The sequence below is a fragment of the Lichenostomus cassidix genome, chromosome 11 (assembly GCF_008360975.1).
Source record: "Lichenostomus cassidix isolate B80296 chromosome 11, HeHo_3.0, whole genome shotgun sequence".
Lineage (NCBI taxonomy): Eukaryota > Metazoa > Chordata > Aves > Passeriformes > Meliphagidae > Lichenostomus > Lichenostomus cassidix.
In genome coordinates, this window is record NC_139492.1 from 18,675,295 (window position 1) to 18,737,558 (window position 62,264).

The 62,264-nt window shown below is 42.7% G+C and overlaps 1 protein-coding gene across 2 annotated transcripts; it reads left to right on the forward strand.

The window, feature by feature from the left end:
- The first annotated feature begins 1,898 nt into the window (after window positions 1–1,898).
- On the forward strand, window positions 1,899–54,655 carry BEAN1 (brain expressed associated with NEDD4 1). 2 transcript variants are annotated; one of them, XM_085072008.1, is made up of 5 exons: window positions 1,899–2,012; window positions 3,604–3,678; window positions 41,163–41,369; window positions 42,431–42,569; window positions 53,894–54,655. In XM_085072008.1, exons 1-5 carry the CDS (start codon window positions 1,982–1,984, stop codon window positions 54,156–54,158), a joined length of 717 nt encoding a protein of 238 aa, XP_084928134.1. In that variant the 5' UTR covers window positions 1,899–1,981; the 3' UTR covers window positions 54,159–54,655. The 2 variants fall into 2 exon arrangements, with proteins under 2 accessions (XP_084928134.1, XP_084928133.1); XM_085072007.1 differs by lacking the exon at window positions 1,899–2,012 and adding an exon at window positions 2,238–2,288.
- The last annotated feature ends 7,609 nt before the right edge of the window (window positions 54,656–62,264 follow it).

Below are 62,264 nucleotides of genomic sequence, written 5' to 3' on the forward strand. Positions count from 1 at the left end.
TGCAGATTGGGAAATCTGTGGTGAGCAAAGCCTCCAACATTCCAGTCCATTCCAGCTGAGCACAGCAGCACTGGTGAATGCCCAAGGGCTCCTGTTAACTGTGGGGATGTTTCTGCAGGTTCTGATGGATCGTGTTGTGCACTGTGGTGTCTGACCCAGAAACAAATGTTCTCTGCCTCAGAAGCAGTTGCAACACCTACTGCAGCAGAAGGACAAGACTCTCCAAAGCCTCTAAAGCCAAGCTGAGAGAGAGATTTCTTCAGAACTGCCAAACACTGAGCAATTCCCCTGCTTCCAAAATCGGTTACTAAGGCCTTTTCCACGATTTGTGAGCTTATTTAATTTTCTGAGCATGGATATTTCAGTCAAACTTAAGACCCCAAGTCTGTCAGGACTAAATACTGATATTGTGAGTAAATGTAAGGTGCCACTGGGGAGAGATATTACCAAAATTTGCAGATGCACTAAACATTAGGAATTCCTGATATTTAAAGTGGTGAAAATATTTTAGTACCCATGAGTGCAGCTTTATACGCATATATGATTCTTCACATGCAGAATGAGACCAAGGGTGCACACACCCAAAACCCAACACACAGAAAATCAGATTTTCTGATGCATGTACAGATCCACACCTTCATGCCATAACCAAACAACAAAGAGCCCTAAAAGGAAGCCATGAAGTTTCCATTTTTTAAAATTATAAACCAGGAGTCTTTCAAGGAGTCAAACATTCTAAGGGGTTGAAGAAATTCATTACAAGGTAATTTCTGCAGCAGCATTCTAAGGGATTTTAGGGTACCAAGGTACTATAATTTTGGCAAAAATGTACAGGTGTCCCTGAGCCATAAGGAAACACACCTGTGATTTCCCATAAACCTTCATTTCAATTGCGTTAGACTGCCTTGATGCTAGCCTGGATTTAAAAAGAAAACAAAATGAGAAAAGGTGATCAGTGACAGCAGGAAACTTTTTACCAGGGAGTACCTGAGTTCACGTTTTACATCGACCTCAAACTTCATTACAACCATGCATCCATCACTGCTAAACCAAGGAGAAGCCAAACAGCTTAAATACTGACAGCAAAGCTGTTCTGATTGAGAGAACTTGCTCTCCAGATAACAAAACCACCCAGGGACAGAGGAAGGCTGCCCACACACTCATGGAGCCCCAGCTCCATGTCCCTCGCAAGCAGGAGCAGTGGGACCACCGCAGGGTCCTGCAGAGCTAATGAGTGCATGGCTGACACAAACTGCCAGTGGAATTTGGATCATAAAGAACTCCAAACTGCTGACAGGATATATGGGGAAAGGGCCTCATTTCATACATCCTTTACCTAAAAAGCTAATGATGCTTTTCTTAGAGGTAAACAACCAGTTATGAAAGCTCACATGCTTTAGTACCTGCTGCAGCCCTGCTCCCTCTGTATCCAGCACTAGGGCATTTATCATCCACAGCGAGAAACATCCCCAAGATCCCCGGTAACAAGTAGATCTTATTGCTGTAAAGTGGGCTTAGCTCTCACTTGGACTACACGACTGCATCCTCCCCCGAGCCCCATCCAGCCCCACGGAATTCTATCCTCCGCACTGCCAGCTAATCCCGTCCGTCCCCGTGGGTTTACTCCAGGCGGTCCCTCCTTCCAGCCGGAGTGCTGGGCTGGACGCGGCTCTCCGGAGCCGCTATCCGCCTACAGCTCCTCATGCAGGCAGCGAATCCCCGCAGCAGCCCCGCTGCCGCCGCTCGCCGCTGCCGGGGGCTGCCGCAGGAGCGATGAGCGGCGCGGGCAGCCCCGGCATGAGCGGCCCCGAGCCCCCCCGCGCTGCCCCCGGCATGAGCGGCCCTGCCCGCGGGGCGGGGGTCACCGTCCCGCCTGCCCCCAGCCCCGGGCCGCCGGCTCCGGCCCGGCCCCGCTCCGGCCCCGCGCACGGCAGGAGGCGGCGGGGCCCTGCCGGCCCCCGGGGAGCCGCGGCGGGGGCGGATGGAGACAGCGGGCACGGCGGCGGGCTGGGGTAAGGCCGGGCCGGCTGCACCGGCGTGGGGAAGGCAGCGGCTGCAACGGGGAGGGAAGGCAGCCGCTGGAATGGGATGGGGAGAGGCAGCGGCTGAGCCGGGATGGGGAAAGGCAGCGGCTGGGGGAAGGCAGGGGCTGGGGCTGAGCCTGGCTGGGGTAAGGCGGGAGCTGAACGGGGCTGAGGGCAGGCAGGGGCTCAGATGGGGAAAGGCAGAGGCTGGGGAAAGGCAGATGCTGAGCCGAGCCGGGATAAGACGGGCTGAGCCGAGCCGGGGTAAGGAAGGGGCTGAACCCAGCCGGGTAAGGCAGGAGCCAAGCTGGGGAAAGGCGTGAGCCGTGCCGGGCTAAAGCAGGAGCCGTGCCGGGTGAGGCTACCAGGAGCCGTGCCGGGTGAGGCAGGCTCTGAGGGGATGAAAGAGCCGGACGAGGCTCTGAGGGGCAGCGGGAGACGCGCGGGTTCCCGCCCTGCGGCGGGTGTGGGGCGCGGGATGCGGGGTGTGGGGTGTGGAGTGCGGGATGAGGAGTGTGGGATGCGGGGTGTGAGGTGCGGGATGAGGAGTGCGGGATGCAGAGTGCGGCGGTCCCTCAGGACCTGCCCGGGTCCCTCCCGCCGCCGCAACTTTGTGTTGGCCGGGACCCCATCCCGAAAAGCGAGCAGCCTCTTCCCGGCCGTGCCCGCCGTGGGAGCGCAGCGGGCGGGCAGGGCCGGACCGGGCAGCGCAGGGCAGGGCACGACAGGGCAGGGCAGGGCAGGAGGGCTGCGGAGGGCTGGGCAGGGCAGGGCAGGGCAGGGCAGGAGGGCAGGGCAGGGCAGGGCAGGAGGGTTGGGAAGGGCAGGGCAGGGCAGGGCAGGGCAGGGCAGGGCAGGAGGGCTGCGGAGGGCTGGAGGGCAGGGCAGGAGGGTTGGGCAGGGCAGGACAGGGCAGGGCACAGCACGGCACCGCCGAAGCCCCGAGCAAAGGCTGTGGCACAGCGAGCTACTCTCGGGGCTCAGTCTGTAAATCCGCCTGCAGGAGAAATGAGCCCATCTTTTAAGAAATATAAAGATTTGGTTATTTAGGACACGTTTTACTCGTGTGCATTTTGTTGCCTGTAAATATAAATCTTTGAAGAGCAAGTTATAAATATTAAAGCCTAAGTGCATAGGGGGAGTATGTGTATCAAATTTTAGACTCAATTTATTCCAACCCAGTTTGGCACACACACGCCTGATGCATTCAAGCTGTGCTCAAATCAGGGAAGTTATTTGGTCTTACAATGGTAGGTGCCTGTTTCAGAGATTGGTGAATGACTTTAACAATAATTAGCATATTTATATAACACGTTGTTTATACATGGGGTTTGGAATCTAAGAGGCATTAATATCGTTTTCTGAACTGGAGGGGTTCCTGGAAGTATCAAGCAATGGCTTGTTTGGCATTCCCCCCCTGATCTGAGCTACATCTGTGTGTGCACTCAGGGTCTGAGGTGTGCAATCCTGCCCAAAGAGAGCAGGTGAACGTTAACTCAATGTGTCTTCAACTCAACTCTGGTACAAAACAAAACCAAACTATTATTAAGGACCTTTCTCTTCATTTTTCCCTTCTTAGTTATTTTCTTCCATCTTCCTCTCATCTCTGGAAGCTCCATCAGTACTGCAATAGGCAGCAATTATTCCAATCTCCGTAAGTAATCTCTTTTTCTTATTTTTTTTTAACTGCATTATTGGCATGCCTTGCAGTCATGTACATCTGCAGGAATATTATATTTAAAGTTCTCAGCAGATAAACATCAATCCATTGAAAAGCAAATAGCTTTCTGACTAAGAAAACAACTGAGTTAACAGAAATGTCCTTAACCTTGTCATCTTTAGACAGACAAAACTCTCAGAAATGACAGAATTGTCTGAAATCGAGGACCACACAGGTACAAGTACTTCAATATTTTATTTAAAAGAAGAAATCCTCCTTTTCAGCATTTTCACTCACAACAGCAAACTAGCAAATTGACAAATGGAGCACACTGACATCAGTCAAAATTTATCATTTTGGCACTCACTAGTGAAACAAATGTGGCTAAAAATTACTTCCAGTCATTGAAATAAAACAATTCCTGACATTTTACTTCCTTCTGCTCTTCTTTTTATGACTGGCTTTTGTAGTCATTACGTGAAGGTTTTTTGAAAAGGAAATACAGCATTATAGGAGCCAATTATCCTCGTGTCACTGGTCCTATTTTGGCAGAAAACCACGTGCATGCAGGGAAGCAGGGCAGCATGTCCAGTGTCTTGGATGGAAGAATGCATAATGATAAAAATACAGACACAACAATTAAACCTACCCAGAGCCCTCTTGGAGCAAGGGCTGCAGCTCAAGAAAAGCTGTGTTGAAATGTTATAATTAGCCTGTGACTTTGTAGCACTGCTCATGCCCATCATGCCTGAGAAATCATATCATTAAAGGTGAAGTTTAAAGGAAGAGCAGACAAGAAGTTACCTTAATTTACATTGGAATATACATGGAAGGACACAAAGTCAGCTACAATTGTTCACAGACTAGAAATAATACCCAGTTTAATGTTTGCTGTCACTACCTATCATGACAGCAAAACTGGAGAAATTATTCATAGAGTCAAAACCAGCTATTGTCAACAGCTAGGATTTGTTGGTCTATCCCTAAGGTAACTTTGGTAACTGGGAGCAGAGTTTGGTTGGCAAAGGTGAAGACAGTGAAAAACCAAGTAAATGCCAAGTGTTATCTTTCAGATTGCCTGGTCATCCCTTAAACTCCTCAAAAAAAAACCCATTAAAACTGGGCTGAGGAGCAACTGCAAAATTAGTCGCTGCTGCCCAATAGATGGCCAGCTGGCATCACCCAAGTCACAGAAAATACTTAATAGCAGTATAAAAATGTGTACATTGGTATAGCTACCTTGGCAGTGTCCTCATTCATCAGTGAGCTGCCCATGGGCTTGGCAAGAAAACACTGGTGGTGTGCTGGTGTTGGTACAGGTCAAGACTGCAAAAAGAATGCTGAGATTATTTTCCCATAGAAATGTTGGGTTTACATAATGTACAAAGTGACATTTCCCAGCGCTTCATTGCAGGACAATTTTGTACTGCATTGGGTTTAGATCAGCAGAGTTCTGTGATAGAACAGTTGCAGCAAACAGTTCAGAGGACTCTGAGGATGGCATTCATTTCCAAGAGGGTGCCTATGACTCTTTAAAATTAAGTAGTTTAGACCATGGTTTTGTTTAACTTTGGCCTTAACTGAGTCCAGTTCAGCCAGGCCTGACATTCTGGCCTTCTCCACAAGGGCTCTCAGCTTCAATTCCTGTAAAGCCTAGACTGTGAAATGTTCCACTGACAGGAACAGATAATATTAACTACCACAGTACCAGGTGGGCATTAGCCAGAAATCAACCCTGGGATGCTTTTATAGCGAACGTGGAGAGACCAGAGTTATCCCAGGCTGCTTGTAGGTACTACAGGAAGGACACTCCACAGTGGACTCTTCAGTTCTACAGAACTCACACAGGCCAGGTACCAGACCTGTTTGCTCTCCAAACACTGGATTTCCTAAGCAAGGGCAAAGGCCCAGGAGCAGGGCTGCAGCTCTGCCCACAGAGAGTCAGCTGTGCCTGGAGAATCCTGCTCTAGTCCAGGACAAAGGGATAAAGTCACACAAGCAACCTCCAGGCAAGAGAAGATTCAGGGATGGAGCCAAGTGACTTCAACCACACAGAGCAAAGGTGGGCTGACAGGGTCAGCATTTAACAGAACTTCCTTGTCAGAAATTGAATTTATTAGTGACTTTGTTGCTTTAGATGTTTCTTTCTGAGAGAATCATTAGCTTTTCTTTGCAAAGAGTTTCTAGGTTTTGGTAAGTTCACTTGGATGGTTGGTTGGTTTTCAGAGTAAAAAGTCAGATTTATCTCTAGAAAATACTCATAATGAGCATAAATTAATAATCAGCAGTCATGAACCTCAGTCACTGTTTTAAATGCTTAAATGAAGGGGTCCAAAAACAGCCAGAGAAATAAAAAGGTGGGAAAATGGTTCCGTGCAAACTCCCTTCCCTTTTTGCATGTGCCTGCCTCCTCCATGTCCTTCCCAGCACTTCTGAGATTTATCTCTGAGGAAATTGGTTGCAGACACAAGTAAAAGCAAACAAATCAACTGATTATTTAATCAATTTTCCAGATTGCCAATACCTATCAAGTATTATAAAAATATCATTATTTCCAGCAATTTAGTGATTCTATAGTTACGTATTCAAATATTAAGTATTTATGATCGTCCCATTCAACTATGTCCCTGCTTTTATATCTAAGAGCACAAGGAATGTCCAGAGATATGTAAAATGTTCATTTGCATGCATGAATGACAAAAACCCCAAAGTTATAAAATATACAGACTGCATTTTCAAATCCAGAGCTAAGATTCTGTCTTAGACCCTTGATGGAGCCTACAAACTTACTCTAACTAAACAGAATTCTCTCACCAAATCGAGAAGGAACAGAAGCATTCCTGCTGTGGCTCTCCGTGTGTGAAAACCCACCTCAGCCAGGCACAGGGACATATCTCCCACCAGGCAAAAGTGCAGAAAATCCTCATCCTGGAATCAGCAGAGCCCCTTTGGAAGCTGTCCCTCAGCATCTGGCTCGGGGACAGCAGTAAGAGCACAGCTGGCTGCCAGCTGTGCTGTCACTGACTCCAGCACTGAGAGCTGCACCCTGATAGCCCAGGATGATGGTGGAAGATTAAGTAAATTTCTGCTCATAAACAAGGAAATCTTTTGCACACAGCAAGAATACAATACTTCCACTACTGCAGACCTGGGAGTGTGTAGACCTTGATGGCAAATCCTGTCTTATTCCCACTCCAAACTCAGCCAGTTTAGTGCAGTTGTCCAGAGACACAAACAATTCCCAATGACAGTGAGCACAACAGCAGCAGGAGCACAACTGCACATTCCTGTGCATGGGTGGAGCTCAGTGCAGAAACTGGGGTCTGTGCAAGTACCTTCAGGAGTTCTCCTGGCTGCCCCAGATTTGAGACATGCAGAAAGACAGGAGAGTGCTTCCAGCTTTGGTGGGAGCTGGTGTCCAGGAGAAGTACAGGATGCCAGGGAAGTTAAGAGACAGCCTGACAGATCTGCACCTAGCCTTGTGCACAGCACAGCAGGACATCCTCTTGCACTTGTGGGATGCCTCGAGAAGTGCCAGTGATCAAAGCACCAACATCCACTATCCATCTTTAGTCTCTTTTCTCTATCAAGAATGCCAGAAACCACACAGGTCTGTGGTGCCAGACAGTGAGGGAGACGCACTGCAGTTGCCGTCTCTTCTCTTAGGTGCACAGCAAAGTTCAATCCCCAGAATAATCTGCTCTTTTCTTCCTTCACTCTACTTTTTCTCCAAGGATGGATGCTTTCTGAAAGTGCCAAAGAGGTTCCCATCTCCTTTCCCTTAAGGAAATATCTCCCTACAGTTTTCCACACTGCATTTCGTGTTTTAATGATTCCAACTGTGCAGGAGAGAAAGATGTTCAAATGCCTCCAGTACCACACCTTGGAATCCTTTGTTCTTCTCTCTTACTAAGTAACGTTGCTGTTGAGCCGCTAGCAGAGAACTAGAAACCCAGGTTCTCAGGCAAGAAAAGAGAGACTTTATTATTTTGATTTCCATATACATAGACTTCTCACAGGTCACCCAGGTTGGTCAGTCAAAAACCTCCCCCTAGGCCTAATTGGCCAGGCCTGAACTGCCCAAGTCTTGAGACCCTGTTTGCAAAAACATCCAAACTTTATCTTTGTTTATAAAGCACAGCAAAATGTTCTCACGAGAAGGACCTGTGCTAGTCACAGTAACATCCTACTAAGTAATATCCAGCATCTTTCTGCCATCCATTTATTTTATGATGGCTTGAAATCATCTGTTACATCAAGAATAAGTTTTTCACCTTTTAATTTATTAGGCTGGAATCTGCACTGGCAAGGGATCCATTTCTCTCCAAGCCTGACAGTTTCTCATCCTCGTGTGTGAGGATGTAGGCTGACAACTCCAAGTCATTCATTTCCACTGTACCTGCTGACTTAATGCTTTAATTTCAAGCAGCTTCTCCCAGCTCACACTTCCCCACTTCAAATAATAGATTAGGAAATAATAGATACCTGGTTCCTATGCACCTGCATTGCAAATGTACAGAGTCTAGTCCAAACCTGCTCCCTAGCAAATAAATCAAATGATGCTTTCACTTTTGGAGGAGATCTCATCAAGCTGCTACAAGCAGCCCTATCAAGAAACCTCTCAGAGAGATGGGGGTGGTTTGTTTTAGATCCTGTTGGAGCTGTGTGTTAAGCACCTAAAAACCCAGCAGATGTCCAGATGCCTTATGCAGAGCATCTCTCCAGGAGAGGTGAACTCCCCTGCAAAGCTTCCTTAGAGTCTCTGTCCTCAGATGCTTTGAAAACTTGGCCTCAAAGCTGGCAGTAGCAATTCAGTTGGCTATGACAGCATTTATGCAAACAGGGATTTTAGCTGCAAGACTTAGTACATTTCTTGCTGGAACTTCCTGAAATACCTCTGACTTTTTTTTTTTTTAAATGACATTATATGACATTGGGAAGCCTACAGTTCTCAAGAACCTGTGTGAAGGTAATTCACTAAAAGGACATTCCAGCCAAAGGCCCATGATCTCTGTCTACTCTTAATGCAAATAGTGCTTTTATGACACTTTGTTTCTGTGAGCTCTTTAATTCTAAGTTTCTTACCTTTTAATTGCTGGTTTTAGTTTCAAGGATGTTAATCCCTCTGTTTCCATCTTTAAAATGAGGGCTTGTCTTTCATCAATTGTTTTGTTTTTTTTTCATTGGCAAGTAATCTTTGTTAGTTTCATGGTTTAAGAAAAGCAGCATCTGATCTTTACAGGTTTTCAGCATCATAGCTTTATTTTGAATTAGCTGCAAAATTGTTACAGGATTACTTCTACTTAAAAGCCCCAACTAAAACTGAAGCTCAATCATTCCAGGTTCTGCACAAAATAACTGGCATTGTCCTTGCAGATTACAGATGTCTAGAAAACACAAAAGGAGGGAAGAGAGAAAGAAGTCTGGCAGAAAAGTTAATTGCTTTAAATTACATGGCAATTTAAGGAGAAAGCAGGGCTCTCCTGGCTCCTGGATTGGTGTCTGTCCATTACCTGGCACTGACTCTTGCTAACAAGAGAGGAATATTCTGAATTCAGTTTCCACTTACTGGCAGTAATGTTTTTTGTGGTTAGATGACAAATACAGGTGGCTCTCCATTCCACTGGGGAAGGGATTTCTACAGCAAGGCCTCAGGATTTAAAGCAATGAGCTTTACAAGAGAGATCCCAGATCCTCTTGGGAGAGAGTAATTGTGAGCTGTTTAGTCCCAGGTGGAAGACCAGTTCTTACTAGGACACCCTTATTTTGAATTTTGCTTCTAAACCACACTTAACCATCCCTTCCTATTAGCAGAAATCAATATTTTGGGCTAAATGCTCCCAGTTTGTGACTATTTCCAAGTTAAATTACTGAGGTACAGACCAGCTGTTTTCACTCTCCAAACACACACAGCACCCAAGTCTTTGGCCCAAGCACTCGACAAGAAGTGCCAGGCTTTATCACAGAAGCTGGACACAGAAAGCCCAACCCAGAAGACCAGAGTTTCTAGAAATTTGTAAACCAGGTTTCCTTGTTGTCATCTTACTGTATTGCCCTGAAACTTGCTCCAAGGGCAGTGGTTACACAGGGAACCACACAACCCTCCTTCCCTGGTCAGCAGAGAAATAATAAAGCCCTCCTGCCTTGACCAGACAACAAAAGCTTTGAAAGGTAAACTTATTGGTTTGTTTTATTTTACTTTATTTTATTTTATCTTATTTTATTTTATTTTATTTGGAGACAAATTGCACCTTTATTGCAGCAGCCCTGTTGACAAGCAGCCCAATGATATCTAGTCACTGGATATTGTAATTCCAGCTCTGCCTCAGAGACACATCCAGAGAGGAATGTGAATCCAAAGCGATTTCTGGTTTGGCCTGGAACTTGGTGCTAAGGGAGGAACATACACTCTGCAAAGAGGAGCAAAAAGCAGTAGCTATTTGGGGTGATTTTTGTGCATCATTTGAAGAGTACATCAAACTGCACTAATAATCACTCTCCTCACAGTAAACACATTTGTGGAATCAGATGTTCCTTTAGAAAGAATGTGGGACATTCAATAACAGATTGAAAACACAGTTCAAATGCATCCTGCTGGGAGCTCTGGCTGTACACCACATCTCTGAGAAGCAATCCCAACTGGAAATGCCCAGATGTTTAGGGAGAGCACAAAATCAGAATACCACCAATAAACACTTTTTAACTATACAGACAATTTTAGAAAACACTTTCCTTTTAGAACAGCATAATCATAAATCGAAATAAAAAGCTGTACTTTTGCCACTTGATCCTATTAATCAATCTGAAAGATATCAAAAAAACCTGACAGATATCTAAAATAGAAAAAAAAAACCCCACCTTATTTCAGAGCTTTATTTCTGTGTTTACGATTTTAAAAAAAGTTTTCACTGAGTGAAGCAAGCTGTAAGCTAGTAATTTTCCCGAAGTTGGAGACATAAGATCTCCAACTCTTCAGGAGAACTGGAGCACCTGTAGAGGTAAAAATAAGAACTTTTCCCAGATGTTCAAACGATGATTCCCAGATATAGCCAAGAACATGGTGAAATGCAGGGATAAAGGTCATATCAAGGTACTGTAGTGGTATAGAAATGACATCCTGTGTCTGTCCTCTGGTTTAAGGTTATTGTGCATTTCCTTAGTTGCCATCAATGCAAAAATACTGAGAAACTGGTGGGGACAAGAAGTCACCAGACAGATAAGAATCTGTCTTCTTTATATTGTGTTTGGCACAGCCTGCTGTGTCATGTTTATCTGGATCATAGATGCAGAGCATTAAACATCAACCCACCCTGAGCCTTGAGTTGTTCAGTCATGATCACTCTGGCTGAGGTGAGAGCTGGGTACCCACTTTAACAGATACACAATTCAGTGCTCATGGGGCTAAAAATAAATTGCTATTGCCGACACAGGAAAAGTAGCTGGAAATTATCTGTTACCTTTCATTACCATATTTTAATGATGCAGATTAATTTTCAATTGTGGGTTAATTTTTAGCAACACATTTTTATAATATTGCCCCTTAACCTAAATTTGACATGGCCATTTTGATGTGCTTGAGTTCCCAGTTTCCAGTTGCTAAATTCATTCAAATGTGTGCTGATTTTGAATCCAAACCCTGACAGGCCTCAGCACCCACTGCATGGCCCTCTCTGGCTGGGAACACGTGGGCTCAGAACCAGAAAGGGCTGCTCTGAGAGAGGCTTTCTTAGCTCCCTGTCATCTGTAGAAAAAATGGGTCTCAAATCAATTTTAATTTTAAAATATACTTTGAAGACAAAATATCTTGTGGCAGCATGTACTGGGACAGAAAGATCACCTTGGGAAGTAATGCATTTATTCACAAGTGAAACGATCAGCCTCAAAAGAATTTTCATTGCAAAGAACTGAAACATCATTATTTGCTCAGTCAGTTTGTGATGCCTCTGTCCCTGCCTGCTGGCTGTGCCTCACTTTCTTCCTCAAAAGATCACTGACATATTTTTAGTCTTCATAGTTTTGGGGATTATTTTGCAGCTCCCTTTGAGAACAGATGGGAGATTTGTATCATCTGGATTCACAAAACACATAATTTGCACTTGCTACAGCTGGGAAATACAGTTTTATGCTATAGGTTTGCACACCCTTTTTTCAACCATCATTACACCCCACTGCTTCTCAGTCCAAAGAAAATTGGATCTGCCCATGTAGTGTTTTATAGCTTACAATCTAAATGGTTCTCCCTGAGGAGAACAAAACATCACTGTGGTTTTCTGGTGTTCTCATAAAGGCCAAATCCCAAAGTGACTTCCCCAGTTCCACAACAACTGGCAGAACACAAAGCACAGCATTACCTCATGTGAGATGAGGTGTTTGGATTTAAGTGACCTTCAAAGCAGAGCCACTAAAGTGGTGAAAGGTAAAACAAGAATTTTGTGTTGCAGGAAATGTAGAAAACTTGCATTTGTCCAAACAATGGTGACATCATAGCCAGTGGTAGAAGAGATTTGTGTTTAACTGGTAAAAACAGGACCAGTGAACAAAAAACATACAAAGGGGTGTAAAATGGAGCAAGTTCAGAGAGATTTAAAATAATCAGGGCCACTTTGAGCTAGATTAGGAATTAAACAGATTTATGGAAGATATGAGATATTACCAGGACCAATTACTCCAATAAATTCATTAATAAATTTTTTCCCTTTGCATCATTTTCCATTTTGACATTTGCAATGACTGTGCAACCAGCACAACATCAATAAAAGTTGTTCCCATTTACCCAAGGACTACCCTGGGCACCACAAAGTATTGTTGCTTAGCTGCTGCTTCCATCGTTTTTGTAACTCTACAAAAAAAAACCCAAACCAGCAAAACTACTGGCTTTGGTCTAAAAAACTAAAAAAAAAACCTAAAAAAATCCCTAAAAAAAACCCCAAAAGACCCCCAAAAAACCCCAAAAAACTAAAAAAAACCACCAAACAAACAAAACCACAAACAAGCAAACAAACAAAACAACCCACACCCAGACAGGAACTCCCATTACTTTAATTGCTGGGAATTCCACGCTATTTTCCCTCAGAGGGTCTGAGATGCCTGTCAGAACTGCAGTGGCCATTTGGAAGATGCACCACGATGTTCTGAAAGCACACAGTGATCTCGGTGGATTGCAGAGGTGCCAGGGACAAGTGCCTGAGCTGAGATTTGCCATGGCAGTGAGTTGTCAGTGCTGGGGATGTTCATAAAGTGGGGACACTGCATCTTCCCCCGGGGCATCTTCCCCCGGGGCAGCAGAAGGGGAAATCAGGAGTCATTACCCAAACTGCAGGGCTGTGCAGCTGTAAAGGGTGACAGAAGGGTCCAAATAAAAATGTCACAGAGCTACCAAACATCATGGAGCAGGAGTGCCTGTGCTCTGCCGGGTACCAACCTGCACCTCTGCGCCTGTATTCTCAACAGTTTGTGCTCTTCAAGCTGGGCTGAGCTTTTGTTTGCCTCTGGAATGTCTTAGATGGCTCACGTAAAGTAGCATGGATACAACCTGAATCCATAATACTCTGCTGAAAACTAAAGCTGACTTCGAAAGAATTGTTCTGCACAAAGCTCTTTCTTGCCAAACTTAAAAATATTTAATTTTGTCATTAATGAACTATTTTCTGTCTGTTTTGCTTCTTTTTCCACTTATTGGAAGGCTCTAGAGAATGTGCAGCTAAATGATGTCAGTGCACACTCAGATGCCCTTGTCAGACAATTTGCTTTTACACCATACCAACTTTCAACAGTGCTAGTGGTGAATTGAGAAAAATTATAAAATAATATATTCTTTGAATAGTGTAAGAGGTTTTTACCCCTCTTTTCCTGGAGAATTTTCTGACTTCCTGATCTCCATGATTTTGTTTGTTCTGTATAGTGTATTAGTAGATTTTTATCCTAAGAAACTGGGATATATTTACATGACAATTTCTTTTTTCTAAGATGTGCTCAGTGGTTTAGATGGTTTAGTGTGTCACTGGAATTCCATGGGATATTTTGTATTGTGAAGGTGAAGTGTAAAAAACCCATATACTTTCTTTCACAGAGATTCCCCTACTCCTTTATATATTTTGTGTCATGCAGCTGTTGTTTTGTTTTTTGTCATGAAAAAATGAAAAGCCAAATGGCTGCTGCTGCAGGCAAATCCTCAGAGCTTTTGGACTGGGGAGGGGTGGCCCTGCTCAGATGTGACAAGTGACAACAGTCCCACCCACACTCCCAGTTCTCGTGCAAATGTATTTTCTCCAGGTGAATATTAGCATGACCTGAAACTGCTTTTCTGGCTGTTACCATTTTCCTCTGAGAGGAGGAAATGTCAGTTCATGCCTGTCTGTCTGAATAAAGATAAAAGGAGCCACAGTACACTATCAAAGAACAAGATAAAATTACTTTTATTCCCCCTCTCTAGGCAGAGAGAAGTGATTCAGTTTTCTGCTCAGCCCCCCAAAATCAACAGTAGTCCTGGGACACATCTTTAATAATTTAACTGAGGGGCCAGTAAAACATTTGGCTTCTGGCAGAGCTGCAGACCCTACTGGATAGGATTTCATGTCTCTGCATACCAAACCTGAGTTTATGTCTCCATAAATTCACCCAAGGCTTATTTAAGGGTACTGAAAAAATCCTTCCCCACTCTATCAGACTCAGTTCCTATCCTTAATTGTCAGACTGGAAAGGGACCATGAGAGAGTTATATTTACAGCTTAATCCAGTCCTTCAGGTTTATGCAAGATACCAGATCTCTTTTTTTCCCCATTGAACTATTTTTTGTGTTAAACTGGGGCAAAGACAGATTGGTTTGGTTTGGATGTTGAAGATTAAGGGAGCTAGAAGGCTCAGAGACACAGAACCCTTATGATTTTTCAGGTGTGCTTCACCTACACCTCATCTGGCTCAAACCCATTTTGAATGACCAGAACAACAGGACAGGATGTATTTGTTTCAGTCTGAGACCCTTTTCAGGTCTGTCAAAGAAGAGAGAGTGCTTTCATCCACCAGGGATTTCTAAAGCAGCGAGATTGACTTTCAGGAGACTCATGGCTTTGTTGCTCAGAAAGGAATTGCTTGTTACACAACCATCTATTGTTTCTCCTCCTTTCAGATGAACTGAGCATTCTGCTGAGTAAAAAAGAACCACATTGTGGTGTCAGACTCTGCCTCTCACACTGGCTGTGCTGTCACTAGAAGGGGGACTGTGGCAGAGACCACATGTCCTTCAAACTGTGCTCAAGTGGGTTACCCTTCACTTTCCTGACTCAGGACACCACATCCTCTGAACATTAATCCATCTGCTCACCAACTCAGTGTCTGTAGCAATATGCTGTTCTGAACAATGGGTTTGATCTGCTTTTGCTGTTGCAAGGACATGGATATTTAGAGGGTTATTTATTCTTATGTCTAAATCCTTCCTACTGGATGCTGAGTTCAAGGACAATGTGTGGCTCAGGCAGCAGTGGTAATGGAAGATGTGGTCAAGCTCAGAGTGCATTAAGCTAATGTATTCTGAAAGCTACTGCTCTGAAATGCCAGTTGAGGGGAGAGAAGGAAGAAAAAAAGCCTAAGAAAGGCAATTGCCATTGCCAGAAACAATTAGGCACTGGCAGCTCTGCAGAGCAGTGGCTGCTGGCTGGGCACTCTGCATCTGGAAGTGGGAATGTGAACAGCCAAACAACCTCACAGATGATTCAAGCAATGCTTGGCCAGCAGAGAGGGAAGAATTACTGTCAGGTCAGCTCAGAGATATCACTGTATTTGAAGGAGTCATAGGGTACTTTTTATACACAGTGCAGATAGTTTCAGCCATTTGTTTTAAAACCAGATTTGCAAAGGAGTTGAATAATGTGTTGGAAGCTCCCTGATGAACACAAGGGTGCTGCAGTCTCAGTGCTGCTATTTACAAGCAAACCTGGAGATGTAACCAGCTCAGCTTCTTCAGTTCCTGCTTCATGCTTTTCCATTTACATGTTAATGTCAAGCTACAGTTTGAATGCTGAAACCTTCCTTTTGGCATACCCATTTTCTGACTAGCAACATCTGAGAGGACAAATTGGTTTTAGACCTCTATTCTGCACACTACAATAGCATTGATCACATGCTGTCACTAATTAGAAGTACTTGGAGACTTGTGGATTTAGTTACCCTGACATTTTACACAGTAGAAAGTGGCCTTAGTTTTGCAGAAGGACCAGAGGTTACAATGACAGAGTGAGCTGTAAAGACACTTAAGGTGAAAATAACCCAAAAAAAGAGATTCAGGAGCTAACTGAGAGCACCTCATCCTCGAATGGGCATGAGATACACAGAGCACATATGCAAAGTAAAGCCCCCTGGGATATGCACAGTGTGGACAGCAGGCCCTCAGCACCATCCCTGCTCAGCACCACCCACTGCCAGGCTGCCAAAGCACTTCCAGCCCCACACAACACTCTGACCATTGGTCCCAGGCTCCTGAACAGAGCAGGATCTGGGACAGATCCAAAAGATTATGACTTTATAACTGAGAATTCCAAAGGGCTACAGTTAACGTGCATGGGAGGATACAAAGGACCCAAATTTAGGCATGACCTCAGGTTCTTACACTCTGAATCCCTAACCTAATCAGCAGAGATTACAACTAGACCTGCGATTGTGGTTTTTCCTCTGACTGTGGTTTTTCCACTGGCTGTGGCTGTGGAAGGTTTAATGGGAACACACCAGTTTGGATGATCTTGCATTGTGCCAGGATCCCATGAAAACCTTTAATCAGTTTGCACTGCACATAAGAATGTGTTATTTTCTGCCCTTCCATAAAAGTGTGCATAAAGTAGTGACTGGCAACAATCTTCTTAATATATGTAAATATATTTTTTTCTAAATGCAAAGCTGTCAATTCAGTGCTAATAAAAAACTGCAGCAATGACAGCTGACAAAATAAGAGTCAAGTACTCACAGGTTTGCTCTGAACACATTACAGTCATTAAGAGCTCCAAACCAACTGAGCATTTGCAATCGTCACAGGAGTGCACACAACTCAGAAATTGCCTGGAGGAAAATTCATTATTTGTCAGTGGAAGGACTGATGATCTTCAGCCTTCCCAGACTGACTCTTCACAAGTGAGCCTGGGAGCAGAGTGTCACCAGTGAGGCACCACCATCTGTCACCTCACAGACACAGAGAGGTTCCAGACAGGGCAGGTGCCAAAGCACCTCTGCCAGACTCCTTAGAAGAGCAGCAGCCACAGAAAACCTACCCAGAAGGCCTGAATGATACCTGAGGTAACATTTCCTTCAGTGCCAGCCTGTCCAGAACAGCACTGCTGCCCAGGAATTCAGGACAGAGGCAGGTGCAATTCAAAGGCTGCCAGGCAGATTTTCACAGGAGTCATGTTCACATCAGGAAGTCATCACTGAACATGTGGATAAATCAGCACATGAAAAAGCACTTGTGTATAAAAACCCCACATTTGTGACAATGCATAGCTAACATTATATAAGGTATATAATTATATAACTACTACATGGGGGATGTGTAGATATCTAAATATATATGCATCATATTTATTACTTTTCCTCCTCTCTGTGTGCAGGATAGAGGAAATTCACTTGAGTCATTTATTGTTATTTCTAACTTTCTGTTTTTGTAATACTGACATCTAAACATTTAGCCCATAGGGTAGAAAATACCTTGGTTCATTCAGAATACATTGGTATTTGGTATATTTGGTATACTTGGCTCATCCTAATACATACTAGGAATTTAGGACTTCCTGGCAGAATCCAAGCACCTTGTGTTGCCTGCTGAAGGCAACAATCATTTAAAGAGCTACATCCTTGAGCCATAAAACCTGAATGAAAACACCTGACTGTTACATATTAATTATCATTATTCTTTCTCATCTTCAAATTGTTACATTTACTTTACAGTTTATGACATCTCGATTCAGAAATTTAATTTTCTTTTTATTTTGACCAAGAAAAACTTCATCTACTTCATATGAAACACATAAATAATAAAAACCAGGTACCAAGAAGGAAGTATAGTTATAGCATCCTTCTCTGTTAAATCATTATTAATAGACATCTTTAAAGCTTGTGTCAGTCATATCACTTATCCATTATTTCTGTGTCCTTGGACAATTTGTCATGCTGCTTAAGGACACTGATTAAAAATGCAAATAGATCTATCACGTAAGATTGTTGTTTGTTGATTCCAAGGTTTCCAGAGACATGGGGATTGTCACCTTTTTTTAATCAAAAAGGATTTTACATGCATAAAAGTAGGAATAAATACATAGATAGATAGATTAGATAGATAGATAGATAGATAAATGATAGATAGATAGATAGATAGATAGATGAAACTTACTTTCATATTATTATTTCAACAACCTAAAAATCTCTTGATAAATGGCTTTAAATGACTTTAAACTTGTTTCTTAACAACAGGCAAATGTAGCACACTGCAGCTATCAAACTGTCAGCACTAAAACCCTATGGCTGTCATCTCCCCACATTTGTTTAGAGGCCACATCTGCATCCCCCACACTCACACACACAAATTCCCAATGGGAATTGGAAATTTCTGCTAAATCACTGTTTCTTCAAGGACAAAAACTGACACAATATTTTCTGAATCCCAGTGTTGGTAGCCAGCAGTGCTCTCACTGCTCTGTGTATTTCTGAATTCACATTAGTGAGGAGCAGCAGGATTTATTACTCCCTGTAGTTATGATGAATTAACTGCAAAGGAGGAGGAAAAAACAGCTGTTGTTTAGGGTTTTTTTAAACCCAAACAAAAACTGTAGTCCAAATTTCTGCCACACAATATGGTGTTCCTTGACTGAAAGTACCTCAGTGGATGCTAAGCAGATGTTTTGAAATTCATTTCCACTGGGCTGGAAGTTTGTAATTCTCTTAATAAATCATAATGTGGAACTAGTGCATAGATAGGTTAACATTTCCATTTTTAGTGTGTTACAAGTAAATAATTTCTGCACTAAAAAAATATAGCAGAATAAAGCCATGTTCCACCTTTTGAGCTGCCTGTGAAAACAGCCCTTGTCAAAGTCGTCCTTCATTACCAGCCAGGAAGCAGAGCTTTATATCTGAATAGGAGGCTGAATCAGCTCCTCAGATTTTCCCTGCAGTTTATTAGGAAATTTTCTGTGAACCTCAAGCATTATAGGGGGAGTAACCCCCAGCCAAAGAGGAAAAACTATCAGGTACATCTTCACCAGCATCTGTTCTTGCTGACAGCTTGACCCTGACTAAGCAGGCTTGAGATTACTTCCTCAGGCTGAAAATGTGTGAGTACAGCAAGGCCACACATGGTTCTCTGCAGAGAAGGGAGAGTCCCTAAGTGCCATTGGGATCACAATCCCTGCTTCTCATGGAAGGATTGGACACACAGACACTGCACAGCACTCAACAGGCCAGATGAACCCTGCAGGTACTACTACCAGACTGTTTTCCATCTAATTAGCAAAGCAGTTTTGTGATAGAATCAATTAATTACATTACCAGGCAGATGGTGATACAGCCACACAGTGTGCAGAGCTCTGTCTCTTAAATTCATTATCTGGAATATTTATCAAAGTCAAAAAGGCTTTCAATGCTGATAATATACTTTACTGTGTTATTTTGGTCTGCACTATTTCAATTTTGTTCCAATTCTTTCCCTCACTTCTGGCTTTCCAGAAATCGAATAACTTTGAGTAAAGCTGAAACAGCACTTATAAAACTGTTTGTGTTATAAACAGTAATGGCAATAGTGGTTATGCAGCACCTTAAAGAACTCCCTTATCTTTTGGAACCGTGTTGAAAATGTGTACAATCATTTTACTTTCAAATATACATGAATCTGGAAAATGAGAACTATTTCAGGTGCCCCTGGAAAACAGTGCAGCTCACCTCCCCAGTAAATTCCTACAGGCAGGACTCACTTATTGTTTCTACTCACAATCAAATCTGTTGTTAGCTTTTGAGATCATGGAATTTTTGGTGGATTATACAGGGATTCCCAAGGAACCTGACCATGTGCAACTTTATTTGGAAAAAAACCCAGCAATTCAGTCTCAGCTATCAACTAACAGAACAGACCAGTCACCCAGAGAACTGGGACAAAATATAGCCTCCAAAGTAAAACAGAGGGATCTAGTTCCTGTTGCCCCAAGGAAATTACCCCATCAGTCTGAAAACTGGCCAATCACTCCTGTCAGTGCTGGAGTTCTTAAAAATGAACCACAGAAGCATGGTGGGATTTTGATTTGGACTGGACTAGATCATCTCTGATGGTACTTAGGTTTAAACTAGCAGCTGTGGTGTGAGCATTCAGGCCCTTAATCAAAACCTCAAATTCACGTTACAGAATCCCAAAGCATGGAAGTTTGTGCACTGTGCAGGTTTGAAAACAAGAAGCTTCGCCACACTATACACATTGGAAGTTTATTAGTCCAACAGTTCTCTTTTTTGGTCTGAGAAAGGCTTTTTTCTTTAAACAGAGAAACGCATGGCCAAGGTGCTCAGTCTGTTTATGTGCCCACTGTGCATCCACTCCAGGGGCTTCCACACTGGCCAGTCACTAAGGAATATTCCTGACATCTGCTTCTTGAAACACTGGCAGCTCATCAGCCACGGAAGCAGATTAATGACACAGGGAAAGGGAAATGACTCAAAAACCTCCTGCCCACTGTGCCATTAGTGCCTAATCCAATATCCTGGATTCCTGTTCTAGGGCCTTGGGAGGGAATCAAAGCCTTTGTTCTGGCATTGATAAAATCAGATTCAGTGGTGTCTGTAGCAGTGACCAGGAGGCCTCAGCACTCATTAGATAAGAGAGTGCTTTGTATCAGTCATGCAGGATCTCAGAAATGAGAAGGGCAAAGCAAAAAGAGATGCTAAGCAAGGAGTTCAGAAATAAATACCCGGGAAAAGAGAAAAGTAACACTGGCAGCTCTTTCTCAGCTATATCACACCAATTTCACTATCACAGAAACTCATGGAAGTCTCGTGGCCCACAGCTGCAAGGCAAGGATGAAGCCACAGGGTTCTGAGGAGATCCACCAGTGTTGTGGGCAATCTGGTCACACTGGGGCTCTTGGCAGGGCTGTTTGTTCAGTCATGAGCAATGGCAGAGGCATCCCATGATGGATGGGTTGAGATGGGGAGAGAGATCCCCAGGGCTTACACACAGAATGGTGCTTGCAAAAGAAAGAGGGGCTGTAGGATTTGACATGTCTTTCAGACCTAGGCATGTAGGGGAAAAGCTTTGTAGCCAGCCGTGGTGAAGTGAATTTTCAGGGAAGGGAACAAAGGAAAACCTGGTCCTCAAAATCAACATCCACAGTATCTACTGAGAGTAAGAGTGGACTTTCCAGGGAGTTGTATTCCAGAATAGGTTTCCATCATATGTTCAGCATATTGCTGCAAGATGGAAAACATCTGTGCCATTGCAGCAAGCCAGTCTGGCAGGAAGAGTCTGAACAAGTGGTGGATCAAGCAAGAGGAATGTGGGAGGAGGGAATCTTTGTTCTTTTAGTAGCACCTCACACATGCAGCTTCCCAGCCATGGCTTCTGGGCATTACAGTTCTGTAAGAATAACAGTGCCAGTGTGCTGAGCCCCAGCTCTGGCATTCCTGAAAGGCTGTTTAGAGCATCACAGTAACCAACAGCAGCCTGAGAAGGCCTTTTTGTGCACTGATGGAAAGGATTCCAACCCAGCCCTCAGCATGGGCTCACCACAGCTGAGGTGTGCATCAGAGAGCTCAGCAGCACAAATGGTTAATGTAGAAACAAAAAATAAAATCTAACTTGATATTTCCTATTTTAGTAGTAATTAGACACTGCATAAAAAAACCTTAATTCTGTCATGAAGATTTTGCTTAAGGCTCATGTTAACAGGAGGTTTCTCTTTGTTCCAAGAGCTGCATCTCCACAACCAATTCTCCAGATTGCCTCTCTGGGAAGCACCTCAGGCCATGGGGATTCATAATCTCCATCCCTCTCCAGACAGCTTTACAGAAAGGCATGTATATAATGCTGCCTATGGGAGGTCCTCTCTAGGTAAAAAAGATAAAGGTAAAGGGAGGAAAGGAAAAAAAACCCATCAGCATCCAATTTGGGGGCAGTTTAGGAAATAAATTCTTACAATCATGCTGACGAATTCAGAGAGAAAAAATAATGTAGAAATTAAAAAAAAAAAAAAAAGTTCATATTGCAGGATAAGTCCCCAGAATTTAGTTAATTTTTGCCCTCCATAGCTGCCCTGGCTTTCAGAGACAAAATAATTACTTCTTCACTTACTCTGAGAGCTTAATTTTAGCATTTAGGAAGAAAAGCCCTGACATTAAAGTATTGCATTTAATGGGCAGCTGCCATGAAATTGAGCCTAATGGGCAAGAGCATGAATTGTTTCAAGTGTATTGCAAGTGTGAATATTTTTGCCTATTCTTTTCAATCAACCAGCATCCCCAGGCAAAAAAACCACATTCTTGTATCTTTCTTCCTCTCCCTTTCTCTGCTGTGCTCTCTTTTCTCGACTGAAGGTGATTTTTTGCTGTTAAATCCTCTTGGATGGGAAGTAGAACCACTGCTAAGACTTCAGCATGGTCCTGCAGGTACTCAGGCGAAGCTGCCCTGAGAAACAATGCATGGAATTGTTCCAGCTGAGAAAACAAACTAATATTTTCCCTGCTGGATGAAGAAATCAAATGTGTGATCTTTACTCAAGGGTTAACCACCAATTTCTCAAAAAATACACTTGGAAAACTGGTGCTGACCTGTAGCACTTGATATTCTTGTCTCCATCTCTCCTTTAGCATGAAGCTAAAACACACAAAGATTTGAGCTGTTTTTTAGTATCTCAGTTTACCTATGTCCTTTTTTTAGGCTATATTTTCTATCTAGAGACTTTCCTGAAACCATGAGAAAGCAGTATGAAAGGGTAAAATTCTGCTTCAGCTTTAAACATACATTTTCATGGGGACCAAAGAACTCACCCCACTGAGGCCAAAGATAGTCATAAGCTGTGACAGTCATAATCAATCATTGCTCCCAGTTCCAAGGGTTACAGGAATGGAGGCTTTCAGCTCAAAGAAATTGTATTCTGTGCAACTTGACTCTTCTCATTTTAGTAGTAAAGCAATTAAACACTGCACAAAAGCTTAAAATAATTCTGTCATGAAGATTTTGCTTAAGGCTCATGTTAACAGGAGGTTTCTCTTTGTTCCAAGAGCTGCATCTCCACAGCCAATTCCCCAGATTGCCTCTCTGGGAAGCACCTCAGGCCATGGGGATTCATAATCTCCATCCCTCTCCAGGCAGCTTTATAAAAAGTCATGTATATAATCCTGCCTATGGAGAATCCTCTCTAGGTAATCCTGCCTGGAGTCAACCAGGATGGTTAGCAGAATCTTGTCAGGAGACTTTCAAGGAAAATATATTTGAACACTGTCCAGACTTGAATTTTGGACAGTTCTTGTCAGAAAAGCCGATTTCGGGAGAGGCATGGTACTGTTATTTAAACATTTGTTACCTAAACATAACAGCACTAGAAATATTAAATACTGAAAACATTAGACTTTAACCTAATGCCTGCATCCTTTGTTTCCATTCATTTCATTAGATGCCCTTTTAGAGCTGTTCCATCTGAAGAAAAGGGATTTGCAATTTCACAGCTTTCTTGCAAATTTGTCCCCAGGCTTCTGCCAGTCCTTGCCAGCAGCTCCAGGGAAGGGACACAGACCTTCTCCAGATCATCACAGACACAGGTACTGAGGGAGAGCATTTCAGAGAGGTTCAACATGCTCTGGAGGTGCACCCAGGCTCTTCTTACTGTCCAGATGGGAGAGCAAGAAAGCACTGATTCTTGAAACAATCCCCAAAGTTAAATTCCAAAAGTGGGGCAATATTTGCTCTTAATCTTGTGTGATACTATCACACCACTGGAACAGCTGGGAAACCCAGTTTTATGCAATCAGTGAAGGAAACACAAATGGAAGGATTGTTAGAGAAGTCATTTCAGCTTCCTTCAACTTCACTTCTTCACTCAGCAAATGAACATAACTGAACTTGGCAGCTTGGAAAATTGCTGTATTAAAGACATCCTATCAAATTTATAAAGCAACAAAATTATATTCCTTATATTCAGGAATATCTTTATTATAAAATCTTCTCTATTAGGAAAAATACTCAAATATCCCAAAGGAAAAGATAGAGGGAGAGGGGAAAGTAAAAAACAACCCAATCAGCATCCAGTTTAGGGGTAACTTAATAAATCAGTTCTTATAAACACACTGACTAATTCAGGCTTCCTAAGGCGTCAAACCATTTGTTGTGCTGATAAATGCTTAAGCAATCTTTGTCATGCAGTTAAATTCTGAGCTCACTGCTACTTGTTACTCTTATTTCTTCTTGACTTGCTTGGTCACATGCTGTGACCTCCAGATGGGTCTCAGTTCTTTGGAGCATTCACAAGATATATCAGTGTTTAGTAGGAGAATTTAGAATGCTCTGGACATCACTGTCTACTGTTTCTCTGCCACAAAAAAATGCAGCCTCTTGCATACAAAAATGCTGCTGTTGCTGGGCTGGTTATAAATGTCATAGATTTACCTTAGTCTGTGTTATCAAAACTAATGACAACAACTAATCCTCTTCTCTTACAACTTCAATTCATCCTTTCTAAGGATAAATCTAAGTAGTTATGTTTATTCAGCATATTCTTCCTCTTTTATTTAATGGCATTAGGTTTTATTTAATGCATATTTTACTGCTTGCTGAGGGTCAGTATTTATTGATCTTGCCTGATATAGAAAATCCCACTGACACACTACCAACTTCTGTAAGCAGAAATTAATAAAGGACAAAATTGCAATAGCCCTCAAGTAACTGTTAGTTAAAGCAGAACTTTTATCTGTTTACATCTCTAATTTGACAACTTCTCTTTTCAGAAGCTAAAAGGAATAGAGGGCTTAGGAAATAACAACTGAGAACAGAATTCTGGCGCACAGTAAACAAGAATGACAAACCTGCAGGGCTCTGGAGCTCTTTGCCTCCCACCTGGAAGCACTGATAATGTCTGATGGAAACCAGGAGAATAAGCAGAGATTGCAGTGCCAGCTCCTCCTGAAATGGGACAGTCGTTCTGATGATGACTCCCCTAGTCCCATGAATTAAGAAAATGCTCAATTCTGCTAAATACAGTCATTTTCAAGATAGATATAACAACAGTAAATTATCTGACAAGATATAAAGAATTACCAGTTCTGTTTCATAGTGAGGAATGATCAGTAGTATTGTTACAGTTTGAAATATATTAACATATTTCTCTCAATGGCTGCCCTTTTTCAGGAGAAAAGCTGAGGTTTAAAAGTTTCTATCAAGGCAGCCTGTAAAGGTTGATCCATAAACCCACAAACAGACAAGAAACTGTTCTAGTTAAAGGAGTTACCTGGCTATGCCTTTTCCTTCATCTGTTATATGGATCTATGAATTTCAGGAAAAAAGCTATTTTAAAACATTCTGGTGATTTTAACACTCCTATAATACAAAACAACAAGATAAACCCATCAGCAAGGCAAAACACTCTCCCACAATCGAAATGGGTGAAACAGTGACAGATTTAGAACATGAATCTCAATGCCCCCTGAACTGAAAAATTTTGTACAAGTAAAATTGAGAATGCATTTACAAAGCATAAACTATGCACATAAGTACCTTCCTGAACTGAGGCCCAACTTCAGTCTGTTTATAAATAAATACCAGATTCCAGGTTTTGGCACATTATCTTAACGAAACATAAGTAAGTGGAAAACACTGTATGCTGTAGAACTGAGGATAAAATGAAAAACAGAATGAATAGAAAACAGTCAGCAGGGCCAGGGGGCACAACACCTCCTTGAAATCCCAAATTCAAATCTGCCTTGAAATGATGTGGCTGGTTTCATCTGAGTGGCTTCCAGAAGAGCCTTGTTCCTATCACTGCATTGCAAGAGAAATGTTGGTAGCTGCCAGGCTTTGTTTCCCAGAGAGGAGTGACAGATAAATGCATATTACACACAAATACACAAACAGGGAAGGAGAAAAGTATATGGAATGGTAGACAAGAAAATACTCTGATCTCTCTTACTAAGCATCATTGGTGACTCCCATGAACAACAGTAATTCACAGAACCTGTAAATGATATTTGTAAATGAAAGAAACCCTGGTGACTCCCTCTCTGAGGAGGGAAATAGAAGCAAATGCCTCAATACTTCTGTGTGGGAGAGCAAGGGAAATGCATAAAGCAGGGATATGGGAAAGGAAGACCAAAGAGCTGAGGATGTAACTTACATAAAGCTCCTGGCACTGACTCCTTCCCCACCTTTGTAATGCGCACTTGTGAGTTACACAGGAAAAAGATTCTTTGCTGGGAATTAAGCATCCTTTCAGTGCAGTTACAGGGCCAGTCTTTCTGTTCCCTGGATTCAGTTGTCTGGCCCCAGGAGTGCTGGATTAATCTTAATTAAACCCCAAATTCCTCTTTGGGGTTGGAGCTGCTTGGTGTTTGTGGTGTCACATCGTGGTGATGTGTTTGTGCCTCTGCTCCAGAAGGGAGGCCTGGGAGCAGCCCTGTGTCTGCTCCAGGAGCCACATCAGGTGCTGATCCTGCTTCCAGAGCTAAACAGCTGTGGGAAAATTCCCTCTTCCCAGCACAGCCATGAAGGGCTGTGGAGGCAGAGCTCAGGGAATGGTGCTCAGCAGCATGCAGGAGGAGCTGAGGCTGGCACTGCTCTCTGTGTGACTCCACGTCTGCTACCAAGAACAAACAGAGCCATTCTGGGGATTCTCCAGCACAGAGAAATGTCAGAACTGACACAATGTTTGCAGTAATAAGCTGTGTTGGCAAAATTCTCGTAGATGTCACCCAAATGTAAATGAACTCCAGTGACTCAGGGAAGCAATCTCCTGTAGAAAGAGTCACAGAACTTATTTGCATTTAGTAGGGGATTACAAATATCACTGTTCTCTCTCCTCCTCTCAGACTGAAACTGCTGGCTCAGTGTCAGCAGTGCAGGATGCATTTCTCCTTCTTGTAACTCATTTAATACCAAGAGAATAAAGTGTGCATCTCTGAGCTCCTCAGGTAGCTCTTTTCCACAAATATTTTGCAGGAGGACTCCTGATTTTCAATACTGGGTGTTCTTATACTATACAGCACAGCAGAAACACGTAGAAGTAAATAATGGGTGCAGAAACAAAGGGATCAGCCAATGAAAATATAAAACAGATTAATCGCTTCAACAAGATACAGAGAGGTCAGTCCACAAGCTTTTGTTGAGCTTTCAAACTTTTCTTGCTCTGAATACTCCACTGTAGACAGTAGGCAGGAGAGAGGAGAGCTTTGCAAAATATTCTGGAGATATTCCATGAAGCATGAGCTAACAAGGACAGGCAGTTTACCTGATGAAAGAAATGCATGAATGAGACAGGCATAATGCAACATTAAGATGTTCTACATCTTAATTTTTGTTGCCTGGAGAAAGGAGACATCATCAGAATAAAAACAAAATACTCAAAGATAGTGCAGGAATGTCATTTACATTTCTCACTTTTTAAGGAATATAAAGCAAAATATGAAAAATCTAACAGACATAACTGTCATATTTTCAGCATAAAGAATAAATAGCACAGTAATCCCCACTGCAGAAGAGATGAAAGCATCCAAAAAAGAAAAGTAAAAGAAAATCCTGTTTCCATAGCAAGTCTTTTTATTCCCACTTTCCGTCTTCACATAAGCCATGTAATATTCATTCAAAGTAATTGCTCAGCTTAAGGAAACAGTGTACTGGTAATTCATGCCTCTTCCACAGGTCACAGCAAGTGCAGGAAAAATTTGCAGAAATAAGATGTGACTGAACAGAGCATGACAGAGATCATGTGCCACCGAAAGGGCCATTGGGGTTTAAATTAAATCACAAGGGAATTCAGAGAAGGGCAGAGCTAAGTCAGCAGCCAAGAGGACAATCCCTGAAGAAATGCCTCCAGTCCGAGCCCTGCTCACACAAGTGAGGATGTCATTCATGATGCCACCAGTGTCCCCCTGTCCCTGCAGCCCTGCCAGCACCTGCACAACAGCCTGTCCTTCCCACACTGGATCCTACTGCTGCTGCCAGCATGGGATTTCAGGAGTGAACAAGCCAAAAAAAAGGGGTCACAGAGTCCATGTGCTAAAATCCTGCACATTTCAGTTATTGTTTGGTGTTTGAGAAACTGCCTTGTCTTGTGAGCTAAACATCCTCATGGCTCCAGCATGGCTCAGTGCTGGGCTGTCCTGGGCTCTGGTGTCACCTCTTCCTTCTGAAAAGGGAGAGAGCACTTCAGCCTTGGATGCCAAGTTCCTGATCCATCCTCTGTTCTACTGGGACAGAAAAAACCCTTAGGATACAGAGCTGTTAAATTCCAGTTGTGTAGCTGTGCCTCGCACTGCAAACTCCAGCAAGCCCCACTGCATGGGGAGCTGTTTTACTCTAACAGGGGAGCTGACAAAATGCAAAATAAGCCCACAGATTTTCCTCCTGGAACCCAGCAGGAACTGGGTCATGCAGGGAACCCCAGTGCTCTGCTCCATATTCCTCAGGAAAAGGGGCACATGGAGCCCCAGAGCTCAGGGGACACCTCTGTCCCCAGCACAGTTGTGTCCTGCAGAGGGAAGAGCTGGGCCAGCAGCTCCTCCCTCTCTCCCACACTTAGGAGGCACAGGCAAATGGGCATCCAACAAATGGAAATAAAACAAGCTTTAAAGTCAGCATCTCTCCTACAACGCTATGGAAACTTGAAAATCTTCCTGCACTCTGCAGCAATGAAAAAAGCCTAATTTTATCACTAGAAATCGCAACAAGAATGAGAAGAGCTCTTCATTACACCCAAGATTAAGGCTGACTTTAGGCAAACTGATTTCATATTAATCTTGATTCGGGATCATAGCACAGCAACTATTTGTGATAATTTAAGTCTATACACATTTGCAGGAGACAAAGATGGGTTTTATGGGTTTGATGTGCTCATATTGAATTATCTCATCTCAGAACCCAAAGGACAGTGTTTATAGAGTACATAAAATCTTTAAATTAGATTTCTCTGCTTAAAAGTGCTTTTAAAGCTTAGGGGGGAAATACTAAGAAGGGAAATACTAAGGGGGGAAGTACTAAGAACAAAAACAATTTTCTAAAATTGCAAGAAAGATTAAAACTTCACTGAAAAAATGCAACCATAAAACAAGTATAATTCAAATCTAATTAAATAAGCTTGCAAATTAAAGATATATTCCTAATTTACAGATGCATGCATGGATGAATAATTAATCTGGTGCATGATCATTATGCACCTACATTGCCTGGCCCAGGACCAGCATTCCCCCAACACATCTCAGGGACACCCTGCTCCCTTGCAATCCTTTTTCAGTGAAGTGGCTGCTGCTTTGGAATTTCATCTCTGGGAATAACTGAGACAAGGGCAGCTAACAGCCTGTGCACCAGATAATTTGACTGGACACAGTATTGATTCCTCCTATAATGACTCAGGAGCTGCTGGTGAGGAGGACTTGTTTGTAGAGAGGAGTAATATTGCAAAAGACATTCCAGGGAGCCTGTGCATCATCAGGGATATCTACCCCGTGGTCAGGGAAAGAATAAAAGAAGAAATCTTGTGCTAAATTAATCAGAGGAAATGGAACCATAATTCAGTCAGTATTCACCTTGACAAATGTTGTCAATTACTGCATTAGTCATTGTTCATTACTTTATATCTCAGTCCCAGTGATTTTCTAGGGGTGACATGTACATGTTTCTCTTTGCAGAGCTTTGGGCAGTCAAACACTGATAAAGGGCAACATGGGGAATAAACACACACCTTGCTGGGCTGTGTCCAATGTCTCTTCAGGCAGGGTTTATCTCCCAGGGACAGAGAGTTTCCTTTAACCACAGAGCTCACTGAACACTCTCAGCACTTCCTGAATCACCAAGGCTGCCCACACCTTCTCAAGGCTGCAGGCTCAGGTATATTGTGAGCAGCTAGGCCATCTGTTTGTATGCCCAGCCCTGCCTTCCTTGGCCCAGCCCGAAAATCTGGTGGTTCAGGAAACAATGCAGCAGCTGCTACTTAGAAAAATCTGTGATCTCATTCCCAGAAGCACTTAACAGGATGGTATTAACCAATGACACAGTAAATATGAGTCTATCAATTATTGTAATAATCCAAACAGCAGGATATTTCTTGTATCATGTGCTGTCAGCACAAGGGAGATCAGAGTGAAAGTCCCTGCACTAGGTGCTATCCAGAACAAATTGCAGTAGGTCAGCATGCACTGGCTGAGCATTCTAAAGCTGTAAATGTGGCTCCATAAAACAAAACGATTACCCTTGTTAACATTTCTAGCACATTTCTCCAATTCATACCAAAGTAGAAGCCATCTAGAAGGCAGCAGGAGTTCAAACAGGATTTTACTGTTGCATAGAGTTCATACCATCCTTGGTCAAGAATTGCAGTCTGTCCCTTTATCTTCAACAGCTAAAAAACAATTCAAACAAACCAACCCCACCAAACAGAAACCAAAACCATACACAGTCAAACAAAAAGCCAACCCAGACAAGCCATCAAACCATAAACACCTAACTCCAAATCACCTTCCCTTTCCAGGTTAGAGTGGAAGGCAGGAGCTCTCCCTTCCCCAGGTCAGGAACACATATCACTGCAGCACAGTTTAAAGGCACCACCACCACCCTCAGCTGGGACCCCTCAAAAGCTGTGATGAAGACAAGAATGAGGAGTTAAAGGAACTGTTTGAGATGTGCAGAGCTTTGAAGCTTTTCCCATTCTCATGGTTTTCCTCAAGCTTCAGGACAATGGGCACTTTGGATTTTTTTAAAAACATAAATACTTAAAACAATCAAAAAAGTATCCCCTTTCCATTGCCATTCTAACAGGGCATTTTGCCAGTACAATTATATTTAGGATAAGCTATGAACTTCATGGGTTGATAAGTTCAGAGTAGCAGGTGAGCAGCTGCTTCTCAGAGGTAACACCAATTTTAACATTGCTTTGAGGCAACAGGGTAATCCTAAATTCACACCTTCTCTGCAGCAGATCCACACTGACTGTCAGCTTTTTAATAATTAACATGAGGCTCATCTCACCTTTTTTACTATTTCACTTTCCAGTTACAATACCCACCAGGAGTCCATGCTCACTTTAAAGCACAAGAGCTCTAAAGAGAAAACAGCCACCGTTTCTAGATTGATTTTTATTGCAGTCTCAGCAATCTGTCATTGCACTGCTCATGCTTTAAGCAGCTGAGGTTCAAGGCTCCCACATTGTCTCAGCATTCCTTGGCTCTCTCATTCAGCCAAAGCTCACTCACTGAGGATCTGCTGGAGGCCATTCCCTCCAGACTCTGCACAGGACACCTGTGAGATCACAGATGTGATCCAGGGAATTCCTGCTCTGGGAGTTGTTCTTGGTCCCTCCAGGAGCTCCTCCAGGAGCACCTTTGCACAGATCCTTCCTGCTGCTCAAAGCCCTGGGCCTCCACTGCTGCTGGAAGGGATTTTCCCTGAGTCTTTCCCAGCAAGCTCATTTTGGGACAGTGTCCAGCACAGACAGCACACCCCATTGTTCTGTGCCTGGATTTGATAGTGCTCTAGTAACCCTGGAGCAGTGGTTTTCCCCCTTAATGACTTTCAGTGCTCCATCCCTTCCAAGAGCAAGCCTGTTTCAGAACAGCATTCACTTTTCTGCAGCTCACACACCTGTGTTTCTACAGTGTCCTATAAAATGGGAGCTATTTTCATACTGTCAGTTTCTTCACAAAAAAAATTCTTTGCCTACTAATGCAAAGAATATAAAATTTCAGCTTGTTTTTAATCTGAATATCTCTTAATCTGATTGTTCATGCACCAGAAACTGAAGAGGTTCATCTCTTCACACCAGAACTCAACAGCAATATATTCAGCAACTCTGCATCCCCGCAAGAGCACCAGAATACAATTTACACATCTAAGTTTATCAATCTCTTTGAGATGGTGATAAATTCTCCTGATGTGAACCCTTTCGATTGCCCTCATATTGAAGGGCATTTTGATTCTCCTGTAATGCAAAATTGTCTTTTGGTAGGGAAGCAGAATGTTTAGTTAATTCGAATAGAACTCCTTAACTGGCCACACCATGCAAGTCCTCTCGCCTCATTAAGCACCTAACAAGGTAACCTGATCTGCAGCAATTAAAATGAATCATTAAGGTAGGTAAAAGGAAACTGAAGAACGGGTTCTGTGGGGGTTTTTTTGTTGGTTTTTTTGGGTGTTTTTTAATTTGTTAATCCTCAGTGTAAAAGTCCTTGCAGTTAGCAAGTTTATAGATTAAAATCTCTTTTCAGTCATGTGTGATCAGCACAAGAAGGGACAGAAATTATTTCCTTTTCTACTACAAAGTTGTTTCTATCTTTCTCCATGTGTCTACCCATGCACTCGAAAGGGGATAGAAGAGGACATTACATCAGCCAGTTTCTCCACCAAGAATCCCACAGCTTTGTTCAAAAATTCCCTTTTTTTTCTCCAGTGGGTAAACAGGAAAGATTCAACAGACACATTTCCACTGTGAATATTAATAGAAAGCAGCAATAGTCAGTGACCTTTAACGCAGACTGAACTTCAAGAAGGTGGAAGCTGGATGGTATACATTCCCTGGATACTTCCAGGCAGGATCCCTACTAGAGCTTTTATTTACACAGTTTTATTAGCACCACCTCTGCTGGCCAGTCTTATTTTCTGGGACTGAACCATCTTCTGTTCCCTTTTGTTCAAAAGGCCACAAAACCCAGCCAGCTTTAAACCCAGCCAGTGTTCCAGCTTAAGGCTTGTCCAGGGTGCTCTGAGGGCATCACAGGAGTTCCCATCTAGGTGCAGCACCATTCATTACAAAGGGATTTATAAATGCCTTGGATTCAAAATTTAATCAACTTTCCCAGAACGTATAATTATTTCAATTGAGTGTAATCTCCAAAAGAGTGTGCTCACAGAAAAAGCCCAAGTTCTTGTTCCAGCCTTACTCTGCATCCCTCAATTATTACTCTTTCTCAGTCTCACTTGGTGGCAATGCAGAACAATGCACACTGCAATTCCTGTTCCTATAGAAATATTCCCTTCTTTAAATCACCTTGGAAAACAGTAAATAGCTTCATTTCAAGAACAGAGAGGAACACCTACAGCCTAGACTTTCTACTGCCTGGAGAGGAAATGGTGCAGCAAGCACAGATGATTCTCAGGGTGAATGTAAATCTCAGTCCTTCTCAGCATGTTTTCTGTCAGCCTTTTCTGTCTTCCCAGCACACATGGAGCTGCTGGAGATGATGCAGCTGTTGATGGTAACCCTATGCTGAAACAGGCCTCAAAGTGGGAACTGCATTTTCTATTTAAAATACTCACACAGGCATGCTGCAGTTTATACTGAAAGGTAAATAAATGTCCTTTCCTGAAGGCTGCATTTGGTTTAGAGGGAGTTGTTTAGTTGGTTTTAAAGTCTTTCCTCTGCCACCTCAAATGAAAAGCAACCAACATTACATTATTTAGGGGAAGGAGCTATGTGGAGCCTGTAACAGGAGCTCTGTGTGCAAGGCAGCAGAGTGTTGTGTACTCCAGGAGAAGCTCCACTGCCTGGAGCTTTTCCAGCCCTTCAGGGGTGTGAGTCTCCTGTCCTCTTTCAGCTCTGCTGGACACAGAAAGGGCAGAGTGGGTGATGTGCATCAACAAGCCCAGACACTGCAGGTACCCATGGAATGCTCCTTGGCTCTCTGGCCAGACCTGCACTCCCAGTTACCACTCCTTTCACCACATGGATCTTCTACAGTAGCAACAGGAATTCCCCCCACCCCAGGTTCTTGAACAGTAATGTTTGAGTGTTTAATTTCCACAGAGCTTTCAGTGTCCTTGGATTTCAGTGGCTGCTTTAGCAACAAAGAAAGCAAGTGATTGAAATTGTCTCCAGAATCAATATCTGACTTGCCATTATTGGCATCTGTCTAAGCAGACATCCTAGTCCTGCTCAGATGAAATCTGAAGGAATTAAATCATTTCTTAATGGTATGAGAAAACCCTTGATTTATGCAGGCAGATACTGCTGGAGCTTTTACAGATACAAATGACAATGTAAATCATACATTTACATTGTTTACTCTGCAACACCATCACCATAATTCATGTGGGAATGCAGAACACCACTGCAAACCATTTTAATTATTTTTAAAAAATCATGTCCCCTTGAAAGAAAGGCTGAGATATATTACATATGATGCCACCTCCTAAAGGAAGGTCTGGGGATCCCAGTGTTTGTTAACAGGTTTCTATCTCAGCACCTTGTTCCTTACATAACTACCTGGATCACTATTTCAGTCACCATTACGTTCTAAGCACTAAAAATCAGTCATTCCTCCACATGCTTTTTCAGTAGATTACTCGTATTGAAGACTGGCAAGGAGGCTGGAAAAAGAAATGGGATCAATTTTGGTAAGAAAAGCCCTAAATAAGTAGGAGCACACAGGCACAAGCACTGTAGAAGGAGTGCTGGGGCTGTGTGTGTAAGGTGGATTTGGTTCCTGAAGCTCAATTCAACCCCAAAATCTAATTGCAGATGGTTCTTCATTATAGAGCTGTGAATCCTGTGAGGGCAAGGATTGCTAAAGATGATAACTAACAGACAATGGGACAGTTCAGTGCAACACCAGGAAAACACAAAACTCCATCATTTAAAAAGTATCATAAATGTGAGCCAATTTAATAGCAATCAGAAGTGGATAACTGATTTAGAGATTCATAAATGCACATAGTGCACAAGTCAAGTGCTCCAATTGTGGCTGTTTAAGCCAGTAAGAATTTCATCACTCCTTCCCATTTTCTCTGTGGAGAAAAGAAAGCTTATAAGGAAAGGAACTTCTCTGTGGAAGGTTTTGGGTTTTTCATCATTCCTTCCCCTTTTCTCTGTCGAGAAAAGAAAGTTTATAAGGAAAGGAACTTCTCTGTGGAAGGTTTTGGGTTTTTGGTTTGGGGTTGGTTATTTGTTGCCCCCAACTGTGTTTCCTGCCTGGGCTCCATGTGCCATGAGCTGCCACCTGCCCTCTTTAGGTTACATTAAATACAGTTCAGACAGAGCTCAGCCTCCAAAGCAGCTCCTAAAGACATGAGACATCCAGATCGCAGTTCAAGCAGACAGACTAACGAGGTAAAATATAGAATTATTTGCCAAATACATGTTTTCAAACCTTAAGAAAAAGTAATATATTGCTACATTTTTTCCTAAGTTCTATATGAGAAAGTTGTGTGCCACAAAAACAGTTTCTCACAACAAAATAAATAAAAATGATTGCTTTTGCCCTATTCAAGTCACTACCAAGCTAGGTTAGATCTGAGCTTCTGAAGGTAACTTTAATGGATAAAAGAGAATTCTCATCATACTTATTTCCAAGCCCTAATACAGAGTTTCTGAGAAAAGTAATAAGTTCGGCTCCTGCTTATAAAACTGTATTAGTTCCAAGTTGTTTGAATATGAGAAAATAGGGGGAAGATACTCCTTGTCCATCAGAAAGTGGGCTGTTATACTTCCAGAGTGATTTGTTTCCCTGCAGTGGTATTTATCATGTTGATAAAATGGACCATGGATCTGAAAATTGGAAGCTTTTTCCTGTTAATTTGAAATGGCACCTATACAAGCTGCTGTGACATCTACATAATACCCTAAAGCCACAGCAGCTGAAAAGATTTATTTCCTGAGCCCTTCTGCAGCCACATTCTCTTTGCTTCTGACATTCTCAATTTGCGGGCTGCTGGTGAGCTAATCTTACTCATTCTGGCTCTGTAATAAGGATATCAATGCAAGAAGAGAGAAAGTCATTATCTGATAGGCAGCAGACATGATAAAAGGCAGAGTTTGCTATCTGGGAGGAAAGGCCACCCTCTGTGCCATGGATGAGCTCCTCAAGGTCATGGGCAGCTTTTGGGCCTGTAAGGATGTCCCAGATTGCCTTGAAGCTGTGGACATCAGATCAAACTGAACCATCCCTAGCACACATTCAGTCTCAGGTCTGAATAAGGTTTGGATTTCTTTACTATTTATTTTAATTTTTACTATTCTTTACTATTTATTTTAATTTTTACTATTCTTTACTATTTTATTTTAATTATTATACAAATTTTTAATTCTGATTAGAAAATTTATATGCAGTGAAAAACATCGAAGAGATAAGGTGAGCTGCAGAGAAACTGAGTCTGAATTCCCAGGTGCTGCCTGGTTAATGCATGTGGGTTAGGATTATGCTGAGGTATCTCCCACAGCAGCAATCAACAGGCAAGATTAGTTAACCACTTTTATAGGAAGACTTTTACCTCAAATTTAGAAATAATAATGGATATCATCTGGTTTGGGAACTGTTAAAATGTCACTGGTGCAGCAACTGACAGCAAAAATTGATTTATTCATTGACTTTGTCAAATAACTACTAAGAGCCAATTCCAGAAGATAAGAAGAAGATAAGAGGTAAAAGTTTGAATCACTCCCTGCAGAGTTATCATTGAACATCAATTATAGCTTAAAAGGCAGTTTAATTTTCTGTGTGGAAATCAGAAAAGCCTAAAGAACAGGAGAACTAAACTTGCTCCTGGGCCTCCTGAACTGCACATTCCTTTTCCCATACTATTTGTCTGGCTGGTGTAAAGCTTTATAGAGAGGGAATTTCCCAGACTGTTCTGGTCATCCACTCATTTACTCAACTTTTCCACATGAGAATAAGAGAAATGCAAAAAGATCAATGACCTTCCCTGTTCTTAGCATCCTCATCACTTCCTTTTAGTCCCATAACTAAATGACACCCTGGCATTTATCAAGCCTAAGAGAAGTTTCAACCCTCCTCAGGATCCAATGGAATAGCTTCAAATCCAGCACAGACATTTATTTTTAGTTAATTTTAAGGTTTAGGTCCTATGGGGCCTTTGTATTCAATGGTCTGAGTAATATCCCTCTCCTCTTGCTGCACTGATGCTCCTGGGATCCCAACCCTTTTCCATCTTGTTTTTGCACTCCCTTACTCCTTTTCTACAGAAATAAGCAGTGCAATTTCTGCTGATTTCCAGAGCTTTATTTCCCAGGGCAGCAGCAAGTGCAGGGTCCAGTTGGTCACTCTTGGCCAGGCTGAACCATCCTTGAACAGGAAGTGTTCATAAGGGCAGAATCAACAAAATCTTGGATCACTGCACTGATTTAGTGTATCTGTGTGCTCTCAGCTCCTTCCTGACATCTGCCAATCACCTCCCCTTTTAATGAGACTGCATAAGCCAAGGTACTGAAAAAGTAAGGATTTCAGAAATACTGCTTCAGTGTTTGAGACACTTTGTTGTAATTGTTTAAAAACCAAAGCATTGCAAAGGGTGCTGTGCACTATCCTAAACTGACTTTCCTCCTACTCCTTTCCAGTCCTGTACACTCTGTTAATGTAGTGGATTTAAAGGTAATAGGAGGTGCTAGATCACCATCCCAAACAGTTGTGCTGACCCAGGAGCTACATGGAATATCCTGTTCTGTCCAGTGCCTCAGCTCTAGTTCAGCAGGTCAGCACCAAGCCCATGCTGCCCTCAGCAGGGAGAGTCCCAGGCTGGCAGGGATGAAGGGTGGATAATTCTGCACAGCACAACACAGCAGCACTTCTTCAGGAGCTCTTCGGGCACATTTCAGCCTGGGAAACAGAACTACTCCATGTCTCATCCTCTGCACAGTCATAACATGAATGGTCATCTTCATTAAGATGATAGACCAGAAACAAGGGGAAGAGATTTGGTTATCTTAGCAGGATCCAGCTTTAAAATCATCTCAAACCCATCAGTTACAGAGGCCATTGCAGCCTGACTGGAGCTGATGTGCCTTCAGGACAAAAGGAAGCAAAAAAACCACCACCACCACCAAACTCAGCTGTTTCAGTGTGGAGGGGAGACTTTCATTTCTGTCTAGCTGCTTCCCTTCTCTCTCACCTGGGGTACAAGCAGGTGAAAGGACCTGAGGAGGAGAGAAGCCACTCCTAGTAAAGGGCTGAATGCTGGCTGAAGCAAGCTCCCAGGACATGTCTGCACACCAGGACATCTCACCCTGCCAGCATCTGACCCCCTGAAACTTGGCCGAGTTAGAAAGGGACTAGGAGTGTCCCTTCAAAGACAGGTTAACAGCAGAGGGAAAGTACAATATACCCCCAAAAAGTCAGGCTGTCCTATACCTCCCTCAGTTACTTTACAATCGGTTTGTTGAGATGCAGAAGCACTGAGTAAAATAATATCTCGTGATCTTGAAGGGATTTTGCAAATTGCTAATTGATTGTCTGACACTGAATGGACAGTGCAGGCAATTTTCCACTGGTGCTCAGTCTAAAGGAAGTGTTCTGTCAGCCCTGTGCCATTTGTGCTGTTTCTAGTTAGATACACAGCTCCCATCGTGGAGAAAAGCCATGGTGTGTACATCCAACACAAATCATATTCAGAGGATTAGATAGAAATTATTCATATTTATGTATGTATTGTTTACAGTTTGCAAATTCATGGAAAAGAATACAACTTACCTCAAAACCAAAATGTTAGCACTCTGTTATTGGTGTTGTATTTATGGGCTTCACATACATTTCCAGACACTTCTACTCTGAAGGAAAAACCATAGCATTTTTATATAGAGAAAGGCACACTTTATCAAAAGAAGATGGTTTTGGATAAGAGGAGATAAATTTCTAAGCTGTTCTTTTGCCAAAAGTAATATAAACACCTTTTTTTTTTTTTGTCCACAAAACTAAACCCCAAAGAATTTATATCAACACAGCATCTCATTCTGCTGCTGTTTGTCACAGTAGTGAGGCCATAGTAAAGTCTGGAGGATCAGACTCAGTGTCAAACTGAAAATAGTGCCACAGCAGAAGTTTATCAAGTACATTTTGTGTTAGCAGCTGGGCTAAGGGGACTCATTCATTCCTTCTGATAACAGCAACATTGCACTATAACTTATCTTTATGAGAGACTGGGCTCAATTAGATTAAAAGCATTAAAAACCAGAAAGATTCATAATGGTGAGAAACAGCAGATAAACCAGACAAGATTTGGCATAGCCAAGGAAACCCTGAGAATGTGGTGGATGAATGGACTGTCTTGAACTAAACCACACCACCTCAATACCAGCGCAGAGTGCAAGACAGTATTTTCTGTGGGAAGTCACTGTGAAACTGTTAAACTTCTGTAAAGCAAAACAGGTCCAAATTTCAGTGCTCATACTGGGTGGCACCACAGGAATCTCCCAAACACTCTGTGTTGATATTCCAGTTGACTTCCACACACATGTGGGAAAAAAAAAAAATTAATATCCTTAGACAGGCCCTCCCTGGATCATTTCAAATGAGGATCATTTCGAATTTGTCCCAAGTTTTACAAGATCTGAAAGCACTCACTGCAGCCTCCTTCCTCCCCACTTGCCAGAGGTTTCTCACCAACTCCATTTCAGTATTATCTGACATTAAATTGATGACCACAAACCTGACAGTGCACGGGGCAACCTCACACCCCCAGGCTCGTGTTCTCATCATGCTGACAACAACGTTGATTCTTCTTTAACCTTTGCAAGTCAGCCAAAATTACCGATAAGCTACCTGCCAGTGTTTCCAGTTCAGGTGTCAATTCCCTGCAGCCAGGATTTAAACTGCCACTGCTGTGATATTTGCGTCTCTCAAAGGCAGAATTTGCAAAAATCTGAAAAAACAAGGCTATGGAAAGCCAGTGAGACCATGTGTTGGACACATCACCAACAGAGATAGCTAAAAAAATGTACAAAGGAGAAACATGATTGAAATTTTGTAAAGTTTCAGGAAGTTGAGCACTAGCACAAGGGCCTTAAAATCAGTAGAATTTACCCCCCAAACATATCCCATACCCAAAACTTCTTTGCACTGAGTATTAAGTAGGACACTTGTCCATAATCTTTTTATTTATTGCTACAGCATCAATTTAACTTTCAGAAAATTCAGTCTTCTTTTTTGGCATAAAATCCTTGGTGAAAGCTCAGCACATTTCTTGGCTGTGTGTCTTCAATGCTAATAAAGATCCTCAGCCAGCAGCCAAGTGCTTCCAGAAAATTAACAAACTCCACTACATGATAATTTGCCTTTTTTCTTATGTAGATGTTTCTAGTTGGTTGCCTCAATTTCAAGCATCAGCCAATGATAACATGCACTGGCTTGAAGCCATTGTCTTCATTTTAAACTTATTGTGACTGCAAAACACTAAGTGGTGTCTCCCAAAGGAAAAGAGCAGAGAAAACATTGCTGAGAACTCTCTGATAACATCTGTCCTTGTAAACAGCATTGTGCTTCCCAAAGCACACGCTCTCTTCACAGAATGTTCAAAAGAGAAAATTTTGTTAGCCTTGATTTCAGCAGGGAATAATTTGTTCAACTGGCATATAGCCAGAAAGAAAACTATATCCAGGCCATATTTGACAACTTGTTTTGGTATATGGCATCTCCAGTAATTTTTTTGCATCAATAAAATTTTGGGTTACTGATCCTGAGCAGGTAAGGGGAGACTGCAATTATATTTGGGGGGTAAAATCCTGAATCTTTTTCATTTAATTGCTGCCATTTACCTCCACTCCACTAGCAGTGTAATCCCCCATAAATACATCTCTGGGCAATTAATTCCCATGTATAATCACTTGCTTCCCTAAGTTGATTCCCTAGGGGAAAATTATTGTTTAACTTTTGATACTCTCTCTGCAGCTTGTCTCAAAAGCTGTTTGACTTGGCAATAAATTACTGGAGCTATTCTCTTTTAAGCAGATTTATTATTGAACTCAAATAATACGTTTATAGATTTTATTTTTTTTTAAACCAGAGTAAAGCAGTTGCAACTGAATAATCCCATCTTGGATGAGTCTCTTCCTGCACTACAAATCACTTTCTGGGGATGCTGACTAACCTCACGAAGTAAAGCAAGCCCTGTGCCACAAAAGCAGAGCCTCTGGTTCACTCTTGTTTAAAACTTTCTCTGCAAAGCCTTGGAGTCTTCCCACACCCCTAACAACACACAATTCCTCTCTTGGACCTCAGCTTTTTGACTTTCCACTTTCCTCCTTGTGCACTTCAGTTCTTTCAGCATCAGCCAATTCACGGCACAAAGAATCCTGGCAGGAAGAAGCCATCAAAATTAAGGAGCATCCACCACCGGCTCAGCAGGATATTCCCAAAATCAGGGAAGCGATTGCCAGAGTCACCCCTGGAGTCATTTCCTGGCAGCCCCAGGAATCGGTTAATAAATGGCATTTCCACCAGAGCAGGAACTGGGGCGATGGAGTGTTTGAGGCTCTGCAAGGCTTTAGCTCGGGCTCTGTGTAAGCTCTGTGTAAGCTCTGTGCAGCTGACATTTCTCTCTCTCTGCCCAGCAGTTCCCTCGAACCAGAGCAGCTCATCCAGCGCCTTCCCTGGCTCCGGAGAGAACGGCAGTGACACCAACCTGCTGGTGTCGCCGCTGCTGGTGGCAGGGGTGGTGATCGGGCTGGTGCTGTTCCTGTCGTGTGCCACCATCGTGGTGGGCAGCCTGCGCAAGGACAGCAGGTTCGGCCAGCCGCACCTCCGCAGGGAGCCTGCCGACGGTAAGGGACACGGGGATGCCTCGCTGGGGGATAGCCTGGGGCTCAGGGCACCGAAAAACACGTGCCACGTGCCAGGGATGGAAAATCAAATTCATCACAGGACAGGAAAGTGACAGGCAGCTTTGCAGTGTAATGGCATCTTTGAGCTGGGAGTGGATTCCCGTAGTACAGCCTTAATGGTTAACATAACCCAGGCAGTGCTCACGGCAGCTCCTAAACACCTTATTTACCCTTGGAATGGGATAAGATTTATTCTCTGTTGTATTTTGATATCCCCCTACAGCCTTGGTGCAGCATTTGCTGTGATTTCTATGTGTTGCAAAGCCAGAGCTGCTCTCATTTTGGCAGTGTGCACCAACCTCCAACAACCCTGGGCAGATGCTGTTTGTCTGAGTGCAAAAGAGAATATCTGCCACACTGCCCACTGTCAGTTTTACCTGAACACACACTGACTGTCCTCTAACACAGAAAATAGCACTGGCTTGTTAGTATTTGTGGAGCTGGGAAGCTTTTGCATGGAAGCATTAAGAAATCCTTGGAGCAGTCAGGAGCTGGCAGCAAGATGATTTTTCTCTACTATTTTCCAGCTTTTCCCATTTTTGTTAGTGTTTCTGTTGAGAACAACATTTTCCCAGCAAACACCTTCAATCAAACACCTGCCTCTCCTTTTAAACCCCTTCCAGACTGGAGAAGCTTTCCATGGATGCAACTCCTGGGAATTTCAGTAATCCTACAAAAATTTGAAGCTGCACATGGCAGAACCCACTCTCTTTTTCAGCCTTTGACGTACAAGAAAAGCTTAAGAATTTCCATCTACCTTGTAGGGCAGCACTAAATGTACAGTCCCTGTGTCACAGCCTGAAACACCATGGCTCATCCACAGATGGTGTTAATTTACTCTTAAAGAAATAAAAATATCCTGTGAACCTGATTGTTCCAAAACATCCGCAATTCCTGTGCCTCAGAAAGGGATTGTTTTCTAATTTATGGCACTGTTATAAGAGTGACAGAGAATCCACCATGGAGGGGAAGGGCAGTCAGTATTGATTGTTGTCTTCCAGCTCCAGATGGCTTCTCTCACGGCTCCTCTGGAGAGCTGAGATCCACCTGCACGGAGGAGTTTCCCCCAGCCTGCAATTTTGGTTCCTATCTGGATATACTTTCTCAGGTGAACATCATGTATCCTGATCCACCTCCATGGTAAGCATTTGCCTGACATTCTCAGGGTTACACTGAGCACTGCACTGGCAAAGCCCACAACAAAAATTCAGCTCACACAAACTCTGAATACAGACAGACCTTGTTCAGCTTCAGTGGAAGTTCAAGTTTTCCATAGCAGAATATACCTTTACTAAATAAAGATGTGGACATGCAGTTCTCATTTAGTGATATTCACCCTAAACTTTATCATAGTGATGACATACTAATGAAACACACATGTAGAATTACTGACAATCATCTTTCTTTGAAAGAAATGCATTTACAAGTCAAAGTTTCAAAGTCAAAAATACATACTTCTTCCAAGAACTTTCAAATTACATTTATTATTGACTTTGAGAGTGTTCAGTTCAGAGGAAACAGAAAAAAGCAAATTCCAGAAATTATACAGCAGCTCCTCCTAAATTTGCATGCTCACATTCACAGGGTACAAGAACAGCCTCATGAGCCACAGGAGATGCACTCTGGGCCATGAGCATCTCCTTCATGTGCCTCATGCACCTTGAGGGCCAGAAATGAAGGAATTCAGTTAAAGCCTCCAATGAACCAACAGAAATCATTTTAAGCAGAGCATCACTTCAAGCTTTTTGTAGTGCTGTGTCTTACAAAAAGCAAATGGTTGAACAGCCATTAAACCACCATAAGACTATCCCTTTTCTGACTGTGATATAGAGCAACTCAGCACTGTGAGCACACAATACATAGATTTTTGCTTTTTTTATTCTATGCATGTTCTACAAGCAGCCCGTTGTGTATTACCAGGTCATACTGGATAATAAATGGGCTTTTAGAGATTGTGTAAATATTTTAGCAGAAAGTTCAAATGTGAAAAATTATTCTGAGCCTGGCATCTGAATGTACAGAACATCATATAAATCCACTTGAGAATTTAGACTGGTTTTTGGGCTCACACCCATGAGTCTTTACTAATAAAAGGCAGCCAGCTGACACCCAAGCAAGACTCTGAGTGGGCAGCTGGCCAGATTCCTGAGAACAAACTGACAATATATTGCTTTAGCAGGCAGATCACCAAAGACCACACCAAAGAATGCTTCCATTTCCAGTTTGAAACACGCTCAGGTTTAGGTTTTTCCACCTCTATGGAGTTCTGTTTGAAGGAGAGAAGAGTGACACAGGATGGCACTGATTATCCATGTTTTTCACTAAATTCTGCAGTTGCTTCTGTAATAAACCTGGCAAGGGTTAATTATCTTGTGTCCTACTTGTTCTCAGAACCATTCTGGAACACATAAAGGTGTGCAGCCACTCAAGATTCCCTGCTGGGCTGAGCTGCCTGTGTCCCTGAGGGTTGAGGATCTCTCTCTGCACACACTGGAAAACACTGCTCATCCCAGTAATTCCCGCCCTACATCACAGGTCCAGAGTAAAGATTATTGTTAATGGTTTGGCTGTTTTCTCACTGCTACCACATTTAAATATTTTAGAAAAAGTAGCTTTGGCAAATCATCAAAATCTTAGTAAATTTTATATCTTAGCAACACAACTTGGGGAAGTTCAGGGAAAGCAGATGGCTGAAAGCAAAGCTACATGGAGACTTTTAAACTTGCTACTAATGCATTCTCCAGACCATTTTAACTCTGTTCAGAAAAGCACTGGGTGAGAGGCACTGTCTGAATTCCTGCATTATGTAAAGCCTGAAAAATTCCTGTATATTTCTCTTTATACTCTCCTGCATGGCATAACACCACAGTGTCTATTTTTATTTAGTAGAGCATGGAGAGCATTTGGACTGATGGGTGCTAACAGCAGGAAAGCTGTCAGACATGGCCTGGAAGCAGAAACAAGACATGCTTGACCTTGTGCATTCAAAATACTAACTCCCTGGGACCAATCTCATTGCATGTGGTAATATTTTGAAGTGTAGGTATACTGAAATGTAACACTGCCTAAATTAAAGTAATTCCTCCTTCTAATTCCTGGAGGACAAGATGTAATTTAAAGCTAAACTAGCATAGCCAAAAGTTAATAATGCAGCTGTGGCATCAGCAGAACAGAAATGAAGAGCAGCAAGGAAAGGAACTGCATGGGCAGTAAAAATCTTTGAGGTGAGAGAACTCAGTGAGTGAAAAGCAAAGGAGCAACAACCAAGGCATTAAACTGCAAGAGGCACTGAGAACCAAGAGCAGGGTGGAGCCCAGGGCTCCTGGGCACCATTTCTGCCAATCCACACTCTCAGAAATGGTTTCAGGAGAAAGCACAATGCCTTTATTTGGCCAAGGGGTGGTTAGTCTAGAATGCTTTGGTTAGATTTCATAGCTGAGCTTTAAGTCACAAAAGGAATGGAAAAGGGATTGAAGGGGAAGGCTGATGAAACAGTCCCCATGTTTGTGGTGAGAGAGAGCTCCCTGTTCAGGACTGCCCACTCCCACCTCTCCAGCTGGAAGTCCAATAACACCATTTATATAAAACATTATTTATATAAAAACTGTTATTGGTAAATTAATCTGTGAAAAATTCCTCGGGATATTAATAATTGATCTGATATCTAAATCACAAGTTTCATTTGAGACTCACTCTGATTATCACCATAGGCACTTCCACTAACCACTTTGTGCATCAGATTTTCTGTTAGATTTAGAAGGAAGCCATGCATGGAATTTTGTCATTAGCCTGCCACAGTTGCATGGTGGTTACAGAGAAGCCATTTAGTCAATTTGTCTTGACAGCCCAAAATATACAGTGCTGCTATCCACAAACAGGATAATTAATGACTTTTTAATGAGTCTCAGATCTGTGTTAGCATCTGTCATGTGGATTTTACATGAAGTGTAGAAGGGAAATATAAAAACAAAATACAGGGGCTATGAACCAAACCATTTCAGGATATTAGAGGGTTTTATTTTAGAGCATTTTTCTGATATGTATAGATATTGCAGCAGGGCTGGAAGTTAATGTTTCATAGTCTGTGTTACCAGATATGGCAAAACCTTTGTTTCTAAGAAACTTAGTCTGAGAAAGATGATCCAAGTGATCTCAAAACAATTCTAAACCACAGAATTCCAGTCCCTCCAAATTAGCAAACTGAACACATTCAACCCAGACAAGAACAATCTCCCTGCCATAGCTCAACTATCATCATGGTCAGTATGACTTGGAAAGAAACACTGGAAAGCCTTTAAACCCAATATTTGTCATTTTGTTCAACATTCTCTGTGCTGGCATGAGCAAAATCACACTGTTGACACTGGGGGGATAACACCGTTATAGAGACAAATCATGAGCTCACGTTCACTGTGCTGAGTTCTTTGCAACACACACACTTATGGTGAGCTTTGCTAATTATCTTTTTATAAATATGTACTAAGAAAACTGTTTAAAATAAGGTGAGCTCACATGTTTGAAATGGCTTGAATTACAGTATCAACTAAAGTCCAAGTAAATTAAAAATTACTACATTTTCTGTAGGAGAGTCAATAAGATCCAAGCAATGAGGAGATTTCACTGCATGAAAGGAATTTTATCAACTCCTCACCTTGTGTCCAGGGGAAATGCATCTCACCCACTGCAGAAGTGCTTTTTCACTCCTCAGTGATTGGATATGAGTGATATATACAGAGCTGTAGGCAATCAAGGTTATTGCCTTTTGCATCTGTGACTCAGGAGTGTCTACCACAGAACATCCCTGAGGAATGACTGCTCAGGAGGATGAAGGCATTTAGCTCCAGGAATAGTTTTAATGGAACCTCAAAAGTCCTCTCCATATTTCACATTGAATGTTCCCCCACAGGCACATGATGGTAAAAAACATCAAGACCCTTTATCCCAGTATTCCTATTAGAGCACATTGTGTGGGGCTTTGTTTGTGAGCTCTGCTGGTTATCCTGTCCAGTCTACAGAGGATCTGTTCTAGACAAAATCGTCTTCTTTAGACTTGAGAAATCCCAGTACTCCCACTAACCATGTTCTGTCTGCATTGTTTAAATGGGTAAATCAATTTAAAAATTACTTTTAAATGGCAAAAGGAAATGCTCGTGTCTTAAAGACAGACACTAATTTCCCTTTAAATATATTTTTAAAAGAAACAAAACCACTTAAGGGACTTTCTTTTCTAAGACATTATTTTCCATCTCCCACTTTTGAGGATGGAAGTTAGCCAAAGCAGCTTCCTGGAATTTCTTGAAAGACAGAATTAGGCTTGCAGGGAACTGACATAAAATCTTTCTATATTGTGCTGTATTCCTTGTCTGAGGCCATTTTCCTGAGAGCAAACCAGGTGAGGAGCTTTGGTCACATTACAATGACAGCTGGAAAAGCATGAGATGGACATTTGGGATTAGGTTTAGCTGTTATTTCAAACATCACCCTGAGATTTTCTGTGAATAAGGTAAAAAATGCCACTGGAAATATGACAGGTTTAAATCCATTAGATGTCATGACATGAGCTAAAACTCTCAATTCCTTGAACTCCAAATTCCACATTAGACCCTCAAAAGCCCCTCCCTTCACATCCCAGTGCTAATCCTCATGAATATTAGGTACAGAAACAAGTCAATTCCTAATTATTCTGGCAAACTGCTTATTTCCATCTTAACTTTGTTTACAGCCATTTTATGAGAGTTTCTGTGGCATTTCCATTCCTCTTAAATATCCACACCTTTCTTTTGCTTCTTGTCTTTGTAGTCCAAAATCTTCTCACACCTCAGCCTGTGTGTTGGGAGGCTGAGGCACAAAATTCCCTTTGCTTTCTGTCATCAAAGAGATCTGTGGGGAGGCTGCATCTTGTGAGCAGCCTCTCTTTACACCTGTCCCACTTTCACTCTAAAGGTGCAAATTATTGCTGCATAAAAAACACCCTGCAGCCCTGAAAGCATGAAAACCTGATGAAAGGGAAGCAGCAAGGATTTCTAACCAGAAATTTGCCATGATATGCAGAGCAACCACAGCTTAAAGCTGTCAAATCTTTGATAATTCCACTTAAAAAAAAAAAATTATTTTTGTCTGATTTCCCAATGGACAGACTTTCTGTCTCATGTTGCAGCCAGTCTTTCCTTCACCTGCTCAGAATTCATTCATTCCTTGAATAATTACAGCAAAGCTCTTTCTAGGAATATGATCCTGAAACTTGTCAAAGGGAAAATTTCCTCAAACATCAGCAGGTTCTGGTGACATGCAAGAATTGGTGGTGCTGTTTGGAACCCTGTTTGTGGATTAATTCCATGGCTTGGGAGGCTACAAATTTTTATTTATCTTAACTGATTATTGTTACTCAATCAGTGCCCACCATCCTTTACTGTACAGTGGTTACAGAAATCCAGAGACTAAATACTGCTGATGATTCATATGTACCATATGAAATCTTCATCTTAGAATGACTTGTTTTATTTAAAAGATTTATTTCAATTGTTTAAAGCTGCACAATTATGTTGAAACTGCATTATATCAGTTTCAAATGTTATCTATGTTTGAATTTCATTTTTATCAGGAATATTTATTCATCAAAGTCATAACTTCCTCAAGATTATCTTAACCACAGGGTGCAGAATAAAGATGCAGCTTTTTAGTGCTCATTAACACAAATATTCCTGTTGTAGCTCTGAGGAACTGGAAATTCCAGAAATAACTGTGAACAGCAGAAAAGGAAGAAGAAAAATAAATTCTACATTTCCTGTCTCTTCAATGGTTAGGTTACTTGAGCCCTAGATGTTTCCTTGAACAATTCCTTGGGTTATATTTTCTACTGTTTAAAAACATTAAGATAAATGCTAACAGTGGTATTTGTTCATGGTTACCTACTCTGAGACCCTGGAGGTGCACTGACCACACCTCTGGGGGCTTGAAAATCAGGGAAGTCAGGGGATGAGTGTCCTCTCCAGCTACAAAAAGAGAGATTCCCCCAGAATGCCTTAGGAGGAATCTCCCCCTTGTTTAAATTTCAAACTCCAGTTGTTTATTCTTGCACTCCCAGTTCTCCTACTTATGAGGCCCCAGAGATCAGGGCTGTTTATTTTTTAATAAAGAGACATGTCTTGGCTTTTCATTCTAAGTCACTGCTCAAGAATTAAACTAAGTGAATGTCTCAGACAATCAATAATATGGGATGGATTGCTATTATAGAAAAATATCAAACTAATGCTCAATAATTCAATGACAAAGCATGTAAAGGAAAGGGCAAAATATAGTTATTAAATGCACAGTGTCTCAAATGGAAACTGTCAGGATCAAAAATAAACCTAGAAAAATATCCTGGCTCATGACATATGAGCAAGAGCAGTTCTGTCAAAAATGATACATTTCCTTGTGGTAATAATAAATCACCAATGAAAATATGTATTCTAGGAAAACAAACCTCAAAGGAAACATGGACAGATTTCCAGGCTGCTCTCCTACAAACCTGGCTGTGAGCAAATTGCGCCGTCAGAGAAGGTGGAGTTCAGCATCATCAGCTGATGCCTACATGGCCATCAAACACATCTCTTTTATTTTGCATCTGAACCTTGCTGTAGAGAGCTACAATAATTGTTCTAATGATTGTTCTAATTTCAGCTTTTCCATTAGGTAACATCATATAAACACCCTTTTTGCTGTTTTCATCACAGCTCGAACCTGGCAGCACATTTATTTTCCAGATCTAGTGATTCTGTTTGCCACTGTCAAAAGAACACAGTAGGTCATCACCAAAACAGAAACAATGCAACAGGAGCAATTTTAGTAGAGTCAGAACATACAACAAATTAACAAAGTGAACTACAAGACATCCATTGCACAAAGAATTCTTCATTCCCCAACTCTGCCTTTTTTCACTTGTTGTTTGTTTCTTAAAAAATTCTGTCAGCAGAACCTTCTTCTTGCCCCAGAGAGTGGCTCATAATTTATGAATGCCAGCCAGTTAAATCAGCTCTTTGGGGTTTCCCTGGCAACAAACTCATCCTAATAGTTACTGCAACAAGACCTGACAAATTCACAAAGTTTTTGCTGCCCCTGCCATGTTCTGAGTCAACAAGGTCATCTTGGAGTGCTGCTGTCATTCTTGAGCAACGTTGCCCTTTCTGCAGATCACATCTACCTGCAGGAAGATGTTAACAGACATCAGCTTTCCTTGCTTTTCCCAGGGAAATTATCCCTAAAAACTCAAACCATGTCTCCAATGAGCGTGCAGGTATTGCAACAAAAACAAAGCCAAAACCATGTAGACAGCAGCACAGCTCATGGTCAGTAATTCCTTCCTTCTCAGCTGACACACTGAACCTCCAGATAACACAAGTTTGAAAAAGCAATGGATTAAAGTGGATTCACACAACTGCTGTAGCCAAGGACTTTTTCAGGGCTAGTATCCACAAGATGCAGTGTAATGAGTTCCTGTGGTGCATTATTTGTATTATGGTAACACAACACTTTCCAAAAGCATTTGCTTTCCTGTCTAAAAGGATTTTCCTGTGACTGCTGTAGTGAACTTCAAGCCTGAGCTACTTTATACGTGTCCAGCATCTTCACAGAAGTGAATCTGACAGATAAAATATAACTATTGTTGTGGTTTTTTGTAAAAGATGAACAAGTATTTTTGGTTTTCCACTCCATGGTCCTGCATTTTCAGTTGCAAAACATATATATGTGTAAAAAAATTAAATATTTATATCTATATATATATAGATAGATAGATATGTACACACACCCCCTACATATCTATATGTAGGTATCATTCCTTTAGCAGTTCCTGAGGTTGCAATATGATGATTTCTTTCATGAGCTGCAGCCTCAAACCTCTCCCCATCCTCCATCTCTCCCATTTCCACTTCCCTGGTGTTTCTGGTGCCCTGACTAAACTGGGAGCTTCTGAGTGAGGCAGCTAAACCAGGAGAAATCTGGCCCACAAAAAGCTCACACATAAAATGCGAAATTAAAATAAATAAAATAAATAATTATTTTTTAAAACCCACAAAATCAAAAACAAATTTTAAAAAAACCTCCTAACTTCCCCCACCCCAATCTTTTGCCTATTTAGCTCCAGATTGGGGATCAGGGTTTGGCTTTATTTTAAGATGACAGTAAGGCCATCATCACTCACATCAACACTTGCTAGTCAACTGCAAGAAATTATTGCTATTCCAATTTTTTATAAGTAATCCTTCAAATCTTTTGAGGAATGGTTTTCCAGCCAGCACTATCCATGGACAGTGGATGCCTGTCCAACTGGGTATTATTTCGTATAATACTTACTTAGATTTGCTGATAAAAAAGACCTTGTAAAGTCATGTAAGTTTACATATTAAGATCTCCTTGAAGGACAGACTGCAAAATAAAATTCATGCTTGTAGAGTTGCTAATACATTATTTATCCTACATGGATACCTCTAGAACAGCACTCTAAAAGCACAACCAAAGTACAGATGCTGCTAAACTGAGGGGGAAAAAATCACACCACAAAACAAACAAAGAAAAACAAAACCCCCAAACAAACAAAAAAACCAACAAAAATACATTAAAAAAAAGAACACAAAATGCTTGGAAACTAAGGAAAAAATACAAAGTTGAAGTCTCTTTTATGACCTTAATTCATCTCCAGTGTATCCTCAGCAGAGAGTGCTAAGGAACCTTATCTGCAGTAACAGAGCAGTGGCTGTTTGCAGTGTCAGCTCTACAAGCAAAGATCCTATGCACAGAAAAGAACACAGGAAATTAACATCAAGATCATAAATTGATAACATAATACAAAAAGTTATTTAAAAAAAAAACCAACCCACAACTATTTGAATTATTTGTAATTCTCCCCATGGCCTCAATGATCTGTAGGTACAGCTGTGAAGCTCCCAAAAAGCTGTTTAATTGAAAGTCTGCCATGTGTTTTTACTACCTTATTCAATTTTTAAAATGTGATCTGAATTGCAAAAAAATGAGAGGAAAGAAAGAACATTACTTGCTTTTGAAGAAAAAGAGAGAATTATTTTTGTCCATCACGTGTATGTAGGAAAAAGTGCCCTAACACAAATATATTGATATTTGGAACTAAACACTGAAATGCCAACTCTTCAGTACCACAATTTGCACCCATTTGACTTGACCCTTAAAAGTCTCCTTCACAAGGAATTATTTCCCTGTTTATCCCAGCTGGCAGTTCAGTTCTACAGAGCTGAGCTGTGGTCCAGGAAAGACATTAAATTAAATCCAAGGGAGAGAAAAGCAGATGATCAGGTAGCAGCAACAAGAAACAGTTCACTCTGTGCCCATTTCTCCTTCAGGTCAGTGGCAGATTTCCCAGAATCAGGAGACAGAGCAGCTTCTTCTCTTTTGTGTCTTGGCAAAAGGATCCCAAATTTTCCACCTTGAAACTCACACTACTGTGGGCTTTTCTGAATGGAAACTTTCCCCTGTGCTAACAGACCCAGGAAGTGCTCTCTGTTAGCCTGATTAAGTCAGTCAAAACCTGTGGAGAGATTTGAAATAAATTCACTGGGCTTTGGGTCAGCAAAATGTAAATTAAGGAAAGGTGCAGCTCATAGGAATCTTGCAGAGTGGCTGTTCCTTTACCCTCACTGAGCTCAAGGACAGTTGAGGACATCAGGATCTCTGACTGAGGTCTAAGAGCTTTTAAATGACCACCAGGTATGTTTGAAAGCTTTTGTGTGTTTGGTAGAGGCTGGAGTGACATCTTTTCCTTATGCTGTAAAAAAACAATCCTACTTCTCACATGCTGGGACTTTTCTGAAGTATTTAGCAGCCCTATTCAGGGTTTTCAGACATAGGTTCTTAGATATTATTTTCTGATGGGGAAATCAAAATGTTCTAGTCTAAATTTAAAGCTGTTGTCCTGATGAATATAAAAGTAAGATGAAAGGGAGGTAAAAATAAAAACACCCATGGATATTTGAGTTTAGCAATGTAGCACTATGATTTCATTTTCTTACCTCTCCCTTCCCCAAGAACCATTCCTGTGACCCAGACTGGGGTTTGGGAGCTTGGTTTAGCCTGGCATTAACAAGGTACTGGGGCAGAGTGTGTCCCTGCAGTCTGCTGGGAAGACACACGTTAAATATCCAAATTTTCAGGAAATATCCTAGATCTTAATTGCTCTGAAGTTAGTGTGGCTGAGGAAAAAAGTCCTTAATTTGTCTGGCTCCAGGAGAAATGTTTTTCAGGTTAACTCAGTAGGGAAAGGGTTTTTACCAGAAAACATTTCCTTTTTCAGGATTGGATTTTAAATGATGCTGAAGTGGTTAAACAGCAGCCATAAAGCAGGTCTAACATTTCAGATTGTGATGCTGTGACTTTATCATTGTGGCCTGTGGCCAGGCAGCCAGGAGAACAGGGCCTTCCTTTGGACCATGGGAGCTGGGCTGGTTTGAAGGCAAAAGGGGGTCAGGTTCAGTGTGGGGACAAACAGGGCAGCCAGGGGATCACCAGGGAGCAGGGAGGATCACCAGCTGTGCCCAGGCCTGCTGGGGCTGCAGGCTCTGGGCTCCAGGGCTGGGCAGTGCCAACACATGGGGCCTGCTGGTGTCCCCTCACTGCATCCCCATCCCCTCCTGCAACACACACCGACACCCCAGCACAGCCCCAGGGCTGCCAGGCTCACCATCCCCTCAGGGCCCTCCCTGGGCTGTGCAGCCCAAGCTGCCATGCAAGGAGCCTGACTGCATTCCCACTGGGACAGAGAGCTCAGAGCAGGGGGCAGAGCCAGCAGGGAACAGTTCCCCTGGCACCAGCCTGGTGGCACAGCCAGAACTACAAGGCCTGGCTACACCTGAGCTAGCTCTTCATGGAAATCCCACCAACTCACCTGCCTTGCACTCCTGCTCTGTGGGAGGAATGTGCTGGGCACTGGGCCTAGTCAGAGTGACCATCAGAGTCTGTCCAGATTATGCAGCACAACTCTGCAGCTCAGCAAGAAATCCTGCTGCCCCTGCCAGCACACACCTTCCACCCAGGCAGCCCACCCAGGCAGTGCTGGCTGAGCTCCAGAGACCTGCAATCAGGACAGCACAGAGTGATAATCTACTAGAGACTCCATCAAGAGCTCTCTATACCTTATTTCACAACTAAAACAGCAACACCATTTCCTTTTTCCCCAGCTTCTTCTAATCTGGCTCTTACAGGCAGGTGATAACAGAAATGAGCCCTGGTGCATCACATTTGCTGTGACTGTGCTGCTCTGGGATTATCTCTGGGTATTTTGAGATGAGGTTTTAGGTGTTACATTCCTGAGTGTCTCACATGGCAGGGGCAGCAAGGATGTGGGCTGAAGAACAAAACACCAGACACTCCTTTTTCTCACTTTACCTGCCTCTGTTATGCTGAAATAATGCACTGTAGCTTTTTTCCCAGGAATCCAATGAATTTTTTTTTTCTTTCAGCTATGATGACTGTGTGGGGCCAGGAGCAACACAGATATATATTCCCACAGATGATCCTCCCCCATATTCCCTTACGGACCCTTGCCAAAGAAATGAAATATCTGTAAATATCTATATCAGCCAGGAAGAGGAAGCAGCATCTGGGACTACAGGATGGGCTGCAAATGATGCAGTGAGGCTCCAAGACTTGCAGGAGCCCAGCTCAGCCATCTCAGTCATCTCCCACTCTGGAGGTTGCTCCCCTGTCCGGGACAGTGGGCTGTGAACACTTCAGCCCCAGCACACCTCCAGCAGGAATGTGGAGAAATTCTCCCACTGGCCTTCAGACCCCAAGTGTGTGAATAAAAGTGGATCTTTCCTTCAATTCTTCTGAAGAACTCAGACCAATGGAAGAATAAAATCTCTGGAAGTTTTACCAATTTTATATCTTTAAACAGGGGTACAATGGGATTTTTTTACAGTGAATTTTGCAACTTTACCTAGACTAGACCCTGTTTGTTCTTCAAAGTGTTCCATGACATCACACAGCATAAAAGAGCAGCAGAGACAAGCAGTGCATCTGACCTTGTTGAAGCATTGCAAAATCCATTGAAATCAGCCACTCATAATGAAGATAAATGTTATCCAGTCAAGCCTACTTGTTGATTTTATGATATTTTGCATGTTTTAGAGCAGAAGGAAAAAGAAGAGCATTTTGTTTTCATTTTAGGTGTCACTAGCACATCTCATTCAGTGTATTGGCAACAAAGCATTTTCAAATAATTATTTGTCTAACTATGTGTTTCAGTAGGCAAAACACTGCCTGAAAAAAGATGATTATGAGAACCATATAGAAGCAAATGGAAAAAAAATATATTCTAATATTCACATTTTTCCTTTGGTACCAGGCTTTCCAGATCATTGGAAAGCCTGCTTCAAGTTCTCCCTCAAAAGAAACCTTCCACGAGTGATGGAGAGGTGGCAGTGGATCCCCATCTACAACTGGCTTTACCTGCAGAGGCTGCAGCACAGCTGTGCAGGCTGGAGCTGCACAGCCTTCAGGGGGCCTTGCTGCAGCCCAGGGAAGAGCACAGGCATCCCAGAGCAGCCTTCAATTCCCACACACGGCAGCATTTCCAGGCACAAAGCAGTCTCTTTTTCCATAAGGAGCCTGTAGTGTTTCAGTGTGACCCCAGTGACCTCCAGGAACTGGGTGAGTGTGGTGCAAACAAGAGGTGCTGGGCTAGGCACACTAACAGCATCAGAGTGCAGGAACCTTGGAATGTTCCCAGCTGGGAGAGAAGGAACCAGGAAAAGCAACCCAACGAGTGACCCCAGGACACTGGGATGTGGGTCTGAGGGTTCTCAGCCCATGTGCCAGGGCAGGGGGTGCAGGAGCTTGGCACAGGCACAGCAGGGCAGGGCACAGCAGCACCCTGTCCCCAAGGATGGCCAGGGCTGCACTCGCTGCTCCCACCGAGCCTGCCCTGCACCTCCCAGCCCCAGAAAGAGGGCTGAGTGTGGCACAGAGGGGCAGCCAGAAGGGGCACTGCTCTGGGGCAGGCAGGGCAGTGGAGACCCAGACACACATGGGCATCCCTGCCTCCTTTTCCCCTCCCAGAGGCCTCTGGCAGAGCCCCAGGCACCTGCTGGGCACAGCTCCCAGGGCTGGATACACCTTTCAAACACCACACACCCCTGAGGCTCTCTGTTCACCCTGAGCTGGGGAAGATCCACTTGTGGGACAGGAAGATCTGCTCCCCCCACTTTCTTTTCATGGCCTGCAAAAGAAGATTCAAACTAGAGGCCAGCCCTGAAATCCAAGGGTAGGCAGCCAAGGAGGTTTCCATCTATTGCTTTAAACAAAACAAAGCTTGGATCCTATTGTTCACTTCTGCCTGGAAAATCCCATTCCTCATCCGAAAGCTCCTATGTGTCTGGCTGAGGACACACAACCCACAAGAGAGCACGGAGAGCTCAACCCTGTGCTTTCCCCAGGACAGTACCCCTGGCAAACTTCTTTGCTGTGTTGGTTTGAACCATGTAGCTGCAAGAAAACCAAACTCTTTGTTTGCACTTTCCATTTTTCAGTCATTTTTAAGTTCTGTGTCTAATGGAAAACCCCTGGGTGAGTCTGGGTGCTGGCAGGAAGCAGAACTGGCTGTCAGCACATCAACAGGCAGGGATGGAGCACCAAGCAGTCCTTGGGGCATTCACAAAGCCTGGGCTCCCTCTGGCACCAGGGGCAGGACCCAAAAAACTGTGTCAGGGGAGCAGAGTTATCTCAGGCTCATCTCCAAGAAACCTCTTCGAGGCATTTTCACTAAAATACAAAAAAAAAAAAAGTTTTTTACACTGTTAAAATGGACTTCATTTTCTATTCCCACTAAAGGATATATAAAGCTGAGTATAGTAAATATATGATGGTGTTTAAAAGGAAGCATCATCCAAATTATTAAAATTGCACTTGGATTTTCTGTAAATACTGAATGATTTTCAACTGTAATCATCATTCAACACTCCGAAGATTGACACAATTATAATTAATACTTAGATGGGAAGTAATTATATGGTTCTTACTGCTATATAAATTAAACCATTACTGAGTCATATGCACATGATGAGATATAAGGTAAGCATGCATCTTTTGCTAAGTAGATGACAGTAAATATGTATTTCACTAAAATGATAATTCTTCTGCAGTTCAGCAAGATTTTCAATATTCTCAGTATATTATACCCAAAAGAACAAAAATTCCCAATTTTGCATTGCAAAACTGCTGGCAGAAGGTAGGCTCTATTTCACATTTGTGTTTTTAACAGAGAGAACTGCTTCTCTCTACAAAGTATTAGTTTAAACAGTTTTGTGGAATGCAAAGTACCCTGCAACAAGAGAAACAAAACTCCATCACCTATGAGGGGCCAGAGATGCAAAGCAGCACAGAAAGTCCCCAGTCAGTTTTATTGGCAGGAAAACCAGAAGAGAGGGAGAGCACAGGGGTTGTTTGTGCAGAACAGCACTTGCTTTCATGGCTGTGTCTGCCTGCAGCTCCTGGAGACCTGCCTGGAGCAGGGAGAGGCCTGGGACCTGCTTCCTTCAGGCTGCTGTGGGGGCTGTGGGGGGGAAATCTAATCAACAGAAATTAGAAGGGTAATGCAACAAGCACAGAGGGCTTTCCACATGTGGCAGACAAGTCTCTACTCCATTACTGAAGCTCACAGTTTCTGTGCACTGGGGGAAAACCTTTTCACCTGTTTGGCTTTTAACCTTTTTAACAGGCATTTCCTGCCCTTCCACTCTCTATCTCTGGTTTACAAAAAAAAGTTTTAGGAAGACCTCTGATGAAAACAGGAGATTTACATTTTACCTCATTTTAGCAGTGCATCAGTAAGATTATAGAAAACTAATCAAAATCTTTCTTACTTCTGTAACAGTGAAGTGTCTCTGGCAGTGCGATCTGGGGTTGGCAGCATTTCTTACACACATCTGTCTGCTCCCTCTTGTGGCATGGGCCTCTCCATAAAATCCTGTCATCCTGAATAATCCAAATAACCCCAGCTGCTCTGTCACACGGATATGGAAGCCAAGCAAAACACACATCCACACTCTAGTGCTTTTCTAAGTTACCACTGACTGCATGGGTTATGTCACTCATCACAAACATATAAAATCAAAAAACAAACTGTGAATTAAAGGTAGAGTGTGCTGCCTTCAGTGATACCTTACCATGATCACTTGCAGGAGTGGTTAGCATTTTCTACTCTTGTTAATCCTTTTAACTGAGTGATATCCAACAGTGGGGCAGGGGGAAAAGCTTATAAATCCAACCCAAATAGACAGCACCAGAAAGAAAAATTTTAGCTGTAAAACACTGCAGAGAGAACTTTGCAACTCTAAAGCTTCTCCAACAGCTTCCAATGCTACTTACTGCACGTGCTGGAATTTCTTGTAATGATGTAATAAGAACATGCTCTCATTTCTTGAACAATATTTCAGATCTTGGATAAATCTCAGCAAAGTTGGCAGAATGATGCTGCTCTTGAGAAATTCTTATCCTGCTATCAGATTTTATCCTAAGCACTTGCATAACACTAATGCCAGTGCTAAAACCCAGACTTAACCCAGGCCTTTCCTTTATTACACAACTAAAATCAGAAAGAAAACTGGACATGCTGTTTCTTGCTACATGATAATAAAACTGTATTTCTGTAGTCATCTCTTTTGCTCTGATTTTTAGTATACTAATCTTATACAGAACTTTTAGTAAAGAATATACACACATTTGGGTTTGCTTCTGTGCTTTTTATTTTACTGCTCTGGGACCACCCATGACTGAGCAACTGCTGAGAAAAAAACACTGTGCTTCAGTCATTTCCATTTGGATTTTACATTTGTCTGACCACAGGACCAGTCACATCCCTCCTGCTGTGGGGTAAAAGTCCCTGTCCAAGGTCAAGAAGGGCAGAGTCAAATAACTGCAGTCAGGACACTGAAAATGGACAATGTGTCACCAAGGGAAAAGATAAAAAGCCAGGAAATAATAGGCCAATCATCCCAGAAATATTCAAACAGATCATTTTTTAGCACAGCAAGGTGAGTAAAGATCTATTTGCTGAATGGAAACCACATCAAACTGATCTAAGTGGTCTTTATACAGTCTGACAAATCACTCCTCTCCTTAAACTACAGAAATAATTTCTGCATTAAATTATAACCGTAGACTTCTGTGAATTCAAATAATCACCATCATATGAGAGAGCATTTATCAATTTGTGAAGTCACACAGGTGTACAACATCATAGCAGCCACAGGCAGTGACTCAAAAATAGATTCTAAAAATCAAGATTAGAAAAGTACCTGGACTACAGGTGTGTTTTCCAGCTGCTGGATCCAACCTGCCTTTAACCCCATCCCAGGACACTTGTCAGCCCCATAGCAAACACAAACATCATTTAACCCCATCCCAGGACACTTGTCAGCCCCACAGCAAACAAAAACCTCTTTCAGCAGTTACCCAGACCTAGTCCAGGGATCCAGAGGAAGTTTCCAGCAGGAGGAGGAACAGAACATGCCCAGAGGTCACACCATGTCCTGGGTGGTCTCCAAGGGGCAGGCAGCAATGGCATTGCAAACATTGTGTGCTTGGCTGATCTTTTTAAGGAAAGGGGAAGACAATTCCAATAGGAACAGGTTGTTTGGCCAAGAGCCACCAGTAGTGATGTCAGCAGGACTGAGGAGTACCTGGGGGAAAGGGAATTCCAGCAGTGAGAGATCATGACCAGCTCAGTGACCACCTGCTGAAAATGGACCCCAGATGCCACAGCAGGCAAAATCACCACTGAGGACTCATCAGCATGAGAAATGAGAGACATAACCAGCAAAGAGGGATCTGAGTACTAATCAACACAAAAGTTATACAGTTTGTGACCAATGGATGCTGATTTGTTTGTTAAAATGCATAAATAGTGTAACGTTTTGATGATCAGGGAGCCTTTGGTGGTGATTCAAAGGGATCTACTCCACAGTAAGGTGCTGTAAAGTAAAACACACCTTTATTGCCTGGCCAGGGGGAGCATGCAAGGGTTGGCACCTTCATGTGCATTCCCCACCATGATTATTTTGCAAAGGTTATTTGTATGTTTACAAATTCAGCATCCACCCTAATTTTGTTCATTTCTCTATAGGCACATGTCTTGCATGGGAGACAGAAGCCTTATGAGTTTCTGCAGTTTGCCAGGCTTCTAGCAACAGAGTAGGGTAGCTAGCTCTCCAAGACTTGGTCCCGTTCACAAGGATCTTTGATATTTGGCCTATTAGTCTAAAAATACCATTTATTAGACACAGAAAACAACAAACATACAAACATAGAGCAGATTGACACACATACACAATGAATGCATAATTGCAAAACTATAATAGCTAAATAAATAGGGGGTTAAAACTTGCTTGAACTATAAAAATAGTTAAAAATGCAAGTTAAGAAATGCTTGCTTGAACTATAATGCAAGTTAAGAAAGGTACCTATAAGTTAGCCGGAATAATACAATATCGGAAACCAATGATCTTACCAAATCCAATTTTGGAGCTGAGATGCATTAGAATACTCCCTCAGTCTTGCAAGAAGTTACCACAGAGCTTGCGTCCAAGCTCAGGGGAGAAGTCCTCTTCATGCTTAGTATCCATGTAGAAAAGCTTCTACCTTTTCTGAGATTTCATGAGCTTTTCATAGGATTAAAAAAGTGTGGATTTGTGGTCACTAAAAATTTTTCACATTCTCTCTTCATCTCACCTAGACATTCAGTCGTCACCACTACATAGCCCAGATTAAGCTATCAACCTAATCTAAACTGGCAACCAATCAGGGAGAGAGAGAAGGGGGTGATGGGAGCATCCTGCCACAGTACAGTCTTTAAGGGTTGGGTTCTTAGGTCACATCTGACAGTGTGTTCTCCTGGGGAGTGCTTTGGGGCATCAGAAATCTTACACTGGGACCCTCCTCACGAATTGTTTGCCCCTTCTCACAGTGTGCTGTGCTGCTTTTTGCCGTGTGTCCAGCTGCTTCTTGCAGCCTTTCTCCCACAGGATGGAACAGTGTTACCCTCTCCGGGAGGTGGTGTGCTGTTAAGTAGAAACCTTTATGTTTGCTTGGGGAGTGCTTACTTTGGGCATTGAGATAAAGTGTGACCCTTGCCCAACACTCGTGTGCACGAGAAACCGATAAGCACCAGTGTCAAAAACAACAAAGGGGAATTGACTTTCCTATATTGTTAAAGGGTTAAAAGAGTCAATCGTTGTTTGAGTTAATTAAAAGGGGAGGGAGTTAAGAGGTGTGTTAAATGTTCAAGTTATGGTTGACTGATGGGTTGTTTGGGTTGCTGTTAACAAAATTGGAAAAAGTTTAACTGAGTTATCACTGTTCTTTCTGGTTGTCGTTATTCCTCTAACTGGCTTGGTTATTCTGAATACCAATTTCTGTCATGATATTTGTGGAATGTAGGGGCAAGATGGCTGACGAGGGCCACTGAGAACTTTTCTGGAAAGATCTCTCTGAGCCGTCAATCAAAGTGCCAGTCTGAATGCAACCACACCCAGTGTGACAAAAGAGCATGCCCGGGGGGAGGACCCAGGTCAGACCGCTCAAACAGGTGGGTAAGAGGGTGAGCTGGGGACTGCAGAGCCCAGGATTGGGTAAATGTATCCAGGACTCTTGATTTCCGTCCAGAGGGTATAGAAGCAGCTGCGCAAGCTCTGGGAGGTGTGCCTCTGGCCAGAGCAGCCACGCACCGAGCACTGCAGCTTTGTGGTGTGGGCATCCCCTATTGTTATTTTCTTCTTTTAATAAATTTTCTAAAACTTTCCAACATGAAGCTTCCTTCTTCACAATTCTGGGGACTCATCCGGGGTGTAAAGCCTCACCTCGACGGGTCTGGAGGTTCTTGGAAGAGAGCCTTAGAGCCTGGTGAGGATGAGGGGTTTCAGTCGGAGGTGGAGCACCTCGCCTTGGGAGTGGAGGAGGTAAGTGGGAATCTGTCTCACTTCCATGTTTCCAATGTGGAAAGTGGTTCTGTAGCCCCCAGTCCCACTGGTGGCCCTCAGCAGTGCCCACAGAGGGGCAACACATCCCTCCCAGCCCATCACAAAGCTCTGCTGAAGCAGCTGGTCACTGGAGAGGCCATGTGGGACATTTTGTAGGGCTGTCACTGTGCAGCACCTATGGAGGGCATTGCTCCCATTTACCTCATCAGGTGGTTGACAGGAAATTTTTGTAGGAACTTTTGCTCTAGCAGCTTGAGAGAGCAGCACGTAGATCAGAGCGAGAGGAAAAGCCTCAGAAGTCAGGTGAGCTGGGCTGGAGTTCTTTCCCCAGCTCCAAGGGCTCCCACCTCCTAGTCTCCTGTTTTTCTGAAGGCAGTGAGAAGTGTTTATAAAGGCAAGTTCTGCAGTAGAGAGAATTTCTTGCTGCCAGGAGATACTCCAGTTTACTTTAATGTAGTATATACTCATCAATAAGTGAGTATGGGGGAAGATTTTCCCCATGGTCCCTCCACTGGTCAGTGGCATGGACACAGGAGGAGATCAGGGTGATCCTGTCTGTGTTTGGGACCTCCCTACCCACACCTGGCCATAACCATGTGTCTGCTCAGCGTTGCCCCAGGGGCAGCCCCTCTGGTCATGATCCCTCATGGAGATGCACCAGCTTCCTGGCTGCCCCAGGGAGGGATCCTGAAGGCTGTGCTCAGGGGATGGGAGGAGATGCAGATAATTTCTGGGAAGTTGGTTGTTCCCAGCCCAAGCCCTGCAAGGTTTACAGACCTTAACAGCAGCAGCTTGACTGTGCCCTGGTACTGTGCTGGCAGTGCTTCTTTGCAAGCTGCTTTGCCACTGGCTGAGG

Bases quoted from the DNA above. Each gene is read 5' to 3' on its own strand.
- BEAN1 (XM_085072007.1), top strand. From the start codon at position 2,246: ATGCTGAGCCGAGCCGGGATAAGACGGGCTGAGCCGAGCCGGG. The intron at 2,289-3,603 runs GTAAGGAAGGGG...TTCCCTTCTTAG, and splicing joins ACGGGCTGAGCCGAGCCGGG to TTATTTTCTTCCATCTTCCT. The intron at 42,570-53,893 runs GTAAGCATTTGC...TTTTTCTTTCAG, and splicing joins TATCCTGATCCACCTCCATG to CTATGATGACTGTGTGGGGC.